Source organism: Eumetopias jubatus, unplaced genomic scaffold, assembly GCF_037043125.1.
Source record: "Eumetopias jubatus isolate StellerSeaLion01/CBP00866 unplaced genomic scaffold, mEumJub1_p1.0 scaffold_4, whole genome shotgun sequence".
Classification (NCBI taxonomy): domain Eukaryota; kingdom Metazoa; phylum Chordata; class Mammalia; order Carnivora; family Otariidae; genus Eumetopias; species Eumetopias jubatus.
Genome location: NW_028274810.1, coordinates 101466311 through 101527867, shown reverse-complemented (window position 1 = coordinate 101527867; position 61557 = coordinate 101466311). Strand labels below are relative to the sequence as shown.

The 61557-nt window shown below is 45.9% G+C and overlaps 2 protein-coding genes and 1 non-coding gene across 8 annotated transcripts; 2 read left to right on the top strand and 1 right to left on the bottom strand.

Moving 5' to 3' along the window:
* The first annotated feature begins 1105 nt into the window (after positions 1-1105).
* Positions 1106-17861, top strand: PARK7 (Parkinsonism associated deglycase). Of its 6 annotated transcripts, none has more exons than XM_028108382.2 (7): positions 1106-1212; positions 2127-2244; positions 3968-4069; positions 5996-6055; positions 6886-6955; positions 10369-10455; positions 17100-17861. In XM_028108382.2, the coding sequence occupies exons 2-7, from the start codon at positions 2155-2157 to the stop codon at positions 17258-17260; spliced, it is 570 nt and encodes a 189-aa protein (XP_027964183.1). In that variant the 5' UTR covers positions 1106-1212; positions 2127-2154; the 3' UTR covers positions 17261-17861. The 6 variants fall into 6 exon arrangements, with proteins under 6 accessions (XP_027964183.1, XP_027964185.1, XP_087878749.1 ...); XM_028108384.2 differs by having other exon boundaries at positions 1108-1212; positions 2131-2244; XM_088022623.1 differs by having other exon boundaries at positions 1108-1216; positions 2131-2244.
* Positions 17862-31193: 13332 nt separating this feature from the next.
* Positions 31194-31297, top strand: LOC114213417 (U6 spliceosomal RNA). Its single transcript, XR_003610205.1, has one exon. It is a non-coding gene; the product is annotated as a U6 spliceosomal RNA (small nuclear RNA).
* Positions 31298-46269: 14972 nt separating this feature from the next.
* On the bottom strand, positions 46270-60916 carry ERRFI1 (ERBB receptor feedback inhibitor 1). The gene is made up of 4 exons (XM_028108479.2): positions 60774-60916; positions 50106-50299; positions 49918-49994; positions 46270-48982 (listed from the first exon to the last, which is right to left on the bottom strand). Exons 2-4 carry the CDS (start codon positions 50225-50227, stop codon positions 47799-47801), a joined length of 1383 nt encoding a protein of 460 aa, XP_027964280.1. The 5' UTR covers positions 50228-50299; positions 60774-60916; the 3' UTR covers positions 46270-47798.
* Positions 60917-61557: the final 641 nt, after the last annotated feature.

Genomic DNA, 61557 nt, shown 5'->3' with positions numbered 1-61557 from the left:
CCGATAAATAAACTATGAGACATGTCACAATGGCATACTATCTGAAAAAAAGGAAGTTCCTTTTGATAAGGAAAGATCTCCAACATATTCACTTAATACGGTGGTGGCAGGGAGAGGACAGAACAATGTATACAGTCTGGTACATTTCTCTAAGAAAGAAGTAAAACAATGTATTTGCTTGTGCTTGCATAAGGAAATCCTGGAAAGATGCTCAGGAAACTAATTTAACGTTACCCGCAAGCAGCCTGGGAGCAGGGATGGAACTGGATGGGGACAATGGGACTGTGTAATGTAACTATCAGGTCCATGTGCTCAGCAGTGCTCTGACCCTGTGGGTGCAGACGCAGCACTGGGATCTTTGGGATAAAACACCCTTGAGAAACTAACACACGTGAAATTAACGCACGCACACAAATGCTAAGAGTCGCACAGGCTCGGGGGACCGGTGCGACACAAGATTGGGAACACCTTTAAATCATAATAGGTCGGAGGGGACGCGGGAAGGTGCTCCAGGAAAGGGACACCGAGTGCGCGGAAGAAGCGTGAAGGCACAACTCCACTCCGTGAAAACGCCTCTGCACAGCAAACCGCCACAGCTCTCGAGGGGACTGCGCGCCTCCAGGCTTCGGCGACAAGCGGGTTAACTCCAGCGGGCGCCGGCAGCGGGCCGGACCGCGCCATTCGGGGCGGGGGAGATTTCGTGAGGATGCGTGAACCAGCGGGATTCTCGTGGTGCTGGGGGTTCCAAATGGAAACATCCCTGCACTCACAGTGAGGACTCGGAAAGGCCGACCGTCCCCCGCGGCTGTCCTAGGTAGGCTCAGCCGGATGTGACGTAAGGGAGCGAGCGGCACCAGTCTGCGCAGAGCCGTGCAGGAGGAGGTGGGGCCTGGGCGGCGTGCGTCTGCGCAGTACTTGGGGGACGGGCCGAATGAGAAGCCGGGCGGCGTGCGTCTGCGCAGTGCAGGGCCGGGGGCGAGGGGGAGAACATGGTGGGGTCTGCGCGGCGGGCGTCTGCGTAGTACCGAGGGGGCGGGGCAGAACGAGAAGCCGAGCGGCGTGCGTTTGCGCAGTGCGCTTCTGAGGGCCCGAGCTCGGGCGACGTGTGTGCGTGCGTGCGTGCGTGCGTGCTCGCGTGCGTCCCCGTTTAGTCCGGTGGTTCGGTCGTCCCCGGCGCGGAATTGCTGCCGAAGGGGCCGAGGTTCCTTCTCTGTGGGTACAGAGTCGAGGTTCGGGTCGGGGTATGGGGAGCGCTGCGGCCGGCGAGGGGGCCACGGGCAGCCCGGCGCGAGCCTCGGAAGGGGGCGCGGGAGGACGGGGTCCCGCTGCGGCTGCGGGGTGTGCGGCCTTCCGGCGTGTTCTCCGGGGTTGTGTGCATGGCATCCCACCAGTTTGCAACTGCTCAGTGCTGTGTTTGCTGAAGTGGTTTCATTAGTGTATGTTTTGCATGGAAGGCAAACTTCACAAAAAGAACAGGCTAAAAACTGTCCGGACCCCCTCTTGGCAGCGGTCCTCTACAAGGAGACAGCGAAGTGTAAAGAGCGGGTCCAGTTGGGTTGGGTTTAGTGGGGGAATTCCCATCTTTCTACATCATTAAAAAAAATGTGAAATATTTAGCACTGTTAACTTTCCAGACTTTTTAGTGCAGTTATTGGAACTTAGAAAATCCCCTCCAAAAATTTCACCGGCTCATTGCTAAAGACTGTGTCTGTAGCTTTTTGCCCATGAAATTAAGTTTAGTCGTTTCTCTGAACTAGTGTTTCCAAAATAAGACTCTCTGCCCGCATTTTGTGAAATGCAAGACCCATGTATTTGTGTTTTAGAAAATTTTGGTTGCAATAAGTTATTGTATATTGGGTTTATTTAAAAAACAAACATGGTAAAAGAAAATCCAAACAGTGCTAACACGTGTTAGCAACTTACTGTGTTTGCATCTCAAAATACAGCAGTTGAATGTGTAAACCAGTATTACCCTAAAGTGCTTTTTTCACATTCTGTTTATCAGGACGTTTTCTGTAGGAGACCCGTAGTTACTTTGCTTAAAAATGTTCCTAAACTTGAAGTTTTGGGCTATTTTAAGGTTGCAATGCAAAGTTTTTAGAAATTCTTCTTCTTCTTTTTTTAAGTAAGTCTTTAAAAAATACAACATAAAAAATGGCTTCGAAAAGAGCTCTGGTCATCCTGGCCAAAGGAGCAGAGGAGATGGAGACAGTCATCCCCGTAGATGTCATGAGGCGAGCTGGAGTAAGTTCCACAACGTTTTCTAGCCCTCCCCTTTTTCAGACATTGTTGGGTTTTGAAGTCATTTTTTTTTTTTTAAGATTTTATTTATTTGACAGAGACAGCGAGAGCGGGAACACAAGCAGGGGGAGTGGGAGAGGGAGAAGCATGCTTCCTGCGGAGCAGGGAGCCCGATGCGGGGCTCGATCCCAGGACCCCGGGATCATGCCCTGAGCCGAAGGCAGATGCTTAACGACTGAACCACCCAGGTGCCACGGGTTTTGAAGTCATTCTCAGTAAAATAATATTCAGTGTACTTTATAAAATATTTCAAACACACAAAAACACAGAGAGTATATAATAATTACCTGTTTATTCATTGTCCACATTTAATACTTGTTAACATTTTGCCATATTTCTTGTAGACCCACTTCTTGAACAGGTGCTTTAAAGAAATAAAGCATTGCAGAGCGCTCTTTGTAAATTTCCCCCGTACTATTCCCCTTCTGGCCCGAGCTCATTGATGTGTATCCATCCCATGCATGTCTTCAAAATAGCATTAGACTGCAGTTGCATTTTGCATGTGTCTCTCTCTTTCTATATATATCTGTAGTGAACACTTAAATAGCGTTTACTGATGTTAGAGGTGTCATTCTAAGCATTTACACAAACTTGCTTAAATCCTATAACAATCCTATGAGTTATTGCCGTCCTCATTGTACAGTTGAAGAAACTGAGGCACAGAGACACTAGCTAAGGTTGTAGACTTAGTAAAGAAAAGAGCCAGTACTTCAACCCTGGCAGTCTGACCCCAAAGTCTGTTCACCCTTCATTTCTCTGGTTCTCGTGAATGAAGACACATCTAGATCCGGTTTGTTTGTTTAAAATTGCTGCTTATCAGGGGCGCCTGGGTGGCTCAGTTGGTTAAGCGACCGCCTTCGGCTCAGGTCATGACCCCAGGGTCCTGGGATCGAGCCCCGCATCGGGCTCCCTGCTCGGCGGGAAGCCTGCTTCTCCCTCTCCCACTCCCCCTGCTTGTGTTCCCTCTCTCGCTGTCTCTCTCTCTGTCAATTAAATAAATAAAATCTTAAAAAAAAAATTGCTGCTTATTATTATGTGAATATGCTGCAGAATATCCATTCTTCTGTTCCGCTGTTTCAGGACATTATAATACTCTAATATTCTTGTACAGGTTTCCTTATGCAAACGCGTGGAAGTTTTTCCTGATTTTATGCCTGAAAGTGGAATTGCTTGGCCAAAGGACAGCATGACCAGATTTTGGCAAATGGCTCCCCAAAGTACCAATGTGGTCCCACCAGCAGTATAGGAAAATTCCCATTTTCCCAGTACCAGCTCTTGGTTTTATTAACTTTGTAAATTTTTGCAAGCTAAAGTAGTATTTCATTGTTTTAACTTGTCTTTCTATCTTAAGGAAATGCCATGAGATTTAAATAGCGACAATAACTTTGCAAGATGGATTATTAACAGGATGAGCGCCCAAAGCAGGACATTTGTGGGAAAAGGGACACTAACCAGGCAGGGTACCAGGACAGCATCTATAAATCAGGACTGTCCCAGGCAAACTGGGACAGACCTAGTTATTAATTATATTTAGCTAACTTACTAGCTTAAAGTCAGCATGGTTTCGTTGCGGTATTTCCTGCCAAGTTATTTTAAAACAGCAGCTGTGAAAATGTTACTATAAATTTATGTTTCAGTGTTAAATGCGATGACATCTTTCTCTTAGATTAAAGTCACCATTGCGGGTCTGGCTGGGAAAGACCCAGTACAGTGTAGCCGAGACGTCGTCATTTGTCCTGATGCCAGTCTGGAAGATGCAAAAAAAGAGGTTTGTTCTTCAGACCTGGAATTATTCTTTCCTATGACTTCTTTATCAGGTTCTTCAAATGTCCTTTGATTACATCTCGGGCTGTTAGCACAGACTTATTTTAAGAAAGTTACTTTGCTTGGATGTCTTCCCCGCTATAATAAGCCCTGGGAAGTCGAGGACTCTGCCGTTTTCCACTCTGTATCCATGGAAACTGGCAGTTCCCTGCTGCCTGTCCTCGGTGGGTGGGGCACTCTCATCAGTGCTCCTCTGGCCTCGAAGGCCACTTTGCCTCCTGTTACACCTTCATCACCTGATACAAGGAATCAACTGCCACATTTCCTGTTCGTTTCTTATTCTTCATTTGAAAGCTGCTTTTTGCCTTTCCGTTTTCAGTGACACAGACCTAGTTGTGTGATTCATTTTATGTGGAACAGCTCATAATTGATGAGTGGTGGGATTAAGGGAGGAGTAAGAATTCTAGTTAAATTGTGCCACTTTTTCTTGACAATCACCTTTGATGGCACCTAACACTTGGGAATCTGTCAAGAGCTGAGGTCCCTTTCCTCAGAAGTAAGCCCACCCAAACAGGCATAGGTGCTTTTGCCTACCCTTCCATGTAGTTCACTGCTTAATGGCCAGTGTGATAGGGCTGTGGGCCATATGCTCTTGGAGCATCAGTGGGGCAGGAAAATGAGCAGAGGCAGCTTGTGGACGGCCATTTGTCCCCTGCCAAGGAGCGCAGAGCGTGATTCCCATGCTTGGCTGTCCTCACACAGAGAACAGTTGATTCCTATCTGATAAGCTCACGTATTTCAGTGCCAGATTGTGGAGTATAAGAGTATTGGTATTTACATAGAGATTGTTGAAATGTTCTAAATAGCATATTCACAGTGGCTGAGTAGAGGTAAATAGTCCCTCTTCTCTGTTCTGTTTCATTTTGTGGTGTCTGGGTATTTTAGAACAGTGGTCACCTTTTGTGTCTCTTCAGATTCTAAAAGGAGTGAAAGAAATTCTGTACTACACACACTTTCTATTTAGTCTGTAGTTTTGCTTGGTTTTAAAACAACAGTGGAATGTTCATTGTCTTTAAGAGTAATTCTAAGCAGTATGTGTTGCCCTATGTACTAAGTCGTCACTTTGTGATCTGCTAAGTGACTAAAAAAAAAATCTTTTTTCACATCTTAAAGTATTGTGAAACCAATTTCCATTTCATAATTTCAGCAAGTTTGGACTCAGTAGGTTTCTGGGATGTTGGGTGTTTGGGACACTAAAATACTGCCATTGTTTTTCTCCCCTAAGTTCTACTTTTCATAGAGGTAAAAACTTTTTTCTGTGCCTTTCACTTAAAGTTTTTCTTTTAATTATTTTTATGACTGTGTACATTCTTGTTGAAAAAATACCTCCTGTGCAGTGTAGACCAAGGCCAAATGTGGAATGTCCCTTTCTCATCTCCTCACCACCGTCCCATACCACACTCCAGCAGCAGCCGGGCTGCCTCTTGTGTCCGTGAGAACCTGCAGACCATCCGTGTGTGTCACGTGTGTTGGGGACATATACACACAACTACATACCTTTTTAAAAAAAATTTTTTAAGTAAGCTCTGCACCCAACATGGGGCCTCAACTCATAGCCCCTGAGATCGAGAGTCACATGCTCCAGTGACTGAGCCAGCCAGACGCCCTCCCCTTTTTTTTTTTTAAGAATGAGATCATGCTACACCTGTAATTCTGCAACATGGATGTCCTTTCGTGTTACTATATTCACATTTTTTGCTAGTTAAAACAACATTGCATCATAGAGATATATGTTCCTTTATTTAACTGCTCTTCTGTGAACAGTTTTTTGCTCTGACCCACATTTAAAATAGGAAAGTGTTGTTGGACTATCACTATAGCGCACATTTCCGATAAAATGTCTTTACCTTTTTTTCCTTCTTAACTACAGGGACCTTATGACGTAGTGGTTCTGCCGGGAGGCAATCTGGGTGCGCAGAATTTATCTGAGGTAAAAACCGTATAGAGGAAGTATTTCAGCATCTGCCTGTGTTCTGTTGGTTTTGTTACTAAAATATTTTAGGAAGGAGGCTGGGAATAAACTAGGACCAGGTGAAATGAACAAAATGGTGTTCTGGCTTAATTAAGAAAAACATCTCTAGTGACATTTACCACGTGAGTAAGTGGCATTGGTGGAACAATTACTTGTGAACAGATTCTGTGTCTGCAGTCTGCGGGAGAAGAATGAATCTAATTTTGCGTTTTATGAAGGTTTAAGTGTAAAAAGCTAGGAGACCGTGGGGCTGGGGGCCAGGAGCTGCCACTGGGGGGTGAAAAATGGCATCAGAAGAGGCCACTGCTTCTTCACTGAAGTCCTCTGTGAGGAGTCAGCCTATAGGAATAGTGGGAGAGGACGGAGGGGCACGGCAGACAGAAGCTTACAAAGCAGGTCGAATCTGACGTGTGGGACTCTGCTGGACCATGTTCCTTATTCTGCCATCTGAAAACACCCAAAACACCACATACCCTTCCTTCCTCCTCCTTTCTCCCAGAAGCACAAAATGGCAAGGGTCAGTTTACCCCAGGGCAGTTGCTTTTCTCATCTCATCTTTAAACATCTTTAAAAAAAGGATGCCTTTCTCTTAAAATAAATGCTTTGGTTAGGTCTAACAATGTAGAAACAGTATGAATTTGAGAATTTTTCTAATTATGATTTAGAAATGTTGTTATAAAATAGAATCTGTTTTCAGTTTAACTGCAAGATCTTTACCCAGAGTTTCCAGCTGATGATTGAACTTGTGCTTTATGATAACTTGATGTGTTTGGGCTTTCTTTGAATAGTCTGCTGCTGTGAAGGAGATACTGAAAGAACAAGAAAAAAGGAAGGGCCTCATAGCTGCCATCTGTGCAGGTAATGTGCAGACCCATCCTGTGTTAAAATGTGTTGTTGGGTTTTCTTCAAAAATTAGAAGATTTTGTTCCAGATACTTCTTTCCCTTCACAAAGCATGAAGGGCATCCATATTGGCATATTTAGTTTGGGTGGCATGAAGTTGGTGTCATTTCAGAAATGAGTACAGTTGTTCTATTTTCTGCCTCTCTGTGCTTTTGGTCTATGTTCTGTGAAACTTAATGGTTTCCGTGTTTGGTTGACCTCTGAGGAAAATAACGCCCTCTGGAATTCAGTAAACAGCTTGTTAAAGCAAATCTCTGTGCCAGAAAGTGTATCTGCCAGCACCCAGTCAGCAAGAATCGGTCAGACATAAACATAACAGCTCTGTCCTGTGCTTGCCCTACGGATTCAGAGGCCTCGGGGTGCTTTCTGCCTGACCCTCAGTGTTAAAATTGAGCTCTTAGGCACTGTTATCTGTCACGTAATTTAGAGGAAGGTCGTTGGTACTTCATAGATGTCCCCACATCTTGGAAACTTGATATTTTGTTTTCTGATACCATTGTAAAATCCTGTCTTCATTCTCCAGTGTCAGGATATTCTGCCATCTTGCATTTTTTCCATAGTATGATTTTGGCCAGTGCCGCCTTTGTTATTGGTCTTTATGAAATCTTTGTCAAAAGAGCAAATAAATAAATGAGTAGATGGATGGTTAGATAAAATGACATGATGTTTTGTTCAATACGATGGATTTGTTAAAGAAGTTATAAGCCAGGGATCCTGGGGACTTTGCATAATTACAGCAGAGATTCTCGAGAGTTCTTTCAAGGGGGTCATAAGGTGAAAGCAGATACTAAGACATTATTTGTCCTTTTCCTTCGCATTCTCACAGGAGTGACATGAGAGTGGGACGATGCCATCCTTTGGGCGTGACACGTATGCTCAAGTATCGTTGTGTTGTAAAAATTTCCCAGTTTTAATTTCTAACACAGCAGTTACTGATTGATGCAACCCACCTAAAAGCTCAGGGGTCCAAAGACCTGGATGTGTGAGGACCTCACAGGTGGCCACCCTGGTGGGCCCTCTCCTCAGGCTCCAGTCAGCACTAGCCTCTTGACCTGCCCTCTGAGCACAGGGCTTTCTCCTTGCTGAAGAATAGTGCAGTCACTGCGGCCACAGCCTCATTCTTAGGTTCTCTAACCAAAGGAAGAAAGGAAGGGTTTGGGGTGGATTGTTCCCTTAAGACTCTGCTGAAAGTAAAAACCACGTTGTCAGTTTGTCCTTCTGTGTCACTAAGGTGGCAGAATTATTAGCCACATCTGGTTCACTGTTTCGAGCTCAGGCAGCTTGAATGCCATGCTAAGGAGCTCAGACCTTGTAATCACTTAAATCGGTGTTAGCCATAAACAGCACTCTTGCCTTTGTTTGTATTGTTGAACATCCTGTACTGCTCCTCTGGGTACGGCCAAAAATAGGAAGTCTAATGAAAAATAAGATGCTGCTTAGGTGTTGCAGTTAGGAACTGGGAACTGCGTACTAGACTGAAAGACTGTTTGCTTAGCCCTTGGTATTGAGGGATAGTATGGAGTCACTGAGACAGAAACTGGAAGGGAGACTATCTTGATAAGAAAATAAAATGACATTCACTCTGGGTGGGAGAGGAAAAGGAGCCTGGAGGTAAAGGGTCCAGGAGTTGTCAGATGCCTGGCTCTGAGTACCAGCTCCGGGACATGCTTGTAGGGCGGGGTGGATGACTGTGATGTTCTCTCTGCACATCACCACACGGTGGCGCTGTTGGCTTCCGTGTCGTGGCGGCCCAAGGGACTCCCGCCTGCGGTGCCCTCTGCTCTCAGCTCGCTGGGTCCCCGCTGCAGACTCAGCAACATTTTCATCTGCCAGAATTTCAAGTAATGGCAGGTAAATATCTCTTCTCGAATTCTCCAAATAGGATTCTTAAACCCCAGAAAGCAGTAATTATGGGCTTACCGTGATGAGTAAGGCATCGTGGAATTCCTACATTCAGCCGAAACAAATTTATTAACGTTACTGTAGGCAGCAATTTTATCAGCTCAAGGGAGCAGCCTAAAAATTCCTAACTGACTGTACGATCACCTCTTGAGGTTTGCTTTCAACTACAAAATCATGTAGGGAATTATTTCTTATCTCTTAAAAATCTTAACAAAGTAAGAATTCAGGGTAATTGATGATTCCATTCAAATAAAAATTGAGTGGTAATTATTCAGACTTTACAGACTTAAAATTTGCCACTATACATGGCTGTCTGGTGTGTAGCATAAAAGTAAAGTGGTGAGAGACATCAAATCTATTTGAGGCGTTTGATTTAGGAGCTATAAATCGGGACTTGGCTTGATGTCAGGCGGAAGGCTTATGTAATTAAGTATTATTTGTTGATCTTCCTGTGAACAGCAGCTGTGATCTAGCTGGTAGGTATAGTCTATAACTCCCTTTTCCTTGGAACTGTTGATAAATGAAAGGTCGGTGAGAGCAGGTGTGTGCGTTGGCTGAAGCTAAAGCGCACAGGCTCTGTCCTCAGCTCTTAGCCATGGCACCCCAACCCATTCTGAAGGTTACATTGCTGTTCCAAAGCATGTTTTTCTGGGTGTGGTGTGAGACTTGGAGAAAAAAAGTTAGAGTAACTACTTTTTTGAAGTTTTAAGGTAACAACAAAGTTCTAAGATATTTTTTGTCTTAGTCCTTAGTTGAGGACCATTACATATGAAATATGCTTGTGATTATCAATGAAATTGACCATTTTCAGTGAATACATTTGGATAAAAGTCTCAAGTTAGCAACTGCATATTTTAGAGGATCAGAAACTGACATTTGTACATGGTCTTAAGTGATTTTTAATAAAGAAATATTAATGTCCTTATATCTCAGATTTCTGGGCATTTCGCAGGGCTGGACAATGTCCTGTTGATTGTACTAATCCTGCCACCTGGGATATTTGGGTGGGTAGGTGGTGGAATGTGTGCTCATCTTTCATTTTCAAGTAGAAAAAATTAGTCTGTAAGGTAGTAGTCAAGTCCAGAAGTTGGGAGAGCACCAACTGCCTTTCATGTGCTAAGAGGAAGGCATTGGTGGTCTCCCCTCCTTGGACCCCTGGGACCCTTGCTTACCGTTCCTTGAGGCGGGGGGCGGGGGTCACTCTATGTTTATCTGGATGCTCCTTGGTGTGATTTGATTAGATGGGTATTGAAGTATTTTGAATTTGTACACTTTTGCCTGATGTGCTCAGCAGATGGTTTATTACAAACATACTTTACCTCTTGTATGAAAAAGTGTTTAATTTCAGAATCATAATTATATTTTAGGTAAGAGCCTCCTGGTTTTGAAGAATACTTCTGTTGGAATTTTTAAACCATTGGTTTTTCTGTATCCATCCTTAAGTCTTTTTATTAATTTTCTTTTTAGGTCCTACAGCTCTTTTGGCTCATGAAATAGGTTTTGGAAGCAAAGTTACAACACACCCACTTGCTAAAGACAAAATGATGAATGGAAGTAAGTATATGCTTCTATTTTAACGTACAGAAAGATCTTCTCAGAAAGCTGCTGTTTAGCATTGTTTCCCACCCAGGATAACCCTATGCAGAGAGACTCTGTGGGTTGAGGTGCAGGCTGTTCCTCGCTTTCTTCTCAAGTGTTCCAGCGAGAGAGAGGGCAGAGATGGGGAGCGAGCAGTGGGGCAGAGGTGGTGCATGCCTGTCTCTGTGTGCGCCCTGATGGGGGCTCAGGGGCTAAGCAAAGGCCAGCCAGGGACCCAGTTGTCCTAGATGGGAGTGATTATGAAATGCCAGGTTAACTAGGATATTTTACTAAACACTTTGCCAGTGGCCTGAGGGTAAACTTTAAACCTCGACAGCAATTTCAGAAAGTGCCCTTTTGCCCGCAGTCCAAAGTAAAGTGAATATTGCTCTCTTCCTGGGTGGCGGGTCTGTTTCCTTGGGTGACATGGTTTTGTTTGGGTTTGGTTTAGATTTATTTATTTATTTTTAGAGCACGAGGGGAGGGAGGAGGGGCAGAAGAAGGGGAACAAGCAGACTCCCCGCTGAACGGGGAGCCCGATGCCAGGCTCGATCCCAGGACTCTGAGGTCATGACCTGAGCCAAAACCAAGAGTCAGCCACTCAGCCGACTGAGCCACCCACCTCCTCCCTTAGGTGGCATGTTTCTTTTATAAATACCAGCTAGACAGCTAACTTTTATTAATTTATTTTTATAAAAACAATTTCTATTTGTGGTATAGAGTGCAAACAGTACGAAAGGAGGATGAAGTCAAAACATAAATGGGCCGTTTCTCACTTCCTCACCCGCTTTCTGCTTCTCGGCGGTGACTTCTGTTAGAAAGTTCCCTGAGCTTTCTCTGCACATACTCATTATCCTTTGTATTTAAATGTTTTTACTCAAATGAGATCTGTTAAATATATTGTTCTGCAGCTTGCTTTTTAAACCTAAGATTGTATCCTCTGGGCGGGGTGGGGGGTCATCTATCAAGCGTATCTTTATTTTTTTTTTTTTATTTTATTTATTTATTTTTTTTTTTTTTAAAGATTTTATTTATTTATTTGAGAGAGCGAGAATGAGAGAGAGAGAGCACATGAGAGGGGGGAGGGTCAGAGGGAGAAGCAGACTCCCTGCTGAGCAGGGAGCCTGATGTGGGACTCGATCCTGGGACTCCAGGATCATGACCTGAGCCGAAGGCAGTTGCTTAACCAACTGAGCCACCCAGGCGCCCTCACGCGTATCTTTAAACAGAAGGCAATGTATAATTCACAGCAAAGCCGCATAACCAAGCATCTGAATGTGCAACTACGTACTGACTGATCCTTCCTCATGAGAGCTACCACTTCTCAGCATGAGATTCAGAACACCAACCAGGTAGTGTCTTTTGTCAGACAGGTGGCGTCTTCCTCTGCCATCTGTCCCTGGAGTGCCTGTAACAGAGAGGCAGAGACCCAGGAACTTGTAAAGAGAAAGAAAGCTCACACTAGTGTGGATAATTGCAAGAGCATCTGAAATTTCCAGTTAGAAGCCAGAAGTGGTTCGGTTGGCATTCAGCCAGCAAAGAGACGGAGTGGCTGGCTCTGGGTAAGACATCAACCAACCTAATTTCAGTGAACAAAAAGACAACACAGTAACATCAACAGCTGATTTGGGAACTGCTATGCCGGGGCTGCATTTTCTCCCCTGCCTCACTCCTGCTAGAGGCTGATACTGAACTAAGACAGAAAGGAGGACAGGGTAGCACCGCTTATGCTGTCTTTACAGGCAAGTCGAGTTATGCATTTTCACTGTATTTTTCCTTCTGAGTAACAGACCTTGCATTTTAGAGCAGTGTTAGGTGCACAACGAAAAGAAGCAGAGAGTGCAGAGTTCGCACACATGCCCTGCCCAGGTGCACACACACTGTCTTCTCATCTTCCTCTCCTGCACCTCAGCGGGACCTGTGTTACAGTCCATGAACCTGCCCTGACACGGCATCGTCGCCCCAAATCCGCCGTTGATAATTAGGGTCGCTCTTGCTGTTGGACATTCTGAATATTTTTAAATTTGGTCCAAGGTACTATTTTCTTGAAAACCTATAATTTTATTTTAGTTGCTAGAAAGATACTAAGTTGTCAATAAAACCATCTGTGTGAAAAAAAAAAAATTTTTTTTTAAAGGCTCTGGCTACTGGGCATTTTTTAACGTAGGAATAGAATTTACTTGGGGCCCCTGGGTGGCTCAGTTGGTTAAGTACCTGCCTTCGGCTCAGGTCATGATCCCAGGGTCCAGGGATCGAGCCCCGCATCGGCCTCCCTGGTCAACAGGGAGTCCGCTTCTCCCTCTCCCCCAGCCCCCTGCTTTTGCACACGCATGCGCACTCTCTCTCTTTATATATATTTTTTTCTGTCAAATACATAAGTAAAATCTTTACATCTAAAATCTTAAAAAAAAAAAAAAAGGAATAGAATTTACTTGGAGCTAATGGAGAGGTTTTGGAGAGTTGGAAAGATCGGAATCAGGTTTCCTTTAGTCATTACGACATGTTGGGGGAAGGGTCGAGTAGTAGGCCACGTTCCTCCTTTATCTGAAGGTAGATCTGTTGTGTCTGTTCTTTTTGTAATGTCTCAAGAACACTGAGGTTGATTAGGAATAGAAGCAGATTAGATTGTTAACTCTCAGGGTTTATAAAGTACATTCACAAGCATCATCTCCCCGGAGCTTCCCAGGCCCTGGTGCCCAGCAAGGCAGGTACTGACTTCCCAAGTGAGGAAACCGGCTCCGGCTCGAGAGGCCAGGCGACTTGGCCAGAGTCAGGCTGGAACTCGGGCCCCACCTCTGTCTCAGGGAGGCTCCCACACACGGTTAAGTTACGAGGGATTGAGTTCAGCCAGTAAGTCCTACTGCGAGGAAAAAAATGCTTGAAACATCTGCCCCTTCAGAGTGCTCCGAGAGGCGGAGCTTGTCACCTCCTGGGTGGCTCGTCTGGTCCTCCGCATCCTCATCATGTACCTAGTAGATAAGCGTGAAATTTTTGCTCCGATAAGCAATCCAGTCAGAAGGACACAGTCTTCCTGTTTCTCAGTTTTTAAATGAAGAAACTGTGACTTTAATAGCCTTTTCAGTTCCTCCCTGCCCGTTGTGCTAGCAAGCATCTGGTGGCCCCGTCGAGTGGCTGAGCCGGGAGGAGCTGCGTCCCTGGGGCCAGGCGGTGTGGGTGTGGCTCCCGCTGTGGGCGGTCTCCTTCCCCCGCCGAGCCTCAGTTTCTCACCTGTCCTCTGAGGATACCGGTGGCCCCTGCTTCACAGGGCTGTTGACAGGCCCTGTGAGTTACTTACTATGTGTAATGCCCACAGAATGTTGCCTGGCACGAGCCCACGCGGGGCAAGGGAGAGCTGGTAAGTGCCCAGCTCTGGGCCGAGTGCTGGGAGCCGGGCCGTGAACAGGCTGCCCTCACCCGGCCGCCGTCTGTTGTAATGGCACCACCGCTGGGCCCTGCTCTTCCACGGGACTGGACTCCCACAGCAGTCCTGGGAGGGTTGTGTCCTCCCCATTTTACAGAACAGTGAGGCTCAGAGCCATCAGGCAGCTACTTAATGTCAGCCCTGGGATTTGAACCCAGAGCAGCTGGGTTCAGCGGTCAGTGACTTACTTAAAGGGCCCGAGTAAATATTCTGGGCTTTCGGGGACTTCGGGTCTGGATGGCAACTACTTTGCTGTCGCAGAGCACTGACCAAGCAGGTGAGAGGTGTGCCAGTAAAAGCCACTGTTCGTTGCTGACCCCTCGGGTCCAGTTGCCTTTTGTCTGAAGAGACTTCTGGATTTGGGGTGCTTGCTTAAAGCTAAAAAGAAATTAATAATGCTTTATGCCAATTGGCTGTGGGGTGTAAATTTGCAGAGCTCCGAAATCCTAATCAGCGAAGCTGTGTGCGCCCTGCTCGCGGTCCCTGCGCATGCGCGTTGTCCTGGTCTGTCACTGCCGCTAGGTGGAGGTAGTTGGTTAGTGTAGTCTTTTTGCTCTTCCTGGTTGGAATTGTGGAAAGAACTGTGGAACCTCGAAAGGTCTTTAACCAGTTTAAGCTGTGTTTGTCATATTTTGCCCACAAAGAGATTGTTCGGTGAGCCATTTAGAAATTGCCTCACACTGCTGCAGTCTGGGCAGTTCGTCTCTTAGCTCTGGAAGACTTGACCCAGCCAGTTTTTTCTGGTTTAGCGTCTAAAATTGCCTTGGCCCGGTTTAACCATCAGTAAATGGGTTAGATTATGAAAACCTTTCCCTTCAAACCAGACCCTCTTTTCTTCTATGGTAGGGTAACTAGGAAACTTGTGATGTGCTGTGTTCAGTTATTTTAGTGGGTGACTTGATTTCTAATGAGGATAGTAAAATATAAACTACTCTAGGTGTTCTTGATCACTTGGAAAGGACGTGAACATCAATGCGTGGTTTCGAAAGCTCGTGAATACAGCAGAAGCAGAGCGGTATCAATGTGGCGCCAGCACCCACTCCATTGCCCAGGACAGGCAGCTGGGAGTCATCCTCACCACCTCCCCGTGTTCAGTCCTGCATTTTCTCTCTTAAGAGGTTTCTCAGACCTTCATTTCTCCCCTGTCAACACTCTCTGCGCCCAGGTCACCATAAACTCCCACCAGGATGGCAAGTTCTTTTCTGTCTTCCCCTTTGGTTCCTTCCAGTCCAGTCTTTGTGCAGGTCTGACTCAGAGGGTGTGCCCACCAGGCCGAGGAGTACAGGGTCACCTTTAGGTGCTGGAGGAAGTTGGCAAAGCCTTCTCCTGGGGGCAGAACTGGATATGCTCTCATGTGCACTTTGGAAGGGTGACCTTTTCTGTGGTGCTGAGCAGCGAGTGGAGGGCAGGGCAGCGTGGACAGAGGGCGGGCAGGCGGAGAGCCTGTGTGAAGGGGCAGGTGCGGGGAGGAGAGAACAGGCGTGTTGTTTGCAGGTTCACCTGACACTTGGGGGCACCTGCATGGTACCGTTAGTGTTCTCGCCACAGGAGGCCGACGGAGGCCCAGTCTTTTAAAGAGCAGACAGTAAACGAGGAGACTTTTCCTATCGTGTCAGTGCTGGGAGGCGCTGGTGGAGCAACCCGAGGGGCCTGATCTGGGGAGGGATCACATACGAGGGGTGGTGGGAGGTGAGAAGAGCTTTGTGCGCAGTGGAAGCAGGGGGCTGGGGAGCGCCAGGTGGGAGCCCGGTGGGGACAGGTTGCGGAAGGTGGGGGGCCACGTTGTGGGGGCACTGCTGCTCCTGAGGAGTTCGGGCCTGGTCGGTCTGTGCACGGGCAGGGTTTGGTGACCATTTGTGCGGAGGGTGAGGCCTTGGGGAGCTGATGCCGAGGAAGCCCAGCTTTATGGCTGTGATTTGCCCAGATGTCATATCATTCACTGAATTCGAATATAGGAGAGAAGCACATTCTTGTTTTATTGTATTTGTCTCCAAAAAGCCAATTGGGGAACACAGAAGGAAAGGGGTGCCCAAGAAATGAATGTGGTTTCTCCCTCTCCCCCTCCCTGTGTGTCCTGTGTAATTTCTGCTCGTTTGTTTTTGAGACAACAGACTGTGTGTGTGTGTGAGAGAGAGAGAGAGAGAGAGAGAGAGAGATACAGGCAGGCTGACAGGTAGTCTGTGTGACATGGAATCTGTGATAGGCGGTCTGTGACAGGTAGTCTGTATGACAGGCGGTCTGTGACGGAGTCTGCGTGATAGGTGGTCTGTGACAGGGACTCTGCGTGACAGGGAGTCTGTGTGACAGGCGGTCTGTGACGGAGTCTGTGTGACGGGTAGTCAGGGAGTCTGTGTGACAGGAGTCTGTGTGATAGAAGTCTGTGTGACGGGTAGTCTGTGAGGGAGTCTGTGTGACAGGTGGTCTGTGACACGGAGTCTGTATGATAGAAAGTTTGCATGGCAGGCAGTCTCTGACATGGAGTCTGCGTGACAGGCAGTCTGTAGAGAAGGGGAAGGGAAGGTCGGCCTCTCAGGAGAGAATAACTGGTTTTCAGGAAAGATGAAGGGGCCCTTGGGAGAACAGATGGGAGGTGTGATCGTTTGTGACAGTCTGGGTGTGGTGTGGACCTGTGGTCTCCTCTCCCGGGACACGAGTCCGTCCTCCCCGGTTGATGGACCCCCGAGGGCACACGGTAGCCGAGGACGACCTGTCTTCAGGCAGGAGAGGGGGCTTCAGAGAAAGCCTCTCCTAGCCTTGGCTGTTTTGCAGATGTCTTCAGCTCAAAATAATCGCCCTAGCGAGGCGGCACGTTTTGGGGGGCCCGTTCTGCTTTACCCGCCCATGTGTCAGTGTACGGGCGGCCCCTGGAGCCCTCGTGGATGACAGAACTGTGAATGGCCGGCCTTCCTTCCCACTCAGCCTCACACGGAGGAGGTCTTTCGCAGGTGCCTTTACCCCGCGTGTATTGATGTGTGTCACGTCAGCCGCTGGGCGTCCTCGCCCCCCCGGCTGCCCGCGCCGTGCCTCCCGGTGGTTTCCCGGTGGCCGGCCACAGTGTGGTGGTTTTGGGGTTTGGGTTTGTTTGAATCTATGTGAGACCGATCCTCTGCTGTATCAGGGCATGGAGTTGCTGAGTGGTACTCGCTGTTGTCCGGCAGAGCCCATTGGGATGTAACCCTTTCTCGTTCTGACTTTGAAGGTCATTACAGCTACTCCGAGAACCGTGTGGAGAGAGACGGCCTGATCCTCACGAGCCGCGGGCCTGGAACCAGCTTTGAGTTTGCTCTCGCGATCGTCGAGGCACTGAACGGCAAGGACGTGGCTGACCAAGTGAAGGCCCCGCTCGTTCTTAAAGATTAGAGCGGACATCTTTGATCAGAAGTAGAGAAACAGGCCGTTTGTAATCATTCTCACCACGTTCGCTTGAAGCAAAACGTGCGGTTCCCGTGCAGAGTTTCCCTGCCTGTGCCCAGGTCCCCACGGTCCTGAACCTTGATGGCAGAGCAAATGGCACTTAGCAAACTACCAATTGTTACTTTGTTTATCGCTGGTTTCCCCTTGTTGGTATGTATGAAACCAAATTCATGATCAGCCTCACTTGCATCTGTTAACTGTTGATAGAGCTACTGAGATAGACTAGCAGTGAACACATGAGACACAGCAAGGAGGAAAAGCGTAAAGGCAGAGATTTAAGAAGCTTGTGATTTTCTCTCATTTGAATAATGTGCTGTTAAAAATACCAATGAAGGGGCTCCTGGGTGGCTCAGTGGGTTAAGCACCTGCCTTCGGCTCAGGTCATGATCCCGGGGTCCTGGGATCGAGCCCCGCATCGGGCTCCCTGCTCGACAGGAGGCCTGCTTCTCCCTCTCCCACTCCCCCTGCTTGTGTTCCCTCTGTCGCTGTCTCTCTGTCAAATAAATAAATAAATAAAATCTTTAAAAAAAGATAAAATACCAGTGAAGTTGGCTGTCATAGTGAATTTTTGTAGACCAGTTCCTTTTCCCATTGCAGAAAGGGTCCTCAGATGGAAGGGAAAACCTTTCGAGGCTGGCCCAGCCTCTGTTTTCCCTTCTCTGGGTAACAGACCCTAGGGGCTGCCGCGCATGCAGCCCGAGCCCACCAGCCAGAGCCCCACTCTGTCCCTGCCCACGTGACCTGGGTGAGACCTGCTAGAGCATGTGACTCCATCCTGGGGCCTCTGCTGTGCCTGCTGGGGGCGTTCTGTCTGCTGAGTGGCTGAGAGGACCGGCAGGGAGCCTGGAGCCACTGGCCGCCAACCTGTCACTGAGGAGACCCCGCCCAAGAACGGTACTTGACCTGGGATCCAGCTGGACCTGAGCAAGAATGACCCCTGGTTGTTCACAGAAACCAGGAGAGTCCCTGGGCCGTTTTATCTCCTGACGAGTGACTGCTACATCTCCAAAGGGGTGGAGTAGGGTTAAGGCTTCAGAACACGGAGCTGAGCTACTAAGTAAAACTCTCAGCTAAACAACCTCATCGCATGTTATCTTTGCTTCCTTTCTCCTGTTTCTTTTCCCCCTTCCCTCCTCTGGCAAACAACAAATGTCAGCAAACTTTGTGGAAAGGCCAGCTGGTAACTATTTTAAACGTGGGCCATCAAGTCTCTGTCATAACTACTCGACGGGCCTTGTAGCACCAAAGCAGCAGACAAGACACACGGTAGGCAATAATCATGGTTGTGTTCCAACAAAATTTACAAAACCAGGCAGCTGTGGGGATTTGGCCCTCAGGCTGCGCTTTGCTGACCCCTGGACTGGGAAGCAAGGCAGATAATTTTTTTTAAAATGCAGACATATAACCACATTTTGGTAAACTATGAAGCTATAAAGAGGCTGCTAAGGGAGAGAGACCAGGAGAGACTGCGTTCTGAGAGGCAAGTAGGGCGAGGAGGCAGTGATGGGGCCACTCTCTGCAGCTGGTCAGAGAAGGCCTCTCTGGAAAGGGACCTCGGAAACTGGGGACTTGGGTGTGAATGAGGCAGGTCTGGTAGCATTCCAGGAAGGAGAAGCCGGAAGTGCAAAGGGCCTGAGGCAGGAGCACGTGTAGAGTGTGGAGGGACAGCAAGGGGGCCAGTTGAGGGGAAACTCAGGGAGGTGAAGTTGGGGAGGCAGCCTGAGCCAAGGCTTGGAACTTAGGGAACCATCGAGGAGGGACTGTCCTACTTGGCTCAAAGGCCCTCCTGAGAAAGGCCGCTGCAGGCCCTGGGGTGGGAAGCTTGAGGCGTGGGCGGGGGGCACGGCAGTGGTGGGGTGCCTGTGCGTGGGTGGGAGAAGAGGCGTCTAGGGCACTTTGCCGCATCTCCCGACTCGAACACAAGGTCAAATGGAGCTTCTGTGTCTGGAGCTGGAGGAAGTGGTTGAGGGTGGGAGGGGCGGATGTAGAGATGAGATGGACAAATTTGAGGTGTCTGTAAAATAGACTTTCGCTATGGAACACGAAACCAGAATGTCACAAATTACTGACCTGAGAACAGTGAGCATTTGTAAACTCTCCCAAGTTAACCAGGGTTTTTTACTAGCAGCCCCTAGCTCTGAATAAGCTCCCTGGAATTTTAGAGGGATCTACAGGAAGGGAACCAGCGAAGTAGATAATTTGAATTTTTGTGCCCTTGGGGCGGCCAGAAAAGGTAGTTCCAGAATGGCTGACAGTGAAAGAGCATTTCTGAGAGGAACCTTTATCAGAGCTCAGGTGTTGTCGGGAAGGGTTTTTTCCTGACAGTGTTTGGGGCAGGGGCCGCAGGACAGCCTTATCTAAACCTAGGGCCCTTTCTGGCTAGGTCAAGAATGACTGGCTTTAGGCACATTGATAACAGGCGGGAGCCTCCACCCTCTCTCCAGCTGCAGCTTTTTTTGTGCTAAACGCACCTGCTGCCCTCCTTCTAGGGGGAGAGGGGGAGGCAAACAAAACCTGGAAACATTTGGAAAGTACCTGGAGTTGGAGTTTAGGGGTGCGGCCCTTCCGGGGACTGGTTGACCCCTCCTTAGGCCCGGGGTAACTGAAGGTCAAAGTTAGAGGGATTTTGGCCCCCACTTTGTCCACTTAACCTTAGGGACACTAGCCACAGCTTCGGGAGCTCCCTCGGTCTGCCCAGGTCGCCCGGATGGTTATGGAGGAGAGTGGGTCCAGAAATCAAGCTCTAGCCCGGAGCTCGGTCCTCCCGAGAAAGGAGAACATGCCCTGGCGGGACACAGCCCAGCGCTGGGCAGGAGGCGGCCAGGCTCCATTCCTGGGGCCTGTCCAGGGAAGTGACGGCCAGACTGCTCTTCGGAAGGGGAAGTCAGTGACTGTCTTTCGGTGTGATTTAAGATATTAATGTGAAAGGCTCTGATTGGGCCCCCAGGGGCTGAATAGTAGTAGGACAGCTTGTTGAGCACCCACTGTGTACTGAGCACTGAGCTAGGTGACTCATTTCTTTCACACTCTACACAAGAGGGATCATAGTGCACGTCACCCCATTCTGCCCCCCGTTCGGGCCCTGATTTCCGTCGTAGAGAAGACGTGTACAGGGAGATTCGCGTGCTGCCCCATTCAACCCAATCTTCGATGCTGGCAGCCTTACAACGTGGCTGGAGTTGCCATCCATTGCAAAAAGGAGAAAAACCTCGTCTCTTTAGAGGTTGAGAACTTGTCTGTCCCGTGCTATACGGGACAGCCAGAAGGATCGAAGGCCACAATAAAAGGGAAGTACCTTTTCCTAAACTGTGAAACATGAGATGTGAAGTAGTATTTTTAGTATGGCCAAACTGTCTCAGCTTAGAGTCTGGTTATATGTTCTCTATTCTAGGGTGTTGGTTCCCTAAGGAATGAGGAGAACATTAAATTTTCCTGCAGAATAATCTCAGCTTTTTTTTTTTTAAGGAAATTCCCTATCTTTGCCCTTAGTTAGGGGACCTTCCTTAGTCACACCTGCCCGCAGAGTCATCAGCAGTGAGGTGTGCAGGAAGGGGCTATAGGAAATCCTGTTTGCATCTGGCTGGGACACATTGTGTTTGCTCCGAGAGTGGGGTCCTTCTGGACCTGGCCCTTGGCCCTGTCCCAGCTCTGGCCTGAGGCCCCAGGCCTGGGGGCTCCCATGGGGCCTGGAGGAAGGCTTCGCCTGCTCACCATTTCCACCATCACTATCATCTTCATCACCACCATCCTCTGCTTCCTGCAACCCGAAGGGGCTGTTCCAGGTTCCAGCTGCAATGATTGTCAAACCAGATGAGGTCTCCCCACCGGGCCTCATGGCTCTGCTGCTTTCTTTTGCTTTTTCAGTTCTGTGTGTGACCATGTCGTCTCTTTTTATTTTATTTTATTTTATTTTATTTTTAAGATTTTATTTATTTATTTGACAGAGACACAGCGAGAGCAGGAACACAAGCAGGGGGAGTGGGAGAGGGAGAAGCAGGCCTCCCGCGGAGCAGGGAGCCCGAGGCGGGGCTCGATCCCAGGACCCCGGGACCATGACCTGAGCCGAAGGCAGATGCCCAACTGACTAAGCCACCCAGGCGCCCAAGGGCCTTCTCTTTTTAAAAAGTGTTCTGTTTTTGAGTTCAGCCTGCTCTTGGAAATTTTTACTTGGCTTAAAAATAACATGAGAGGGGCACCTGGCTGGCTCAGTCAGTGGAGCATGCGACTTTTGATCTTGGGGTCGTGAGTTTGAGTCCTATGTTGGGGGTAGAGATTACTTTAAAAAAAATACAGGGGCGCCTGGGTGGCTCAGTCGTTAAGCGTCTGCCTTCGGCTCAGGTCATGATCCCGGGGTCCTGGGATCGAGCCCTGTGTCAGGCTCCCCGCTCGGCAGGAAGCCTGCTTCTCCCTCTGCCTCTGCCCCTGCTTGTGTTCCCTCTCTCGCTGTCTCTCTGTCAAAATAAATAAATAAAATCTTTAAAAAATAGTAATAATAAAATAAAATACAAATAAAGTCTTAAAAAAAAACAAACATTCGAATGAAAAGTTCATTGTCTTAAAAAACAAAGACAAGAACAAAACCAGGTAATGTAGCAGCCATCCACAGATGCAGCCCTTGGGTTGGGGACGATAGACTCTGGGGAGCTACCTTGCAAGAGAGCAACCAGGATCAGGGCGCTGGGCCTTGCTGGATCCACATCTCTGTTTCAGTATTTAAAAAAAAAAAAAAAAAAAGCCATAAAAAGTATGCTTGGCTGAGGTTTCTTCTTTCAAAGGGAGAATAATTTCACCAAGTTTACTGAAGAGAAAGTGGTGCTTTGTTTTTACAACCAGATGGAATGTTGCCAGTGTCAGTCCTGAGTTCCTGTGTTCGGAGGAGCTGTCCTTCCAGCCCGGCCATTGGGTGGAGGCCTTGGGCTCTGCCTGCCCCGAGCCTCGGGGGCCCCAACATGGTGTGGTGTGTGGTCAGTTTCACAAAAAGCCCAATTCTCTCCATTCCCGTTGCTGAATGACCGGCCCGGGGGATGGGGGGGTGTAAGGTGCCAGCCCTGTGAAGATGACTTAACCAGGTGAGAGGCAGGTAGAAGACAGTACGTAAGCTGATAGCCGCGCCTTAGAGCCTGAGACCGTCCCTTCGGATTCGTTTTACACTGTGAATCAATGCAGGAATAAAACGTGCACGTTCACCAGCAAGAATGAGATCACCTTCTTTTCTAATACTTGGTTATGCGTCTTGGTCCCTTATCCGAGAATGACAGCCACTCGGCGTACTCAGGGCAGAGCAAATTATCTCTGGATTGTGGATAATACTATGTCATTATTCCATGAGGCATCTAGCTCAGTGCCACCTGAGTCTTAAGACACTTTTTAAAAAGTTTAATTATACAATGGATACGTCAATACCTGCTCATTGGAAAAGACTCAGATGATACATGAATACACAAAGCAGGACTCAGAAGTGTGCCTTCCTGCCCTTGCTCGCCCCAGCCTTATCCCAAAGTCCTGCTTTGGGGTTTCTCTTCCAGGCTAGTTTCTATGAACTTCCCAATGTCTAACAATACACATCCACACCCACACACATTCTAATAGGTTGCACATACCCATAGATACGCACATTAGAGTTTTAAAAATTATTCTGGAGTAAATAAAATAGGATCCTATTGTGTGCATTGTTTTGCAGATTCGATTTTTTTAAAAAACTTAAAATGTCTTAGAGGTCTGCCCATACCAGGTCTACCTTGTCTATGTGACAGTTGCACAGCACAGATGTATTGTAACCAATCCTCTACTGATGGATTTTTTTCCTCCAATTTTTAAAAATGTGGTAAAATACACATAGCATAAAATTTGTCATCTTAACCATTTTTTAAATAATTTTTTAAACACCAAAGGAAGTTTTACACCTTGTTTTTCCTTTTCCCTTTTTATTTAAAAAAGGATTTTATTTTTTTAAGTAATCTCTACACCCAACATGGGGCTTAAACCTACAACCCCAAGGTTAAGAGTTGCATGTTCTACCGACTGAGCCAGCCAGGCGCCCCTCATCTTAGTCATTTAAAACTGTACAGTCGAGGGGCGCCTGGGTGGCTCAGTTGGTTGGGCGACTGCCTTCGGCTCAGGTCATGAGCCTGGAGTCCGGGATGGAGTCCCGCATCGGGCTCCCTGCTCAGCAGGGAGTCTGCTTCTCCCTCTGACCCTCCCCCCTCTCCTGCTCTCTGTCTCTCATTCTCTCTCTCAAATAAATAAATAAAATCTTTAAAAAAAATAAAACTATACAGTTGAGTAGCATTAAGCACATTCATATTGTGCAAAATTCCATCTCCAGAACTTTTCTCATCTTGCCACACTGAAACTCTGTCCCCATTAAACATGAACTCCCCATTCCCTCTCTCTCCCAGCCCCTGGCAACCATCATTCTGAATGGTTGAATGAATTTTTTTTAAAGATTTTATTTATTTATTTGAGAGAGAGAATAAGAGATAGAGAGCAAGAGAGGGAAGAGGGTCAGAGGGAGAAGCAGACTCCCTGCTGAGCAGGGAGCCCGATGTGGGACTCGATCCCGGGACTCCAGGATCATGACCTGAACCGAAGGCAGTTGCTCAACGAACTGAGCCACCCGGGCGCCCTGTTTCTATGAATTTGACTATTCTTGGTACCTCACAGGAGTGGAATCATATAGTATTTGTCTTTTTGTGACTGCCTTATGTCATTTAGCTCAATGTCCTCAAGGTTCATCCATGTTGTAGCACATGTCAGAATTTCCTTCTTTTTTAAGGCTGAGTAAGATTCCATTGTGTGGACGGACTGTGTTTTGTTCATCCATGCATCTGTCGATGGACAGGCTGCTTCCACATTTTAGCTACTGTGAATAATGCTGCTGTGAACATGGGTGTACCTCTATCTCTTGGAGAGGTTGCTTTCAATTCTTTTGGGTACACACCCAGAAGTGGACTTGCTGGATCACATGGTAATTCCATTTCTAATTTTTTGAGAAGCCACTAAGTTGTTTTCCACAGTGGCTGCACCATTTTACATTTCCACCAACAGTGCCCAAGGGTTCCACTGTCTCTGCATCCTCCCCAACACGTATTCTTTTCTTCTTTTAGAAAAAATGATAGTAGCCATCGTAATGTGTGTGAGGTGATAGCTCACTGTGGTTTTGATTTACACTCCCCTAATGATTAGTGATGTTGAGCGCCTTTTCATGTGCTTCTTGGACATCTGTATGTCTGCTTTGGAGAAATGTCTGTTTAGGCTCTTGCCCATTTTTGAATCAGGTTCTTTAGTGTTTTTGTTGGTGATATTAAAGGATTTTTAAGGTTTTTTTTTTTTTACAGTTATTCAATATTTAAGAAAACATTTTAGGGGATATACATCTTTGTGCAGGTGTGAACTCTAAAAATTAGAGTTTTTTAGATCAAAAAGCAGGCACACTAATTTTGATAGATATGGCCAAGTTGTTCTCCAGTTTGCCTGCTTCCCCCTGTCCTCAACAATGCTTGTTATTATCCACCCTTTTTTTCTAAATTTTTAATTCCAATATATTAACATACAGTGTTACATTACTTCCAGGTGCAAATATAGTAAGTCAACAACTCTGTACATTACTCAGTGCTCATCATGACAAGTGTAATTTTTAATCCCCTTTACATATTTCCCCCCTCCCCCCACCAGCCTCCCCTCTGGTGACCATCAGTTTGTTCTCCATAGTTGAGTGTGTTTTTTGGTTTATCTCTTTTTTTCTTTATTGGTTTGTTTTCTTTTTTCTTTTTTTTTTTTAATTAAGTAGGCTCCATGCCCAACACAGGGCTTGAACTCACAGCCCCAAGATTGAGAGTCACATGGTCTATTGACTAAGCCAGCCAGGTGCCTCTGTTTGTTTTGTTTCTTAAATTCCTCATATCAGTGAAACCATATGGTATTTGTCTTTCTCTGATTGACTTACTTCACTTAGCATCATACCCTCTAGATCCATCCATGTTGTCGCAAATGGCAAGATTTCATTCTCTTTTAAGGCTGAGTAATATTCCATTGTGTATACATGCCACCTCTTCTTTATCCATTCATCTGTTGCTGGGCACGTAGGTTGCTTCCATATCCATCTTTTTATTTAAAAATATTCTTTGTGAAATAGCTTACATACAAAGAGTGGATGAAAATGCAGGTGTCATGGGGATACCTGGGTGGCTCAGTCAGTTGGGCTTGATTTTGGCTCAGGTCATGATCTCAGGGTCTTGGGATCAAGCCCTGCACTGGGCTCTGCTTTGGGCATGGAGCCTGCTTGGGATTCTCTCTCTCTCTCCCTCTCCCCCCACCAATCCCGCCACCGCGCGCACATGCTCTTTCTCTCTAAAAAAAATTAAAATTGAAAATTAAAAATAATAAAAAAGGAAAATGCAGATGTACAGTTTTAAATGAATGGTTGTTTACTTACCACCCAAATTAAGAAAAGGAACTTTACCAGTGTTTTACTGGATGATTCTTCCCAGTCATAACCCACCACCTAAGACCCAAAGGTAACCACTTTCATGAATTCACTGCATGAATTTCCCACAATTTGTTCATTGTACATTGATGAACATTTGGGTCACTTCCAGTGCTGTGCACATGTCTCCTGATATCCACGTGCAGGAGCTTTTCCAGGGCAGACACTTTGCTGTGGACTGCTCATGCTTTATTGTAGGACTGACAGGGGTTCTTAACTGCTTATGTTTCATGGACCCCTTTTGCACACTAGTGAAACCATTGGACACTTTCTTAGAATAACATTTAAAAATATATAAAATAGAATACATAGGATTACAAAGAAAACCAATTATATTGGAATATAGTTTTCAAAATATTAAGAAAACAAATTCATGATAAAATATATGTCCTCCTACCATTAAATGGTAATATTTAGTCATCAGTCTCATACCCACCTTGATTTTTTTTTTTTTCTAAGTAGGCTCCACACCTAGCAGGGAGCCCAGTGCAGGGCTTGAACTCACAACCCTGAGATCAAGACCTGAGCTGAGATTAAGAGTCAGACACTTAACCAACTGAGCCACTCAGGCGCCCCATATATACCCTAATTTTGAAGTTGTGATGAACATAAATGATATTTTGAGATATCAGCAACAAGTTTAATGTGATAGTGTGATTATCTATATTCTTTTGGTGGAAGTCATAGGCATGACTAATACTACTTTGGTTTGATTGCTAATAGAAGAAAATACCAAGGGCGCCTGGGTGGCTCAGTTGGTTAAGCGACTGCCTTCGGCTCAGGTCATGATCCTGGAGTCCCGGGATCGAGTCCCGCATCGGGCTCCCTGCTCAGCGGGGAGTCTGCTTCTCCCTCTGACCCTCCCCCTCTCACGTGCTCTCTCTCTCTCATTCTCTCTCTCAAATAAATAAATAAAATCTTTAAAAAAAAGAAGAAGAAAATACCAAGTTTCAGTTAGAAATTAGCAAAAATACATAGTTTTTCTTTTTTTTCCTCATTGAAGTTTACAGAGCCCCAAGTTCCATCTGTCTACCCCAGGTTAAGAATCCCCACACTAAGAAATGCTAACCCATCTCCCACATGGTTATGGTGCTTTATACTTTGAGCATGGCAAATGATTCCTGTCTCACTTCCTGACAGCACTAGCTATGGTCAAGCTTTCAAATTAGTGCCAATATGGTGGGTGTGAAACAATATCTCCTTGAGACTTTAATCTGCATTTTCCTGATTATTCATGAAGCATCTTTCCATGTGTTTTTTTCCTTCTCTGTAATGACTGTCTTTTGCTCATTTTTCTGTTGGGTTTTTGGTTTTTTTCTTTCTTATTTGTAGGAATTCTCTCTATGAGAAGAAATGGGGGAGAAATGGGTGAAGTGTGTTTTTGCTTTTGTTTAAATAAATAATAAAGAGGGCGCCTGGGTGGCTCAGTTCGTTAAGCAACTGCCTTCGGCTCAGGTCATGATCCTGGAGTCCCGGGATCGAGTCCCACATCGGGCTCCCTGCTCGGCGGGGATTCTGCTTCTCCCTCTGATCCTCTTCCCTCTCGTGCTCTCTAGCTCTCATTCTCTCTCTCTCAAATAAATAAATAAAATCTTTAAAATAAATAAATAAATAAATAATAAAGAAAAAACCAAACAAACAAAAAAAAACCCTATTATTTATATATGTTGCAAATATCTTCTTCCGGATTTTGGCTTGCCCTTTTTATTTATGGTATCCGTGATAAAATGGAAATTCTTAATTTTAATATAGTAGAATCTATCAATTTTTGTCTTTATAGTTTGTGCTAAATTCTTTTCTATTTCAAGATCATGAATGGGGTGGCTGGGTGATGGACACTGGGGAGGGTATGTGTTGTGGCGAGCGCTGCGTACTGTGTAAGACTGACGAATCACAGACCTGTACCCCTGAAACAAATAATACATTACATTATATGTTAATAATAATAAAAAAAAGATCATGAAGACTTCCACTTTTATTGTTTTCTAAATTATTTACAGGTTTGTATTTCACATGTCAGTCTTCAGTCTACCTGGAATTAATTTTGTGTATGTTGAGGTAGGGATCTGATTTCATTATTTTCCCACATGGTTAATTAGTTGTCCCAGCACCAATTGGTGAATCCATTTATTCCCCACTAATCTGCAGTTCCAGTTCTGTCTGAAAGCAAACTTCCATAAGTGCTTTGTTTCTGGGCTCTATCCTGTTTCAACAATCTATTGTTCGTTGCCGGCATCAATACCCCACAGCCAAATTTCTTTACCTGGTGGAGGCAGGTCTCTCATTTTCTTCAGGCGTACCCTGGCTATTGGCAGCCTCAGCTCTTCCAGAGAAATGTTAGAATCGGCTTTGCCAAATCTCACAAAAAATAACCTGTGGAATTCTTAATGGGATTGCATTGAATTTGTGGAGCAATTTCTGGAAAGTTGACATCTTTCTGTTACTGAGTCTTACCCAAGAATGTAATCTGCTTTCCATTCATTTAGGTCTTCTTTAACATCTAATGTCTTTTCAACAAAATTTTGTTAATTTCTCCAGCAAAGGCTTGCACATTTTTTGTTAGATTTATTATTAGTTCTTCCTTCCTTCCCACCTTTCAGTTCTTTTTTTATTTCTGATATTATAAAGAACTTTTAAAAATTGTTTTCTGATTGTTACTGGTATATAGAAATGCAGATATGTACTTTTATATATTGATCGTGTATCCAGCCTTTACAAATTCTCTTATTCTAATATAATGTAGCCATAAATTATTTTTAAAATTTTCATATATCTATTCATATCATCAGCAAAGAATGACAATCTATTTCTCTCTTTCCAATCCTTAAATGTTTTATTTATTTTTCTTGCCATTCTATCCTGGTTAGGATCTTCAGTGCAATGCTAAATTCAAGTGATCAAAATGGGCAACATATGTCGCATTGGATTTTAAAGGGAATTAAATGTAACATTTGTTGTAGAGTTGTTGTCATTTTTGGTATATACTTGTATTCCATCTTTATTGTTGTTGTTACAAAATACTATGATTTTAGCGGTTTAACAACACAAATATATTATTTTACAGTTCTGGAGGGTAGACATCTGACAGGGTATCACTGGGCAAAAATCAAGGTGTGGACAGCGTTGTGCTTCCTTCTGGAGACACTAGAGAAGTACCCACTTCCTTGACTTCTCCAGCTTCTAGAGGCACCCACATTCCTTGGTTGTGGCTCTGCCCTCCAACTTCAAAGTCAGGGATGTTGCATCAATGATCCTTCCATAGCCACATCTCCCTCTGACCGACAGCAGCCAGAAAAGGTGCTCCACATTAAAGGATTCATGTGGGGCGCCTGGGTGGCTCAGTTGGTTAAGCGACTGCCTTTGGCTCAGGTCATGATCCTGGAGTCCCGGGATCGAGTCCCGCATCGGGCTCCCTGCTCAGCGGGGAGTCTGCTTCTCCCTCTGACCCTCTTCCCTCTCGTGCTCTCTATCTCTCATTCTCTCTCTCTCGAATAAATAAATAAAATCTTAAAAAAAAAAAAGGGTTCATGTGGTCAGACTGGACCACCTGGATAATCCAAGATAATCTCCCATTTCAAGGTCCTGAACCCTAATCATGTCTTCAGAGTCCTTTTTGCCATGAACGGTAATATATAGGTTTTGGAGATAAGAATGGGACATCTTTAGGGGGGCGGGTTGCAGGGGGCATTATTCCAACCCATGTAGGCTGGCTGGGTCTGAGGACCCAGAGGGAGGCCCACAAAGACCAGCCAAGAGAGTCCCTGGCCTTGCACAGGATGGAAATCAAATGTGAGCCGAGACAAAGTGAGAGCAGAGTTTACTGAAGACAGAAAGGGTGTGTGGATAAGGACAGAGCATCCGGGAGATTGGGAAAGGAAAGGAGAGTGAGTGAGTCTTATCTTTGCTCGGGCTTTGGGGTTTTTATTGAGGATTGTAATCTGGTGATGTGTTTTCTCCACCACCCAGGAACTGGTTAAAACAAAGGTGTTTAGGTGTTCTCCATAAGTCACTTATGCCCTGGAGCCAGGGGTCTTGGTGAGCCAGTGGTCTAGAAAACGCTCATGACAACACCTCCCAGTCACTCCTTGGATATTACCTATTGTGCTGGAAGCCTGCAAAGAATTGTTAAGTCCTTGACCTCCAAAAAGAGGACATACATTAACTGTTCTATAAGGCCTGTGTAAGGTGGGGGCAGATCCTAGCAAGAACAGAAGCAGAAAGAGGAGCAAAAAAAGCATTTTCATGGGGTCCCTTTAGTTTCCCCATCTCACGACTACCATAATATTATTTATTAGGTTAGGGAAATGCACTTACATTCTTTGATTGCTAAGTTTTTGTCATAAGTAGATGTTGAAATTTATTAAATGACTGTCCTAAGTTTCTCAGTTAAGATCATATGGTTTTTCTTCTTTAATCCATTAATGTGATGAATTGTGTTAGTACATTTTCTAGTGAACTACTCTTACATGCCTGAGATAAACCAACTTGGTTTATAATGTTTTATCTTTTTTATATGTTACTAAATTCTGTTAGGCAAGTATTTAGGATTTTTGCATCTCATGAGGAAGGTTGAACTGGTATTTTCCTTTCTTGTATGATTTTTGTGTCAAGGTTATGCTAAAGTCATACCTTGAGTGGGAGGAGTCCTTCTTTTCTACAGAAACATTTGTGAATGATTAAAATTATATATGTACATAATTTTAATCATTCATAGATATATGCATGTTTATTTATTTGAATATTTAATGCAATTTGCCTCTGAAGCCATCTGGGTCTGGTGTTTTCTTTGTGGTAAGATTTTTGTTTTAATTGAGCTAAAATTCATAGAACATAAAATTATCCACTTTAAAGCATACAATTCAGTGGCATTTAGAAATTCATAGTGTTGTGCAACCGTCACCTCTACCCAATTCCAAAACATTTCAGTGTTCCCTAAGGAGACTGTCCGCATTAGCAGTCTCTCCTTCCCCTTCCCTGAGGCCCTGGTAATCTCTCCTCCACATTCTGTCTCTATGGATTTACCTATGCTGGATATTTGACATAAATGGGATTATGCTGTGTGTGACCTTTTGAGTCTGGCTTCTTTCACTTAGCAGAATGTTTCAAGGTTCGTCAACATTGCAGCATGTGTCAGAATTTCATTTTTAAGCTTGAATGATATCCTGTTGTATGGATCTACCATATTTTGTTCATCCATTCATCCATTGCTAGTCATTTGGGTTGTTTCCACCTTCTGGCAGTTGTGAATAGTGCTGCTGTGAATATTCATGTACAACCATTTGTTTTGAGTACCTATTTTCACTTCTTTTGTATGCACACCTAAGGGGAATTGCTGGGTCCTATGGTAATTCTCTGTTTAACTTTTTGGGACACCACCATTCAAATTCTTTTCAAGTAGCTTTGGCAGAACATGTACTAAAATTGGAACGATACAGAGAAGATGAGCAGGGCCCCTGCACAAGGATGACACACAAATTCCTGAAGCATTCCATATTAAAAAAAAAATTCTTTTTAGGTAACAGGATTATTCAGGTTCTTTATTTCTTCCTGAGATGGTTTCAGTAATTGTGTTTTTTCCAGGAAGGTACCTACTACTTTATCTAAGTTTTCAAATGTATTGGTGTAAATGTTGATATTAGCTTTAATAATACTTTTTTTTTTTTTTTTAAGAGGGATAGAGGGGTCGGGAGGGGCAGAGGAAAAGGAGAGAGAGTCTTAAGCAGGCTCCTTGCCCAGCATGGATGGAGCCCAATGCGGGGCTTGATCTCAGGACCCTGAGATCATGACCTGAGCCCAAGTCAAGAGTTGGAAGCTTAACTGACTGAGCCACCCAGGCACCCCGATAATACTCTCTATTTTATGTTTTCCTAGCTTTTCAGAAATTTCTACTCTTATTCTTTCCTTTCCAAACTTTTTAAATTCTGAATTGAGTGCTTGGTTCATTTATTTTGAGATTTTCTTCTTTTCCAACATACATATCAAAGATTAAACATTGTTTCTATATACTGATGTCAGTTTGTGTCAGCGTTCAGTTCTGATTACTTCCAAGTGTGTGCATTTTTTCCAGTTTATCTTTCTATATTTTGTCACTGATTTCTAACTTAATTGTAGTGTGGTCAGAGAGACTGGTCTGTATGGTACCAATCCTGTAAAATATGTGAAACCTAACAGTTGGTCAACTTTTGTAAATATTTCACGTGTGACTGAAAAGAATGGGTCTTCTCACATCCATCAGAATGGCTAAAATGAAGAGGGAGAATACTACCAACCACTGATGAGCTGTGGGTCAACTAGAACATTCACATACTGCTGGTGGGAATGTAAATTGCTACAACCATTTGGAAACCTTTTGGGCAATGTCTGCAAAGGCTAAACATAAGCTAAACATACCCAACAGAAATACATACACATGATCATCAGAAGACATCTACAAGAATGTTCATCCTGGGACACCCAACTGGCTCAGTTGGTAGAGCACATGGCTCTTGATTTCGGGGTCATGAGTTCAAGCCCCACATTGGGTGTAGAGATTACTAAAAGAAAAATAATAATAAAGGTTAAAAAAAATGTGCATCCTAGCACCATTTGTGCTACTTGCGAAGAGGCAACAATCTAAATGTCCATCAACAGAAGAATGGAGGGCACCTGTGTGGCTCAGTTGGTTAAGCGTCTGCCTTCAGCTCAGGTTGTGATCTCAGGGTCCTGGGATTGAGTCCCACATTGGGTTCCCTGCTCAGCAGGGAGTCTGCTTCTCCCTCTACCCATCCCCCCCCCCTGCTCGTGATCTCTCTCTCTCTCTCTCTCAGATAAATAAATAAAATCTTAAAAAAAACAAACCCAGAATAATGGATAAATGTGGTTTATTCATACAATGAAATAAGAATGAAAAAGATATTTCTACACACATAAATCTCACAAACATAATATTGAGCAAAAGAGACACAAAAGAGTACTACTGTATGATGTCATTTGTAATAAGTAAATATGGGCAAAATTAGTCATTTAAGCATTTGAAGTCAGGTTGGTGGTTTCCTGTAGCATGGACTGTGACTGTGGGTGGTGTAGTGGCAAGAAAAAGGGTTTGAGGGTGTCATAAAGTTCTATTTCCTGATCTAATCCAAGTCCTGGGTCTGTAGTGTGTCAACTTCATGAGAATTCATTAGGTCATATATTTTTGATTCACATACTCTTCTTTATATATGTTATTGTTCAATAAAAAAGTTCCGTTAATGGTCACCTGGTGGCTCAGTTGGTTAAGCACCTGACTTGATTTCACTTCAGGTCATGATCTTGGGGTCCTGGAATGGAGACTTAAGACAGGCTCCTCACTCAATGGGGAGTCTGCTTGAGGATTCTTTCTCCCTCTCCCCTCCTCCTACTCGTGCGCACGCGTGCGCGCTCTCTCTCTCTTCTCTCTCAAATAAATAAATCTTTAAAAAAATTTTCAGTTAAAAAAAAGAATGTGTATTCTTTAATTGCTGGGCACAATAGTTATATATTCATTAAATCAAGCTTGTTAGGGGTGTCTGGCTGGCTCAGTTGGTGGAGGCTGTGACCCTTGATCTCCAGGTTGTGGGTTCGAGTCCCACGTTGGGTGTAGAGATTACTTAAAAATAAAATCTTAAAAAAAAAAATTTCTTTAAATCAAGCTTGTTAATTGGTCTGGTCAAATCTCTATCCTTACTTATTTCTTACACAATTGATCTGTCAAGTGCTAAGAAAAGTTATACTAAACTTTCCCACCATAACAGTGGATGTGTCAGTCTCTTCTCATAGATCTGTAAATATTTGCTTTATATATTTTGAGGCTATATTATTGGGTGCTCACAAGTTTAGAATCATTATCTTTTCCTGGTGAATTGCAAATTTTTGTCATTATGTAGTCCTCTTTATTGTGGGTAAAAATTTTTGCTTTTTATCTATTTTGTCTGATGTTTGATAGCTGTTCCAGCTTTCTCTTGGCTACTGTTTTCCAATTTATCTTTATCTATAGTTTCAATTTTTTTAGTGTCCTTATGTTTTGGAAGCATGTCTTGTGAACAGCATGTAGAGGAATTTTTTTTAAAAAATCTGGTTCAACAATGTTTTCTTTTAACTATTATCTTTCTTCTGACGTTGATTATTGTAGTTGAGAAGTTAGTCATCTACTTGTTATTCCTTTGTAGGTGATTTGTTTCATCCCCTTGCTCTTGCTGCCTCCAAAACTTTTGCTTTTCTTTGGTATCTTCGAGTCTCACTGCAAATCTATGATTTGTGGATCTACTTTCCTTCTTCCTTCTCTCCCTCTCTCCCTTCCTTCTTTTAACCTGTTGGGATTTATTAGATTTTTAAATTTGAGCCTTGTCCAGAATTTGAACAAATCTGGCTAATTCTTATCCATTATATTTTCAAATATTACTTCTTTCTCATTCCCTTTGGCCTCTTCTTCCAGACAACATAACTTACCAACTTTTGTTCTTATATTTTGTCTCAAACTCTCTTTCATGTTTTCCTTCCTTTTGTGCTTTGGTACTGCATTCTCTGTAATATTTTTCAAATCCATCAGGTAGTTCATTAATTCTTCATCTGTGTCCAGTCTGGTGGCTGGAGCATCCACTGAACTATTCGTTGTAATTATTACATATAAAGTTTATTTTTAAATGATTTATTTTATTCTTTTTCAAATCTATTTGTTCTATGTACCTATTTATTTGTTTAAACATACCAAACACATGTATTTTATGTTCTGTATCTGATAAAATCAGAAGTCTTTGTAATTGTGTCTGCTGTCTGTGGTTTCTGCTGTTCTTCTTTATGGTGCTTTGTTTCCTTGTGTATCTTGTGATTTTTGCTTAGGAAGTGTTCATTTCCCTGTATTTCATTTTTTATTCAGTAGGAATTCTTTGAGGTTTAGACTGAGGTTGAGTTCTTCCAGAGAGGGTTTGCATATGCTTCTGAAAGTCACCTGAGGGCCCTATTATCCCAAGATGATGGGTGGTGTGTGTGTGTGTGTGTGTGTGTGTGTGTGTGTGTGTGTGTGTGTGTGGTGTGTTGCATGTGCGTACACTTGGTATCAGTTTTGGAGTTCAGTGCAGAAAATAGAAATGACTCAGTGTATTTTATGCAGAAAGGAGTTTAAAACAGGAAATTAAGTGCTTATAAAATCCCTGTAAAATGGAGGAGTCAGAATCAGGAGGCCTCCCTGGAACTGTTGAGTTGAAGACCATATCACCATAGTTTTAATTCAGACATAAGGAAACTAAGATTAGGAAGCCACTAGGGCTACTGAAGCTGTTACCATAACAACCATATCTACCCACAAAGCTGCTGATAAAACCCTGAAATGCTGAGTCTGGCCACTGCCACAACTATCTTTCACACTTGTCTCCATGACCTTAATTATGAGCTTAAAGACAGCCTCTGCATCAACTTCATCTGCCAAATCTCACACAGGTCTATGTAATTGGCCAAACCTAATTCACATCTACAACTTAGCTGCAAAAGAGCATCAGAAATGAAGTTTTTACTTTCTAGCCTCTCTGATGCAGGAGTTGGTAATGTGTACTGAGTCCTATTGATCATATTTAGCATAGAACCACCAGATAGCTTCTCACTGCTCTGTAACAGCTCAGTTCTTCTTAGCCTTGGGTCAATATTTGCCTAGTGTACCTTTTCCATCCCCTTATTTTGAACCTTTGGGAGACACTGTTCATTGGCTACTGAGCACTAATTTTGAATTCTCTTCTCTCTTGTATACTTTTACTATATAGGGTGGGAGTGACTATCTTCTCTCGCCAGGTGACAACTGTTTTGATTAATGAAACACAAGCAGAAGTCTGTTGAGAATTCTGGGAAGGTTTTTGTTTTTCCTGAAAAAGGAAACAATGTGACTAGTATTGCTTCTTTTGTTTTCCTGCCTTCACTGTGAATATAATGGCTGGAGCCTTGGCAGCCTTTCTGTGACCATGAAGGAAAGATCAAGAGAAATGATGAGACACTATCTCTACACTACTGAACAAAGACCAGCAGCCACATACTCCCAGACTTCTACAAGAAAAATAAACCCACTTTGTCAGCTATTGTTAGGTGGTGTTTCTGTTATTTGTACTCAAAAGTAGTTCTAACCAACACATAACTTTCTTTTTATGTGTGTCTTCTGTAAATAACATATAGATTTTGTTGTTGTTGTTAACTAAATCTGAAAATCTCTGTATTTTAAAATAGGGATTTAATTCATTCTTTTTTTGTGATTGCTGATATGTTTTGACTTATTCCTGAAAATTTATTTCGCTTACTTTTTTACCATGACTCTTTCTAAAAGATTTTATATTTAGGTAATCTCTACACCCAATGTGGGGTTTGAACTCACAACATTGAGATCAAGAGTTGCATGCTCTACTGACTGAGCCAGCCAGGTGCCCCTACTATGATTTTTTTAATGTTAAATTTCCCCCTTTTTCTTTCCATTTGTTGGATTCATCATTTTTTTAAAGTTTTCATTTTCTCTTCAAAAGATTTAGAAGTTGTACATCTAATTTCTAATATCCCAACAGAGACAAATTTCTGATCGTTTTTTCTTTTTGTGTGCTGTAGGTTGAATACTTTCTACTCATCTGTCTTTATGTTCATGTTCTGATTTTTTTCTTTTATCCAATCTGCTATCAATCCTCTAAAACAAAACAAAACAAAATTTTTGATATAGCATTTTCAGGTCTAAGATTTCTATATGGTTCTTTGTTATATTTTCTATATTACTTCTTAAAATTCCCTATATCTTCACCCATTTTATCCACTTCTCCTGTGAAATCTTTATATTTATGATAATTATTTTGGCATCTTTGTTAATTCAGCATCAGGTTATCTGTGGGTCTGCTTCTATTGACTGATTCTTCCTCTTGATTATGAGATGCATCCTCCTGCTTCTTTTCATGTCTTATAAATTTTTATCATATACTGAACATCACAGATGGTATAGTACAGAACAATGGTTTCTGTCACCTTCCTCTGAAAAGTGATAAATTTTGTTTTAGAAGGCAAATAAATTACCAGCTGATAACCTTGATTCTGTGGTGGTTTGGTTATAGGCTTTGTTAGGTTGTTTATTTCAGTTTTGCCCTCAGTCTGGGATGTGGCCCTCACTTCTAAAATATGGCCTTTCTGGGTTTTAGAAGAAAGCCAATGGGTTTACCAAGCACCTTGAACTTGGCTGTACTTGATATCCAAACTCTGTCTCCACAGTTGGACAGCTGCTGAAATTCCTACTCAGTTCCTTTGGCCTTTTGGTTGCTGCTTTCCACCGGATCCCTTGGAGACGTGACCTGCACATGCAGTCCAGGATTCAGCCAAGACTTTGGGGGATGTTTGTACACAGATCTGGGGGCTTCCTCCTTTCCAGGATCTGCCCTCCCTCAATTCCCGTCTACTCTGCCAGGGAACCCTGAACTCTAACTTCTGTCTTTTCAGCCCAGTAAAACTGCCACTTTCAGTTTGAATTCTATTTCTTGTATGCTGAGAGAATTAAGGAACTGTCTTAGGGGAAAGATCATTACACATGGATCTGCACTAGTTTGTTTCCTTATTTTCCAGGGCACTGGTTGCTCTTCACCTCCTTCATATAGTCGTTTTAAAAAATATTTTATCCTGACTTTATAATTGTCATAGGCAGCATGGTTAATCTTTTTTTTTTTTTAAAGATTTTATTTATTTGACAGAGAGAGACAGTGAGAGAGGGAACACAAGCAGGGGGAGTGGGAGAGGGAGAAGCAGGCTTCCTGCCGAGCAGAGAGCCCGATGCGGGGCTCGATCCCAGGACCCTGGGATCATGACCTGAGCCAAAGGCAGACACTTAACGACTGAGCCACCCAGGCGCCCCGGCAGCATGGTTAATCTGACGCAAGTTTTTATGCTACTACCTGAAGTGAAACTTAGCCTCTAAATTTCTTATGTACATTTAATAGTATTCAATAATATCCAGAATTAATCAATTGTATCCTCTCCTCCCAAAGACCAGAATCTTTGTCTGTTTTCAGTTTCCTCCTCATTCTCTTCCTCCTGGGATTAACCTGGGATCTTAGTTCTCCATTATTATTAATTCTTTAGTTATGCATAAAAAATTATTTAAACTTTTCTGTAAGTTATAATGGCTTTTCTGCTCACCATTGCCCATTAGATACATCTTCCTCCTCTTTAGGTTCTTTTTGTTTTGCTGTGTTGCAATCCTTGAGAAATTCTTTCAGAAAGCCAATCTGAGAATGACAGACTTTCTGAGGTTTGTATGTCCAAAATATTTCATTCTGACCTTTCACTTGAATGCTAATTTGGCCGAGTACAAGACTGTGGGTTCAGAATCACTGTTTCTTAGAACCTTGGTAATATGGCTCCATTTTCTTCCAGCATCCTGTGTTGCTGGGGCTTATAGAATTCTTGCTCCTTTGTGGGTAACTTCCTGCTTGTTTTTCCCTTTGAAAGATAGTCCCGCCCCCCCCCCCCCCCCCGCCACCGCCCATCCTTGGTATTCTGCAGTTTTGGGAAATGTGTCTGCGTGTGTTTCTTATTTTCTTTCAAAAAATTTTATTTATTTGATGCAGGGGGAGGGGCAGAGGGAGAAGCAGACTCCCCACTGAGCAGGGAACCTGAATGGGGCTCAATCCCAAGGTCATAACCTGAGCCAAAAGCAGCTGTTTAACTTACTGAGGCATTCAGATGCCCCTGAGTATGTCTTATTTTCAAGTAAATTACTTGGTATGAGAGGGTCCTTTCTGTATGAAATGTCTTCAGATCTGGAAAATTTTTTCCTATTATTATTTTTAAAATTTTTAATTGGTGTATGGTTGACATATAACATTATATCAGTTTCAGGTGTACAACATAGTGATCTGACAATTATATACATTACAATATACATGTTTTAAGTATTTCTTTTATGCTACTTTCTATTCTTGTCTTCTCAGATACTAAATGCCTCTTAACTTTTCCTCCTATTTTCTGTCCCTTGGCTCTTTTTCACAATAGGCTGTTTTTGTGGATGTAATAATCTGTCTAATCTCTGAGGATTATTTTAACATCCGTTTGCCTCGTGAAATGTTTGCATGGGTGCTGGTCTCTGTTAATGACTTGTGTTCTTTTCTTGACGTTAATTTTCTTCAACTGCTTGGTGATTTTTTATTTTATGCTCGTGTTTGTGTTTGAAAATCCCCACTCTCGTGCCTGTGGATCCAGGGTCTGACTACACGGGCTTGGAAATGGAAGGGCCATGCTTCCAGACAGAGTGTGTAGTTGGGATGGGCCTCAACATTTCTTGCTACCGGGGGCCTTGCTGTGTCGCTCTACCAGTGCCCCAGCTTGTAGGCACACACTCACTGACAAAGCTTCACACAAGGGGAGAGCGGAAGAAGCTGGCTGGCAGATACTCTGGAAGGAGTTCCTCAGATAATCACCCTGACGCCCGCCCCAGGGCTCCTTCCTGTTCTGCATCCATAAAGGCAGAGTTTTCTCAGAATTCTTGGAGGGGCCGTCATAGAAGTCATATCCTATGACTATTTTAGTCTTTCTTTTCCTTTGATCATGTTTCTCCATCATATCACATCTGTCTGCTCTGTATCTTTCCTGAATTCCTGAAACAGTCTGGTATGCCAATAGAAAGTTTTGTGCTTTACTTACAGATTGATCCTTGATTTCAGGAGATTTCAGGAGATGCTGAGCAGAGCGGCAGGAGGCCCCCATGTGTTAGGCTATCTACGGACTCTCCATTAACTCTATTACAGGGCAGGGGTGCCCGGGTGGCTCAGTCGTTGGGCGTCTGCCTTCGGCTCGGGTCATGGTCCCGGGCTCCTGGGATCGGGCCCCCCGCGTCGGGCTCCCTGCTCCGCGGGAGGCCCGCTTCTCCCTCTCCCACTCCCCCTACTTGTGTTCCCTCTCTCGCTGTCTCTCTCTCTGTCAAATAAATAAAAAAATCTTAAAAAAAAAACCAAACAACTCTATTACAGGGCATTCCTGGCTGTGAGCTATAAAATAGGATGCTGCTCTGAATAATTAGTGCAGCTTATCTCAGTTGAGGTTCAAACTTAAAGGAAAGAGACCTGCCAACAACAGGATTTGTAACCAGAAAAGGAGTTGAAAATATACCCTTAAGATTTGGCTACCAAATTTTAGAAGAAAACCTTTCAGGGAATTTCCCACCCAGACCCAGTAATGGAGAAGTAAGGTGATAAATAATCCCAGAAAAACATAAGTGGACTTCTAAGTCAGCCACAGCTGTGTGAGTATACACTGGTGTATAAATAACATGGCCGAGTTTTATGTGCAACTCAGGGTGTGGCACTTAGGTATGATTCAGAAAGAATAATATGAGTTTGTATAGATGGAAATGGGCATTTGGGTGGGGATTAAGCGAGGACAGAATTATAATGCATGCCGGCGGGTGGTAACACTTCTTTTTGCCTATACCAAGGCTGTTCAGAGAAAACTCTGTACCCAGAAAACTTTTTGGAATTAATGCATATATAGACTCCTTAGGAATATGATTTAAGAAAAAAAACGACATGGATAGAAGTTGTCTACGGACTCATAGAGAAGGCTTTGGAGAGACACATTTCAAATAAGCATTTCAGTTGGGTAAATCAATTTCTTTATGAGATCCTTATCAATGACCAGATGACAAATGGCAATCTATTTATTGCTGTTAAAAATGTGTGGATCCTTGCAAAAGGAACAATTGGACTGATTCAGCATCCACGGAGCTTGGAAGAAAAAAAATGTGTCTTCAAAAACAAAAAACAAAAACAGATTTCTGGCCGCAGTCCTCAAAATCCTCCTACACAGCTGATTAACGACAGGATCAACAACTGTTGTGTTACACACTCCCACAGCACGCGGCTTTCCTCTTCGAGCCACTGCCGGGCCCCGATGACGGTGACTTTCTCACTTGGCTCAGGACAGGTGTGTTTCCTTTCAAGACAGGTCTCTTGGTTCTAAGGCTGATCCTGATGAGGTCACAAAACCCGCACACTTGGTGTGCCCAGCACAGCGCCCGGCAGGTGACAAGTTTCTGATAACTGGGGGCTGTGAATACTGTTAAGGACCGCTGCAAGTTAGATCACCCCAAATTCCGTGACACGAGACACCCCGTGGGCCAGAGCTACATTGTGTGGAGCAAACCACGTGGCCTGGGGACCCGACGCTGGGCTCTCTTGCACACCGATTCTGCTGCGGCGCCAAGCAGCTGTCCCAAGACAGGGGCCAGGAGGAAGGTTGAAGATGGAACAGCTAAAAAGGTAGATGGGAAGATAAAACTGTGGCAATGTTTTGGGAAGAAGAAACTGCCTGGTTAAATGAACTCTTGTTGTCTTTGGAATGCGGTTATTATAATTTGTATTGAAATGACGCACGGGGCTCCGAGGTGCCTCCCCCACCTGGCTGCGCAGGCAGTGAGAACCCGGCCCGCGCTCTCTTCACAGTTCTGGGATCATGTGAGCCCGGCCACCTGGGCTCCTGCAAGCCCCAGACGTGTAATTAGAGGCTCCTGGGCTGGGACGATGTGCAGACAAGTCTTATCATGCGTCTGGGCTGCTGTGGGTGCGCGAGTTCCCTCTGCAGCTTGGAGCTGGTGAGCCGGCGCCTGTGCCTCCCTGAGCCACGGAACTGTCCAAGCTTCTGCTCAGCTGAGAACTTTGATGGGTCCCTAAACAGAAACAGTGTAGACAAGGACGCTGGTTCATGCAAGCACACTAGGGCGGCCGGCAATCGGGCACACACAGAATATAGCTTCCCGTGAGCCGTGGCGCCTTAGGCTGCTCCGGGCTCAGGCCAGAAAGACAGACTCATCCAGCCTTACACAAGAGGGGAGGGTACAAAAGTCATGCTGTCCTGGGGGGAGGCACTGGGCTCAACTCTCATGACTGTAAAAAGGAAGAAATATGCACGAAGCAGGTGATTAAGACATTTGACATGGATCCAAAGTTACTTCCCAGGACTGAAGTGGCTGCCTTTCTCCATAAGGGCACAAAGTCAAGTTGCGGGACATAGAAACACTCCCAAAGACTGGTCCCCTGGTTACAACAAATTGCCTCCTCCCGCGGGGCCTTTTTACTTGGTGTGTGTGTTGGGGGTGGGGGTGGGGAGCAGATTTATGCGTGGTCATGGATGCTGTGCTAGTGAACTTGCTACAGGTTGACCTGCAGAGGGTTCCTGGCAGTTTTCGGGAATCACAGGGTGAGGGCTGCCCGCACTGCGGAGGCACACTTAAGCCCAACAGCCTGATAGCAGCTCTCTTTCTAGCAGGTGAAACTAGGACCCGGAAGAGTCCTTTCCGACCGGCCCCAGCTCCCTCCCCAGCCTTAAACCCCCTCTGCTGCCAGTGGGCAGTGGACATTGAGGGACAGTTTACAGGGCTGCTCTGATGGGAAGGGTTTCTTCAGATACGAAAAGTCGGACACACCAAGTATGTTTGCCACTCTGAGTTCTGGGTAGCTTACATGAAAGCTGAGCTGAGCTTGTTTAAACACGCTCCGCTGACAGATTCTCCGCGGCTTAGGCAGAGAGGTTCTTGAAGTGCGATACATTCAAGGGAAAAGCAAGCTTGAAAATTCACACCCTCCAATTGCCTTAGACATGCCTACATCTCGTTATTTCACTCAGTCACAAGGAATAAAAGGCAAGGCTCACCAAGTTCAGGCACATTCGGACCTTCTTCCCTGTTCTCCTCACCTCTCCCCTCTCTGCTTTCCCCCAAATAAGACCCCAGAACTTCTCTTAAAAGGTGTGTGATTCGCATGTGTCAGGGAGAAGGACCAGAACATTTGTCAAACGGTCTAGTCTGCAAAGACAACTTGTCTCTGTACTGTAGTTTGCACCAGACTTTTTTCTAAAGACAAGGATACCTCAAAGTTTTAGTACCGGCTTACAAATTCAGTTCACCTCTTGCTTTGTTACACATTTCAAAGTTGTGGCACCTCAAGGCTCTGGGAAACCATTCACGGATCCTCCAGGTTTGAAGAAGTAGCTTTACTAGAGCTCATGCAAATTAATCTTGCAGAAAATCTTGGCCGATCAAAGTTAACACACATCAGCTTTATCTCAGTTACCATTAGCATAATGTATAAATATTTACACGGCAATGTATTCTTAAAGCTTTATTAGCTTTTTACAAAACGCCTAACAGAATGCCAGAATTAATTTCTAAGTTAATTTTAAAAAGTGGGACCCAAGTCCATTTTGATAGGAACTCTTTCTAAACAAAATACCACATACGAGTATTGTGACAATGTCCATTTCCTGGTTTTGATAAGGGGCTATAATTTTGTAAGATGTTATCTTTGGGGGAATCTGGGTAATGGGTCCAGGGCATCTTTCTGTGCAAGTCTGAAATTTTTTGTGAGTCTATAATTACTACAAAATAAAAAACCAAAACAAGAAGGTATGAGATACCCATGCTAGGAGCTCATTTTTAAGAGAAAGTCTCCATGTACCTCAAAACTACAGATTAGGTGATGAAATTAAGAACTACAGTAGAGAATAACTTAATATATATTTTGTACTTGAGCCAATAGACGGAGGGATGCAGTTCTCTTTTCTCCAACTATGAAATGCTCTGGAAGAATCTGTTGGCCTCTTTTTTTGGAACAGGGCCCCTAGCAGCGACTAGACACCCTCTTAAGGAGAGTTCTTTTCATTACATAGTTAAGATATCCCTAGAGACCTGGAGAGAAATGAGCAACATACAAACAAACACGTGGCATTTAAAAAAGATAGGCAACACGTGATCGATTATTACAGCCTGGGAAGACTTCCCATTTAATATTATCTGCGTTTCGAGTTGACTGACAAATGAGTCCTCTTGACCTTAGCATGTGCTCTCTGCCAGGAGACAGTCCCTAATAATAAATCCCTGCGGTTTGTGTGGTATTGGGCCTGCTGGGGCCTGGTCTCATGTTGAGGGGACAGCAGGCTCGAGGAAGCTTGCATTGGTTGGGAGAGGTTGACCGGAGCCCCCATTTCCTGACTTTAGGACAGTACTTTGTCACTAGATAGTACCTGCCTAATCGCAGTGCATCTAGTGGCAGCTAACCGCTGATTCTCCCTGCTGCTGGTCTCAGCAACAGCTGAGAGTGTGGGCCTGGGCAGGCCTGGGCCGGGAGAACTCTCCAGAGTTCCACTGGCTCTGGCTGCAGGTGCGGGTTGAGGATTGGGCTGGTGCTCTAGACGGCGTTTTAGTTGCGTGGCGTTCACACCGCGGTGAGGTGCATTTGGTTGGCCACGAAAAGATAGGGAAAAAGCGTATTCTTGCAAAATCAAGGAAAAATGCAAAGATTCAGAGGGAAGCAAATGTGGAGCTAATTAAAGATGGGTTTGGGGTGCCTGGGGGGTTCAGTCCGTTAAGTGGCCGACTCTTGATTTCGGCTCAGGTCACGATCTGGGGGTTGTGAGATTGAGCCCCACCTGGGGCTCTGTGCTCAGCAGGGAGTCTGCTTGAGATTCTCTCTCCCTCTGCCTCTGCCCCTCCTCTCTCCAAGCACGCTTTCTAAAATAAAAGAAATCTTAAAAAAACAACAACAACAAACCCAAGAAAGCAAAAAAGATGGTCTTGACCAAAATACAAGGAAAGGCAGTGGAAGGGGGAAAGAAGAGGCAAAAAATGAGATGCAGGTAAGGATCGGTGGGGGCGCTCCATTCACATGTCCGGGACCACCCTGGGCCCCTGGGAGGCTGGTGGAGCTCACGCAGGGGCTGAGGGTGGGAATGGGGGGCGGGGGCGCCAGAGCTACGCACCCCTGGGCTCGTCCCACCCAAGGTCTCCAAGCTGCCGCTTCTACCTAGAAGGATCGCTCAAAGCCAGTTTTCTCCGTCTCTGGTCCTGACATCTTCCCTGTCCCCTTGTGTCTCCGGGTCCCGAGGCCTGCCGTCCCGACGCCCCCGCATTCGCCCTGGCTTCTCTTCAAGCTGTTCGCCATGCAACAGCCACTGTGATCTTTTTAAGACAATCAGATCCTGCTGCTCCCCCACCGAGACCTTTGAGTGGCCCCTACCTTGCCCAGCGTCCATCCTCCTGCTGCCACAACTTCTGGCTTCTGGAAGACGTCAGCCTTTTCTTTCCAGCCTCAGGGGCTCACGTGTAACTTGGTCAGTCTGCCTTTCCTACTCAATCCGCCTCCTTCAGCTTTGAGTCCGACGCTTCGCATTTTATCACCTTAGAGAGTAGAGCCCCACCGTTCACCCCTTGTTGGCGCTCACCGTCACCGCAAACCATAATCAGGGGCTGCTTTAAGTTCTAGGGGGCAGGAGCGCCCGGGTGGCTCAGTTGGTTAAGCGTCTGCCTTCGGCTCAGGTCATGGTCCCAGGGTCCTGGGATCGAGCCCCGCATCGGGCTCCCCGCTCAGCGGGGGAGTCCGCTTCTCTCCCTCTGCCCCTCCCCCCTCTCACATGCACGCACTCATTTTCTCTCTCAAAATCTGAAAAAAAAAAAAAAAAAAATTCTAGAGGGCAGAGGATATGCTCACCTCCCAGGACCTAGAATGTGGTTGGTATTCCCCAGCGAATGTCTGTGGAACCCACTCCCCCAAGCCCATTTCTTCGTCTGTAAAGTGTCCAAAATAATACCTGTCAAGGCATAGTGACCATGTATGTGAGAGAGTCCATGCGCGGACCAGCTGCAGTTGTTTATATGCAGTTGTCACAGATTAATTCCCTATCGTGGGTATCAGGACGCCCCTGCCCCCATTCTACCCAAGGGCAGAGATGTTGAAGAACCTCCCCAACTCATAATTAGGCGGAGGTAGAGGTGGACTCCCAGCCCTGCTCACTGACCTCCGCCCCCTCCCTCTTGACTCTGGAGGATACCAAGCACATGCAGGGGCTCAGTCAAGGTCATGGAGAGCTTCACCCTTGCCCGGGAGCCTGTGGACGGGCGAGAGTGGCTGGGTTTTGGCCACAGGGTCCAGGAGAGGGGAGAGCTGAGCACAGGGCCCCACGGCGCTGGAGAGGGGCCCTCACATGCAGCGGCTCGGCTTCCTCCTGCATCCAGAAGCTGTGAGCACGGCTGTCCTCCCCGTGAGAGGCCTGGGCAGGCTGGGCTTCCTCTGGTGGCCTCACACCAGACAAGAAGCAGAGCTTCCCAAAGGGCCCACAGCAACCCGGACCTAATCCTGAAACTCAGTCACAGCAAGCCTGTATGAGAGCTGATTTCTTCCATATGCTCCCCCTGAGGGGAGGGCCCCTCTCCAGGTGGCACCTGTTTGGACAGTAACACCCCAGCATCAGTTCAGGTCCCTTCTCTCAACTGTTAAAGGTGAAAACAAAGAGCCCGCTTTCACTGTGCATGTGTTAAGATTCAGTATCAATCGCTCAAATTACTTTTATTTTAGGGAATGACAGTAAACTTCAAGCATTTAGGAAGCTGTCAAAAATCTTCCCTTGTGCTTAGAGATGGCAATGCTTGTCAACGTACTTGAGACATCAACTTTTAGAAGAGCTTAGGCAAGAAACATTGTTAACGGTGTCATAAATAGTATTATAACTTTATTAAAATGAAAAGACAATATTCAAAATAATGCAACAAAAATGAATAAAATCCTTTGTCCAACACTGTACACATAATGCAGAAATCAGTGCATTTTTCTAAAGCATGTCTTACCCTTCATTTAGTTCATACTAAAATATAAGCTTTAAATAGCTCAAATAATATCATTCAGCAGTTTAAACTGTAAACAGCTTGTTTAACTGTTAAGAGAACATTGTAGTAATGTACCTCTGTTAGTGAGCACCTTCTCCTTTGTGCTTATCTATACAAGATCCATACATCGAAGCACGTGGAAACCCCAGCGCATGCTGTGGGTCTCACTGAATCCAGGTGAAGCAGCCAGCCGGGAGAGTCTCAAAAGCAGGAAGATGCTGATGTGACCTGTGCTATTAAGACATACTGCTCTATTGGTCAGAAGTGTTTTACTTAAAAAGCAAACAATCCCGGGGAAATACTGAATAGGAACCAGCAACACAAGGCCAGCTTGTGTTGTATTTGTTTATTAATACAGTCTAAAAACAAAACAAAACAAAAAACCCCAAAAAAACCCAACACAAAAACCCAACACACGCCCCCCAGTGACTCTCAGTCACACGGCTGTTTCTCGATTGCGTAGAACTGACATCACGAACACGGGCGAACGGTCTGCTTTCCCGCGGGAGTCGAACGTGCCCTCCCATTGCGGCTGCGAGGCCTGCACCACAACGGGCCATGTTAGCGGGCAGAACGGAGCAGAATTGTCAGGAAAAATGGCTTACGGATTCTGGGATCTTCTCACTTCTCGAGGTGTGAGACACGCGTGCACAGGGGGGAAGCCGGCTGCCCAGCGCACTGCCAACCTCCCCTCATCAGAGCAGGAGCAAAACCTGGAGGGACCCAGGCCTCGGGGAGATTTGTGAACTGGGCAGGTGGAGCCACGGGACGGACGGACAGACGGACGTGCGCCCTGCCCCTGGGGGCACAGACTGCTTGCAGAAATAAAGGAGACAGAAGAACTTCATGGGCCCGAGAGCCAGACCCTTTCCAACTAAGCAAAAACGGGTTTTTTGTTTTGTTTTATGATTCCGATCTAAACAATACTGTGTTTTCTTCCATTTGCTCAATTTTCGGTCAGGAGTCGTCCTCCAGCTTGTATTATCATTCTGAATACATGTTACTCTAAGGTAGCAACTAACTGGTTACCCTGCGACTATGGCCTGAGGTTGCCCCACAGGCTTCTACAGGTCTCTAACGTATACACATGTCAGAGGTTCCCCAGCCTTCCCTCCCCACCTGCACAGCTTTACATTCCGGGCTGAAACAGACTTTTCTCCAACGCCAACAAAATCAGGGCTTCTCAGCACGAGCGTGCCCCACGGCTGCTGACCCTCTCTCTCTCTAACATGGAGGGTTCGACTCTTTTATGCTGCAATCTGAAACATTTCCCTGTGAACTGCAACCGAATGGGGAAGTGGCCTGAGAACCGTTTGCTCCCAGGGAGCCCCTGCTGAACCGCGCGACCCCAGAGCCTAAGGAGAAACCACATAGGACAGATGTTTGCGCTTCACATGGCCACCTGGATCCAGTTTTGTTTTCGAGTCCAGCTTGTCTGCGGCTGAGACGGCACTGCGGTCAGCACACAGGGGCTGGGTTTGGGTGCTTGAGTTTGTTTCTTCTGCTTCCCGAAAGAACTTTTCGTATTTGTCCAGGTACGGTGGTCTCTCAGGTAGTAGGTAATAATGTGTCGAGCTAACCTTCTTCCCATTTTCAATAATGGGCAGAATGCAAGGAACCTTATTGGCAGATCCTTCGCTGTTCTGTCTTTGCAGGGCTTTGCTGCTGACGTACTTGGGATCAGGGGCAAAGCTCTGCGTAGGGGGCATGACCCCATTGAGGTAAGACGGGAGGCTTTTGGGGCTGGGTGTGCGGGAGTTACTCCGGGATAAAGGTTCTCTGGGTGGTACTTTGGGAGGCCTATCTTCATCACTGTAGGTGCTCGAAGTAACTTCTGCTGACCACCTTCTATAATCTGGCTTCACTGGCCTCGGAGGTATGGGGACCCTGGGGGGCACCTCAGGTTTGTCTTCATCGGAGTTCGGAGAAGCTCTGTGTATGTAGCTGGATATCCTTATGGCTGGCTTATTAAAGGATCCAGCTGGTCCTGAATGAGACCTTCTTAGTCTTCGGTGGGTCTGAGGTGGAGGAGGATTAGAATTCTGCACCCCTCCATTTTGGTCAGGGGCCTGGCTGAGATCTGCTGCAGAGACAGCCGGGGTATCGAAATATGCGTAGTTGATCTGTCCACACCCACGGAAGCTTCGCCTGCCGGGAACATCATATTTGAAGCCAGAGAGCGTACAGTCTTCTAAGAGGAAGTCCGTGTCTGAGCTGGTGAGGAATTCTACCTCGCAGTCTGTCTCGTCCAGAGAGAGGTCTTCTGAGATGGGCAGCGGCGGGAGGGGCCTGGAGCCCCGCTCACAGACAGCCGCGCAGGGGAAGGGGGACGGGGGGTTCTTTATGGGGGTGAGCGGAGGAGGAGAAGCACAGACCCCGTTCACTGACAGTTTCTTAAAACCACACACGACTCGCTCCTCTTCACGCTGCCCCGAGTCTTCGCCCGGGGGAATGATAAGAGGGGCCAGGCTGGGCTTCTGAGCGGGGCCGTTTTCTGCAAAGTGGCTGCCGTTCTTCGGACCAGATGTCGCCGCGTGCCCTAGAACGAACGAGAGGGGTGAGTAAAAGGCCTGCGCGTGTGCACAGCGCTCTCCCCCAGCCCCTTGAGGCCGAGCCCGGCTACCCGGGTGCCCCCGGCTCTCTGCTAAGGCAGCTCACACCTGATGGCTGCCGCCCTGAGAACACCCAGGGGACAGCCACAGGTGTAATTAGGGGCCAGAAGATAGCTAATGCACATGATCTGGTTCAAAGAGCAAGTTATCTCTTCCATCTCCCTCGGACATGTGTGCGGGGCACGCCCACACATCTCGGCAGGTTTTGTGACATGTGCAAAATTTGCAGACGACGAGCAGCGTATAATTTCCGTGACAACCGCACCACACCAGCCCGGCCGGGTAAGAGATGCGGCGACAAGAGGCAGGCAGGGTGTGAGTGAGGCGACACCGGGTCCGCACTGTTAGTGCCAACGTGACGTCAGGAGAGTTTTGACCTGCTTGCAATGTGCTAAATGCTCCTGACAAAAATCTAAGCAACACAGTGCCCACGTCTGAAGTGCCAGGCGGCCCATCACACACCTTCCTAAGTATTTTATCCACATGGACACTACTTGATCTCCCTCGGATGCATACCCGATACTCGTAAGGGAGATGAGATCTCACCCGAGGTCCCTAAAAGTTAAATGTGGATCAGAGCTGGGATCAGAATTCACTGACTATGAGAGATCACACTTCCACAACTAGGTCTCTTCCGGGCATCGGTGACTCAGGATGAGGGCAGGGTGGCTCAAGAGCCGGGCACGGTTCTCTTCAGAACCTGCTGCCACCAGGGGTCAGGCTCCTGCTGGGAACGGCTCCGGTGGCTTCCTCACTTCAGCAGGGTGCTGGAGGACCAGCCAGGACCAGCCGGGGCCATCCCCATCCCCACGGCCAACTGGCTCCTCAGACACTAGCCCCGCTTGGATTTCCGGACACATACCAAGAGATGTTAGGTGCTCCTGAGCCGTAGAGTTGAGGCTGTAGGCCATGGTGATTGGGTCAATGTTCAAAAAGTGACTGAAAGGAAAGGAAAAACATTTTGGTCATAAACAAGGAGCCAACCTATTCTCCATCTCATTTTAACATGACGGGCCTGGAGATCTCAGGGCCATTCTGTCCTGCGCTTACTTTTCAAACTCACTGCGGCCGCCCCAGCAGGTCCTCACGGTCCTCATGGCTTGGCCATCATGCAGAAATCCAGTTTTTAATGGGACTCTAATCTCCTGAGCAGCAACTCCTGCCGTGGACATGGTGTCTTACTCTGGGAGGTCTCCACACTTGTGAGGCCTAGGGATCTGTTGTCAACCAGTAGCTTGCATTCCCTGTTGGCGGGGGAGGGGCAGAGAAGAGATGAGAGAATAAACAATTCAGAAATACCCACACAGAGCTAATATCAGAGAACTTGGGGGCATGTGGGACAGAAAACTTTAGTTATAGAACGTTCACTTGATCCCGAACTTTTGGCATGAACTCATCCTTACTTCTCATGACGGTACTTAAAACATAGACACTGAGAACAATTTTTTGGGGGGGGGGGTTGGATACTAATCAAAGCTCTTAGATGTTTTCGGCAAAGTAAGGAATAATCCACGGCGAGCAAAAGCAGATCTCCCACTGCAGCCTGACAAATCCTGCTCACTTGCCAAAGTGCACACAGTTCTCTAGCCTCCTATGAACCGACCTTCCAGAGTGTGGCCGTAGTGGGCAAGGAGCTCCCGGTCCCCCAAGCCAGTAGGGTCATTTCACAGATTACTGTACTCAGACCTGCAGAACCAACATTCACTAGAACCCAACGCTTCAACGGAACAGGAGATCATACGCTGGCAGGGGATCACCCCAGGGCCTAGCATTTGTTTGGATTCTGTAGTTCAGGGTTGGCCCTGGGAGGACAAATTCTCCAGTTACCACCTATTTGAGAATAAAGAAATAGATATGAAGATCCCAATTTCCATTATTCTGTAAAAATCAAGTTCTGCAAGGTTGCGGGCTTCAGCAGGGGCCATGGACAGCTTCCTCCTCCCTTTGAAAGACAAACTTAAAGGCACATTCTTCACATTCTCCTGTACGAAGTGCCTCGTGATTCATGCCTCCCTGCAAGGCACAGATGACAAAGGCTAAAGTAAGTGCCCTTTTCTTAATCTAGTAGTTCCCCAGCGTGAGGACCCTCTACCTCATCAGATGGTCTGCATCTGGGGTCAACCAGTAGCTCAACCCACACCTTGTTGCTAGAGGTGTTCATTACCATCCATCTCCGCTTTCTTTGAACCTTCATGCCTCCTTAGTGTTAAGTTGAAGCTTTTCTTCTTTCAGACACCAGGACATGATCTGTCAACTCTCTGTGTAACACTGACCCCTTCTGGGATGAGCACAGATGCTTCCTAACGCTCTCTCACGCTCTCCCCAAGCATGCGCGCAGCCACCCAGGGCCAGGCGGTGTGCTGAGGACTGGGAGGCGACACAGAGGAGACATGCATGCTGGGGGATGGGGGAGGGGGTACAGAGGTCATCTGTTTTATGGACAGATCTGTCACCCACTAAACTGGGAGTCCAGGAAAGAGGCTAGGTCCCAATCATTAATCGTCACTACCTGAAACATAGCAAGGGCTCAAGGACTGAGCGCGTGCTGAATGAACGACTATAAGTTACCATCTCATTACCACCACCATCAGGATCAACTGAACGTATGCCGTGAATCCAGCACGGGGTCTTTTTTTTAGCTACAGATCTAAACAACACTCTGCAAGTGCTTACTGTTTGTTTTTCATGCAAAAACAGCAACGTTTCAGTGATAAAGCGAAGACAGACCATTAGTGATCCTGGCTTTTTACTCTCCCAAAGTCAGCTGCCTCTGATCCATAAGGCAGAGACGTAAATAGGTGTCAAATATTATTTCAAATAGTCAAGCGTTCTCCTGTGATCAGTCTCTCAACGATAAATGATGAAGAACAGGGGAAAGAAACCCCACCATTTTAGAAATTTTAAGTTATTGGGAGATGTCTTTATTTTTTATTTCTGGTCTTCAGACGTTTGAGAAGAAACCCACGTGTTTTTACTTTACCTGGATTAAGGAAAGCTACAGAAAATTAAAAACAAAAAACCAAAAACCCAAAACATTTTTAGAACACACTGCTCGGCACCCCCTCTGGGTACCTGGCCTGGTGGTATGTGGCGCCCCACCCCCCAGCACCCTACAAGCACGGGCAAGACCACAGGGAAAGTATCTGTGGTGATGTAAAAAAACGAAAAGCCAAGCTAGGAAGGAGAATATGGTATTTAAGTAGTTTGAAAGCACACGTTTGGAGATCGCTCATCCAGATTACAGAAAAATGCTGCGGGGGATTCTGGAGGCCCAACCCCCACCTGTCTGCAGGCCAGCAAGTGCTCCTCATAATTACTGCGTGTCAGCCTCCTAATGCCATCTAAATCTTAGCTTTCAACAGAATGATTGTGTAACTATCGCCTCTGCTGGAATGGCCTCGGAATTCTAAACTCACATTTCGGTGGCCCCTTAAAATTATGTATGCATTCTAGAAAGTTATTTTTTATTCATTGTTTCCATCACCTACTTGTTAGCTTTCTTCAGAAAAAAAATTTTTTTTAGTATAAAAAGAATTGTGTTCACTAAGCCAGCTCACTTCTGACCACAATAGTGTCTTTGTGTATTCATAGAAGGTGACCTGCCTCTACATCTCAATGGGGAATTGTGAATGGGACGTGTTATGAAACTGTCCGAACTTCCTACTTGCTTGCATGGGAGAAGCTGAGGAGGGAAACATAACTGCATATTCTCTTCTGGAAAATAACTTCCAACTATAGGCTCAGGGAGGGGGACCTGCCGTAGGTTTGGAAGCAAACGTTTTTGGCGTGTTCCTGGGAATGCCAGCTGAGGCAGGAAGCCACCTGCAACTCTTCCACGCCTCTCTCAAAACGCCCCAAGTCTGCAGTGTGTACCCTCTTGGGGCGGGGGGGGGGGAGGGGGCGGAAGGAGAATCAACCCGGCCAACCTCAAGTTAAAAAGAAACCCACCACTCCAGTGAAATTTCACTAATGCTGCAGTGTTTCAAATGTTGTTTCTGTGTAAACCGTAAAGCCAGCTCTACCTGACAATTCATAGGAAACCAACTGCAAAACAGCCCTATGTGGGGAAGTTAGTCAGTATCTCTCAGCACAAGATGGCATTGTTATGAAATGCAAACTATGAGAGCGAATGTGGACCCAGGCAGCATGATGTCAAACAGGATCGGAATGACCTTGGGCAAAAGAACTTCCCCAAAATTCATCAACTAATCTTTGGCCTTTTCAGTGTGTCAAAAATGCAGTTAAGGGGCGCCTGGATGGCTCAGTTGTTAAGCGTCTGCCTTCGGCTCAGGTCATGATCCCAGGCTCTGGGGATGGAGCCCCACATGGGCTCCCTGCTCCGCGGGAAGCCTGCTTCTCCCTCTCCCACTCCCCCTGCTTGTGTTCTCACTCTCTTGCTGTGTCTCTCTCTGTCAAATAAATAAATAAAATCTTTAAAAAAAAAATGCAGTTAAATACCAATCCCAGATGGGAACTGTTTCCTACTAACCTCAATTTTTTTGAAAACTTCAAGACAAAAAATAATATCCCCTAAAACCATCTGTTTCTTGCTGCTGTCCTCTGATTTGCTCTCCTTGCAACGTCCCCTTCCCCACCCCGCTCCTTGAGTTTGGATCCACTTCTATGGCTTCACCTCTGCGTAGACAGCTCCTCAATCTCCTGAGTCTCCACTCCAGCCCTGGCTCAAGCTTTCACTTTGCATTTCCTATTGTCTGGTGATTATCTTTCCACTTGGATGGCCCTCTGGTATCTGCAATGCTACAAACCAAACTCCTGTCACTTACTTCACACCCCCTCCCCCTTCCCAAACCAGTTCAGGGTCTGTGAAGATCCCACTTCTCCTACAGGCACCATTTTTAATAACCTGAGTTGCGACAGATGCACATTCAATCGCCCAGTTCCATAGCCTATTTCTACACTGCTTCTCAAACCTCTCTTCCTTCCGTTCACGGGCACCGCTCTGCCCTGGGTCTGAAAATACCTAAGCTGCCCTACACACCAGTACCAGATCCATATTCCTGAACTGCAGTGCAAATTCAGATCTTCCACTGCTCAAAAATCTTCCAACGCTTCTAAAGAAAAGCTCTACAGGCTGGCCTTAAGGCCTCTCTAACAAGGCAGGCCCTGATCCACCTTCTTCAAGCTCTTCCTTCTCTTTCCCCCTCATCTCTGTTAGAATGCACCTTTTCCTTGGAGGCCATCTGTCACACCACCTTGTCCACTACCTGGCTCCCTGCTGAAAAGCCAGCGCGGGTCCCCATGTTCTTGGGTTATTTCGTGCCATGCCCCGATTTCTTGCCCATCCTCCAAATTTTTTGGGACAGGCCTTCTTTTCCTCCCCTACCGTGTAGATCCTGGCATCATTCGCTTCTGATATTTACTAACCAGATATTGAGAAAATACTCCTCTCACTTTTAAAAAAAGTAATGACATGACAGACTCACGTGTCCTGTAAATCAGTGAAGAACTAAGGGATAAACCTAATGTGGGTGGACACATCCCGATGATAATGTGACAAGTTTAGGTAAATAGCAGGCAAAGGATTTTCCATTACATTCCTTTCCAAGATCTAAAGTGGACAGTTTGCAGACTGGGTAAAAACTCTAAGCTTAAGTGGTTAACAGTGTAACTTTCTAAATTGGTTTCTATTACTGTACATTCACTTAAGCAACCAGGGGAGAGCTTTCTGAAAATAATGAATTTCACCCTCTCTTCCACACTGTGCCTTCTGCACCTACTGTTTTTGTGGCTAAATTTAAGGTCACTTTCCTTAAAGAAAACAAAAAAGGCTACCCCAAAAAGCATACCATAGATGCTTTATTAAGGTGAAATCACATGCCTTTAGAATGAGGAAAGTCACTTTGAAACTTTTTTTTTTTTTTAAACCAGGCTACCTTAAGACAGTAACCTAGATGTGCTTACCTTCCAGCAGATCTCATTAATAAATCTCAAAAGCAATCCACAAGAGGAGGAGGGGCACATTTTTGTCATACAACTCATCCAGTTCTGCCCAGCGCTTCCTTATTTAAAAGTGTGATGTAATTTCCTTCTTTCAATCTGGTTTTAGAACCTGATTTCTGTTTATTCAGGGTGATAAATGGTCTTTTCAACCTTATTTAACAACTACCTACATGACTATTTCCTTACCGATAGAGACAGAAGATAATCCTATTCAAAGCCAAGATTTGTAAAAAGAAACTGATTTCGGAACGTGACAAATTCCATGATTTTATTTTTTATTAAAAAAAAAATTTTCTTTTTAATTCCATGGTTTTAGATTCTCCCCACATAAACCACCATCTGCATGTTTATCTTCAGTCTTAAAGTGCCTAAAGTAATCACCTTTGAGAATATTAAAAACAAAACAAAATCCCATCATTTTTATTGTGTTAGTGTCTAAAGCACTGGCAGCCAAGCTATTCGACACACTGAACACTGAGTGTGGCTGTTTTACCGAATTTTAACTTTTACTAAGAACACGAGAGGGCGCCTGGGTGGCTCAGTCGTTAAGCGTCTGCCTTCAGCTCGGGTCATGGTCCCAGGGTCCTGGGATCGAGCCCCGCATCTGGCTCCCTGCTCGGCGGGAAGCCTGCTTCTCCCTCTCCCACTCCCCCTGCTTGTGTTCCCTCTCTCGCTGTGTCTCTCTCTGTCAAATAAGTAAAATCTTTAAAAAAAAAAAAAAAAAAAAAAAGAACACGAGAAGACTCACTGATGTAACACTCACATTCAGGTAACACATTCAGTGTCTATGACATCCAGTGTTGCATGACCGAAGTTTACTTACTGAGCAAAGGACTCTTCGCAATCAAAAGCCCTAATTCAGGGTTCTTCTCAGATTTCACTGTTAACAGACCATGCTCTGGGGGTAGGGAGTGAAGGGCGAGGCGGGCAGGAATGTCCTTCACACTCCCCCTGCTACCAGAGGAAGCATAAATAGCCTTCAGAATAAAAGCATAGAGGACTTCACCTTTTATATTAAGTCACTGAAATGCTCCTGCATGAATTCAAGGTCAACGTGACGGCTTCAGGACCCCCGGCAACGCAGCTCTGCGGGGTGAGGATGGACATTTTGTCCCCCGCGGCATCCATCCTCCCTTCAGCGGGCCACATAACGGCCCACTTGTAGGTGGTAAAAACTGAGGCAATAAGGAAAATAATTTATCTTCAGCCTGTCAAAAGCAAAGCTGAGTGACATAATTTCTTGAATAATTCAGAGTATTTTCTAGCTGAGTACTTTAAGAAATGGCAAACTAACAAAAAACCTATTCGTTCCATAGCCATCGTCATCAATAGCCTTTTGATTCACTTGGTGTCCTACACGGCCTTCGTGCAGGGGCAGAAGTATACCGCAGCGGGGATGCAGTCTCTTGTCCTTTGTACTGTCCCTACAGACGCTAGCATCAGTAGCAACACACACACGGGATGGGAAAATATCATTCCTTTTAGACATACACATAATAGATTTCCAAATGGAAAAAATATGTGGGTTCTATTCTAATCTTAACGACAAGGAGCACAATGGTCCAATGATGGGAAGGGAGTCTTTAAAACTTGAAATTTACTTAATGAGCACTGGAGTCACCCAATGGGTAACTCCAGATTGTTACAAGGAACGTAAAACCTGTACAAAAAATAAACTAATTCTTGGAAACTTATCCGACAAGCATTGTTCTAAGTGATTTATATGTATAATTTATTTAATCCTCTTAACAACCCTGTGGGGCGGGTTACTATTATGACCCTCATTTACAGATGAGGGACCAGAGGCACACCAAGTTAAGTCACTTGTTCCCGGTCAATGGTGGGTGCTAGAGACTTTAAGCCAGGCTCTCACCACACCACCCGGCCTCTCCGAGCCCCTCAGGCTCCTAACTGGGAGTAAGATCTGACCCACTACAAGGCTTGTGTTTAAGTGTGGCTCAGACAGACTTTTCTGGGGATTTGCTGCTTGGTAATAGTTTTTTTTGGGTAACCTTAGACTATGAAAGTTCCTGTTTTACTTCAACTCCTTCAGATCCTCCTGTGAAAGTTATTAATTGCAGATTTGGCCTATGTATCCTCTGGAAGGGTGGGTTAAGGTGTCAATTTTATATTCTGTGACTACTTCAAGCAATTCTTTTGAAGCCCTCAATCTTTGAGAATACACTGGCAGCCCACCATTACACAACCCGTTACAACATGATACTTGGTATCACGCATATCTGTCTTCCCCCGTAAAAGGGGTCCCCACATACACCCAACGGGCCTCAATCTCGCAGCATGGATCCTGGCAATGGTGTTACAATGAGGATCCATTTTCAAGTCTGGAATTTAATAGTAGAGTATCTTGCATTTGTAAAGCACTCTACAAATTACAAAGCACTTTCTGACACAGCATCTCACCTGATCCCCACCACATCCCTCTAAGAGGAGGCAGGGATATAACACTCTGCGTTTTGCAGATGAGGATGTGAGGCCAAACATTTTCTGTGAGCAGAAAGGCCAGTGAGGCTCTTCTGCTCTCTGACCCAGCATCCCCTGCCACACTTTCACTCCTGTCCTCTCCACTGTCTCTTCATTCTAGGCAAAAACCTCACTTCTTTCTTTTCCTTTTTTTAAAAAAAAGATTTTATTTATTTTAGAGACAGAAAGAGAGCATGAGGAAGGGGCGGGGCAGAGGGAGAGAGAGAATCTCAAGCAGCCTCCCCGCTGCTGAGTGTGGAGCCCGAGGGGAGGGGGAGACTCGATCTCCTGACCCCGAAATCAGGAGTCAGACACTTAACTGACTGAGCCACCCAGGCACCCGAACCTCACTTCTCTAATGTTCTAATTTATCAGTAGGAAAACTGAAGCAGGGATGGCCAAGCGAAATGCTCAAGACCTCAGTGCAAGCCCATTGCAGAGATAGGAACTGGAGCTCCATGCACAGGGTTTCACCCACAAATTCTTAGAGGGCAAGGATGAGTTATTTCCACAAATGGTTCTCAAGTGCTTACTCTGGGGTAGATCCTATGGTAGTGAAAGAGACGCAGCTGCTGCCTGAGAAAGCCTCAATTTAATGAGGAGACAAGAAGCAATTTCAGATTGTGATAACTTCCCCCAGGAGGACAGAGTGGGGAGGCCGGATTGACAAGGGTAGTTAGGGGAGACCTCCCTGAGGTGACTTTTTTAAACTGAAATTTAATGACGAAAAGGAGGCAGCCATGAGAAGAATCAGAAGAGCATTCCACTCAGAGGGAATAAAATACAGATTATTTTAAATAATCTGTACCTGGACAGGTTTCATATTCTGTGGGTCTTCAAGAAGAGCATCAATGTCTTCTCATCCTTACCCACCTACTGCTTCCCCTGAAATGCTGAACCACGGCACTGTGGAGCGGAAAAGGAGTAAAACTCATGCAGCCAGAGCCCCATATTTTACAAATGCATTCACTGAGGCCTGGAAGATTCACCTCTTAGTAATACTGCCCCATTTTACAGTATGAGGAATTGGGTTAAAGTTATCAACAATGATTCCAAATTGCAGAATCCTTTTCCCCTTCTGAAGTCTGAGTCCCACACTAACTTTTCCCTACCTTAAAGCAAATTTCTCTATTATGCTAATAACTAACATTCAGAACCGTGAACTCACCAGTTTTATCCACCTTTACAGAGCATGTGTTTATGCTGTGCGGGTACAGCTGGATGTTGTTTGTCTAGTATCTAGTAGGTTATTCCTTAGCGTTCATGAAGCATGGCCAAACACCAGCACCAAAAGATGCAAAAGGAACCCTGATGATGAGGTACCAATTCAAATTTATTGAGATTAAAAGCAGAGCTGTTTCTCTGGCAGAGGGAGCTGATGACATTCAAATTCCTGGAATTACCCTTGGCACCACCTTCCCCTCCTCTGCTCACCTTTCTAAAGCAACCTGATGGTATGCAGACATTCAGGTCAGTTTCAAGCATGTTAGATTGTACCTGTAATTTAGGCAACTTGCTTTTAAAAGCTACCATTAGTATTAGCTGAAAGGGAGTATTATCCCGTTCAACTTCTGAGGAGCAGCAGTTAAGAGTTATTTCCAAACAAAAACCCAAGTCTACAGTATAATTAAATCTCACAGAAAGAGTGACCAGTAGCTATTGTGGACTGAAAGGAGGAAAAACAATTCACTGAAACAGTAATTTTACGTATCTGTCGAAAATATGAATAATTTAGACATTCCATAACAGCCATAAAAAAAGATTTGCTTTCCACCCTTATCAGTGACTGATCCAATCCTGCTGAGCTTTAAGATGTAAAATATGCTTCCATGCCATTATTTACCAACCATCAACTGTGTGCAAGGCTGCGCAAGACAGAAGCTTACAAGTAAGAGTTCCTGCCCTTAAGGAGTTTACAATCTAATATACGTCAGGTTATATACTGTTAGCCCAGGACCTCTATCACTTATTAGTCAGTATCCACTGAGACATGCAGCTGAAAATAAACCTCTGTGTGAAGTGAAGAAACTGACAAATGGCATCTGAAGTTCAGGCTAAAAGCTGTATGTATTTCTCTTCAAATCGGCAAATATCTGGAAAAGATAGCAGTACATACCGGTAACCAGTCATAGCACAATTAAGCCAACTTTTATTCTGTCTTTGCAAAATTTGGTCCATTGCTGAAATTGGTACCTGGCCTCCTGTCTTTGGTCTGTTTAAGTAAAACTTTGCTGAAAACTGTGTGATTACAGAAATGGGGGGAAAAACAGACGTGGTATGGTGAATGTTTCAGTATCCCAACAAACACATACCCTTTGCATTCTTACAGATTTATAAAAGCTGAAAACCGTGCGGAATACTGTTCTTCAGGGGAAGAAAAAAGGCATTTTAACCTCACCTTTCTTCACCTCTGACAGTTGCTTAGAAACCAGTCCGGCCCTACCTGTGTTGCAGGTGTACCTAAAGTCACCAACACATCTCTTTTAAAGCTACAGTCTATTCTGACTGCACTTAAGTTTATGACTAACAATCTATTCATATTTTTTTATCAGGTAAGAGACTGGTTCCTTTCAAGCAATGACGAAATCCCAATAAAGACTTTGCAAGCACCAATACAGCACCAATCATGGTTAAGAAGTCATCTAATTTGTACGAGGCTGTGATATACATATAAATACACACGCACCTACACACGAGAAAACACCCAATAAGCAGTCACGTTCCGAACACAGAATTCTGCAGTTCCAATTCCTTCGGAAACAGTATTTAGGACGTTCCGACCAAAAGATCGCGTTTCTGAGAGACAAGAGTAAGAGGGGCTCGGAACTACTCCGTGGAATTCAAGGACCCTAACCGGGGACGACCGCCGTCGCCGAGGGACCGAGCAGAGGGACCGCGGGCCGGCCATCCCCCAGCACAACCTTCGGGACGGGGCTGACGGACGCACGGTGCGCGCCGGGGCAGCGCAGCCCCATTGTGGAAGGGAGGACGCTGAGGCCGCCGCCAGCCTCACGGGCGCAGGACCCCGGCGGCCGCTCCCGAAGCCCAGGCCCCCGCGCAGCGCCCCCGAACCGGCCCCTCCCCCCGACGCCCCGTCCGTTCGTCTGTCCGTCCGTCCCGGGAGACTCCGCGTCGCGGCGACCCTCTCCGCGCCCCGGGGACCCGCCCAGCGTCGGGAGTCGCCCGCAGCCCGGCGCAGGGGCCCGGCAGGGGCGCGGACGCGGAGCGGCGCCGCTCTCCCCACCCCACCCCACCCCCGGCCCGCAGGCCCCTTACCCCTGCGGAGCCGCGGCTGCCCCACGGCGCCCTCCCGCGCATGTCCGTCCCGGCTGGCTCAGCGCCGCGGGCTCAGGGGCCCGGACACCGCGCAGGCGCCTCGCCACTCGCTGGCCGCCTCTCTCCGACTGCGCTCCCCGCTCGCACTCGGCCGCGGTCTGCGCGGCAGCCGACGCCGCAATATATAGCGAGCAGGGCGGCCGTGACGTCGACGCTCGGCGCCCCGCCTCTCCCGCTCAGCCAGTCCCGGCCGCGCGCCGCTTAAAGGGGCGATGCCGCCGCCCAGGCGCTGGCGTGGGGTCCACCGGCGTCGCGCGGCCCAGCGGGGATGCGGCCTTTGTCTCTGAGGGAACCATTTCTGGGCCTCGGCGGCCTCCGCGCCTCGGCTCTGTCGGATCCGAGCAGCAGCTGCTGAGCCCCCAGAATCCTGATGGTTGCGTTTTTTTTCCCAAGTGTGGGGGCAGCTCGGCCTCGGCCCGCGTTCCGCCCAAACTAAAGGGGACGCCGAGGGTCGCGCAGGGTTTCCCGTAGTTTCCTGGCCCCGGCGGGGTTTGATGGGTGTAACCGGGTCCGCCGCCGCGTGGAGGGTGGAGGACGCCTGGGCCGAGGCCGTTAGAGCCTCTGCGGGCAGGAGGCCCGGGCACCAGGAGGCCTGCGGGCCGAGGCGTGGGAGGGACAGCAGGGGACGGCATGGACAGAGTGGGGCGTGGACGGACAGTGTGGGACAGCAAGAGGCATCGAGGGACAGAGGTGCACAGTGTGGGGCAGAGCGCGACAGCATGGG

Bases quoted from the DNA above. Each gene is read 5' to 3' on its own strand.
- ERRFI1 (XM_028108479.2), bottom strand. From the start codon at position 50,227: ATGTCCACGGCAGGAGTTGCTGCTCAGGAGATTAGAGTCCCATTAAAA. The intron at 49,995-50,105 runs GTAAGCGCAGGA...CTTTCCTTTCAG, and splicing joins GGCCGCAGTGAGTTTGAAAA to TCACTTTTTGAACATTGACC. The intron at 48,983-49,917 runs GTATGTGTCCGG...CGTTCGTTCTAG, and splicing joins GGAGCACCTAACATCTCTTG to GGCACGCGGCGACATCTGGT.
- PARK7 (XM_028108382.2), top strand. From the start codon at position 2,155: ATGGCTTCGAAAAGAGCTCTGGTCATCCTGGCCAAAGGAGCAGAGGAG. The intron at 2,245-3,967 runs GTAAGTTCCACA...TCTTTCTCTTAG, and splicing joins ATGTCATGAGGCGAGCTGGA to ATTAAAGTCACCATTGCGGG. The intron at 6,956-10,368 runs GTAATGTGCAGA...TTTTCTTTTTAG, and splicing joins CATAGCTGCCATCTGTGCAG to GTCCTACAGCTCTTTTGGCT.